The sequence below is a fragment of the Diabrotica virgifera genome, chromosome 6, assembly GCF_917563875.1.
Source record: "Diabrotica virgifera virgifera chromosome 6, PGI_DIABVI_V3a".
NCBI lineage: Eukaryota > Metazoa > Arthropoda > Insecta > Coleoptera > Chrysomelidae > Diabrotica > Diabrotica virgifera.
In genome coordinates this window covers 195,856,353-195,928,441 of record NC_065448.1, presented here as the reverse complement: position 1 = coordinate 195,928,441, position 72,089 = coordinate 195,856,353, and the positions used below count along the sequence as shown (strand labels likewise).

Below are 72,089 nucleotides of genomic sequence, written 5' to 3'. Positions count from 1 at the left end.
CGCAGAATTACAGCTACATTTGAAGTAGCTTAATAAATTATTTTATTATTATTGATTAATAAATAAATAAACAATTTATAAAAAAATCCAATAACATATTTTATTTTTGTTATTTTATTCACTTTGACGGAAATCTAAACACAGTCATTTCTTTACTGTGTGAATGACGTTAGCTTTGTATGTTTTAAATATTAATTGCCTTAATATAATTATTTACCTTAAAATTTCAAAGCCCAATATAAAATTAGTTTAGTCCTGTCGCCAGGGGGGGTACAACGACCTCCTTAATTCAGATGGACTTACCCAAGTTTTTTTTATATATTTTGACCCGTAGAATACGAATTTTTTGGGTAACAGTTGATCCGGATGTCGATAAGATTGTTATAGACAAAGAACTTGAGGAATTACATAACAGCGATTTCTCGCAAAACAAAACATATTTTTGTATTTTTTGGGTCATTTTAAGCAAAAAATATTCCTACAAGTTTTTTCGTAGAATGCATAGTTTTCGAGATAACCGCAGTTGAACTTTCAAAAAATCAAAAAATGGCAATTTTTGAACCCGAATAACTTTTGATTAAAAAATAAAGTAGCAATTCTGCTTACAGCATTTGAAAGTTTAAGTCAAATTATATCGGTTTTGATTATTTGCATTGCTAAAAATTAATTTTTTTACTGCTGAACAAAGCTATAAACACATAGTGTTTTCCGTGCCTAATACATGCGTTTTAACGCATGCTACGTAGAAATTGCCTCGCTTGCATTTGTAGCTACTCTACCTACTCGTTAGATTTTAAATGAGAAATCATTGAAAACATCACTCACGCACTAGGTGTTTATAGCTTTGTTTACCAATAAAATAATAAATTTTTTGCAATGCAAATAATCAAAACCGATATAATTTGACTTAAAGTTTCAAATGCGGTAAACAGAATTGCTACTTTGTTTTTTAATCAAAAGTTATTCGGGTTCAAAAATTGCAATTTTTCGATTTTTTGAAAGTTCAACCGCGGTTATCTCGAAAACTATGCATCCTACGAAAAAACTTGTCAGAGCATTTTTTGCCTACAATGACCCAAAAAATACAAAAAGATGTTTTGTTCTGCGAGAAATCACTCTTATGTAATTCCTCAAGTTCTTTGTCTATAACAATCTTATCGACATCCGGATCAACTGTTACCCAAAAAATTCGTATTCTACGGGTCAAAATAAATAAAAAAAACTTGGGTAACTCCATCTGAATTAAGGAGGCCGTTGTACCCCCCTGGCGACAGGACTAGTTGTGAAAACAACTGTTTGTGTAATATAAAGAAACTTCAAAACGCAAAAATTCGACAAAAACTGCAAAAAGTTCAACTGACTGACAGCCACAAAATTAAACAAATCAGAAACGTCAAACAAATTGTGCTTAAAATATGAAAACATACCGAATCGTCTTTTTTTGTAACTATCTCTTTTCAATGCACTGAGTCTAGATGGTTCATAAAACTAACATGTGTTGTTACTTAATAACAGACGGCAGCTGGTTTGTCATGAGTTTCATGCATGGAAGAGAATGATGCTAGATAAAAAGTATGTGTTTTATCTCGCCAGGTATTAATGACGCACGGGTAAAGACTTGCGGACTCAACTGTACATAAGTTTTTGTACAAGGCAAACTAAAATCCGTTGCGTACGATGCGGGTCTGTGGACGCTTGCCTTAAAAAGGTGAAGTACTTCGGAAGCGATGTCGGCCTTACAGCAACCATTCCGCTTTTGGAACGCTGGATGACAAAGTAGGGTCTGGTTTGGTAGGCATTCGGCGTAGTCTCGGCGACGAAAGGGCCTAATGGTAGTGGAGCTAAGTATGCTAAATTTGCAGTCACTCGGCCGTTATGGGGACCTATTGGGTTATATATGAATACAAAATAACAATTTTGTATTCATCATTGGCGCGCCTACGGCTAATAATCTGAATTTTTTTAAGAAAAAAATGGTACGTCACTGAGACGTTTCAAATTAAAAATTATTTTTGTATTCCACGTTTAATTTATTAAAAACAAATTTTCTTGTATTTTTTTCATATGGTGCACCGGTTTTATGCGAAAAAATAAAACATCTTCGCGCGTATTTTTCATTTCTTATACTTTTTCATTTTTTCTTCATTTCATTTTCATTTCTTAAACTTCATATAATAATACCAAAGTAGAATAATAACAGAAAATATAACCAAAAGATTTTAACTAGGTGCAAAGCTATAACAAACGTTCAAAATTACCTACTTAAAGGTGACAGAATAATTTTATATTCATCATTGGCGCCCGTACAGGTAATGGTCTGAAATTTTTAAAGAAAAAAAATAGTACGCCACTGAGATACGTCAAATTCAAAATTATTTTTGAAGTCCTCGCTCAATTTACGACAAAAATCACTCCTGCCTTTTTTTAGCACAAGAATCATTCCTGCCACAAAAACATCTTAACGCTTACAAATTATTCTTAGAAATTAACTTACGAGTATTTCAAATACTTTGTAAACGTTAAGATGTTTTATTTTTTGCATAAAAACGAAACCTCTTGTGAAAAAATAAGACAAGAATGATTTTTTGGCGTAAATTGAACGAGGAATTCAAAAATGATTTTTAATGTGACATGTCTCAGTGGCGTACTATTTTTTTCTTTAAAAATTTCAGGCCATTACCCGTACGCGCGCCAATGGTGAATATAAAATTACTCTGTCATCTTTAAAGGAGGTAATTTTGAACATCTGTTGTAGCCTTCCACAGTTAAAATCTTTTTAGAAATATTTTCTGTTATTGTTCTGAGTTTGGTATTATTATATTGGAAACTTCTTGATAATGTATTAAGAAATGAAAAATACGCGCGAAAATGTTTTAATTTTTTGCATAAAAACGGTGCACCATATGAAAAAAATACAAAAAAGTTCTTCATCATAAATCAAACGTGTAATACAAAAATAATTTTTAATTTGACATATCTCAGTGGCGTACTATTTTTTTCTTTAAAAACCTTTCAGACCCTTACCCGTAGGCGCGCCAATTATGAATACAAAATTGTTATTTGTATATCAAAAACTGCGCAATAGCCTACCACTTAAAACCCACTAAATTTAATTTCCATAGCTCAAACGGTCTTAGAGCAATAAAAAATTTGCAGTTTGAAATAAAAATTTCAACACCCTGTATCTCGGAAACGAAGTATTTGCGGGCATAAGTTTATAGAGCAAACTGCCATTATTTTTTTATGTAATCCCTTAAAGTTTTTCATAGGTATTTATTTACTAACACCCTGTATAATTACAATTTTTTTTCTTAAAGCTCCTTTGAGAATTCAAATGTATAAGGAAAAGTTACCAAATAATGTTCCTTTTTTCGACTCGAACCGATACTAACACGACGTGGTAGATGGCACAATCTTGCAATTTTTTATTCTAATCACTTTGTTTCACTGAAAGAATTAATAATGGATTTTGACGATAAATCTAACTAGGCGTACGAAGTGCCAAGAGGTTTTAAAAACGCTTTATTTAAATCCGAATTAGCATTTTTTAAATCTAACTAAGAATTCGTAAGCGGCATTTCAAGTTTGGAGGCGCAAGTAATTTGTCTTATGGAATCTGTAGAATTAGTCCTGTCGCCAAGGGGGGTACAACGCCCTCCTGTATTCAGATGGACTTACCCAAGTTTTTTTTTATGTATTTTGGCCTGTAGAACACGAATTATTTGGGTAACAGTTGATCCGGATGTCGATAAGATTGTTATAAACCAAGAAGTTGAGGAATCACATAACAGCGATTTCTCGCAAAACAAAACATTTTTTTGTATTTTTTGGGCCATTCTAACCAAAAAATGTTCCTACAAATTTTTTCTTAGGATGCATAGTTTTCGAGATAACGCGGTTGAACTTTCAAAAAATCGAAAAATAGTAATTTTTGAACCCGAATAACTTTTGATTAAAAAATAAAAGAGCAATTCTGCTTACCGCCTTTAAAGGTTTAAGTAAAATTTGATCTGTTTTGAATATTTGCATTGCTAAAAATTTATTTTTTGATTGTTAAAAAAAGCTATAAACACATAGTGTTTCCCGTGCCTAATACATGCGTTTTAATGCATGCTACGTAGAAATAGCGCCGCTTGCACTTTTACCTCCTCTACCTACTCATTCGATTTTAAATGAGAAATCATTGAAAATATCACTCAAGCACTAGGTGTTTATAGCTTTGTTTTAACAATAAAATAATAAATTTTTAGCAATACAAATAATTAAAACCGATATAATTTGACTTGAACTTTCAAATGCGGTAGGCAGAATTGCTATTTTATTTTTTAATCAAAAGTTATTCGGGTTCAAAAATTGCAATTTTTCGATTTTTTGAAAGTTCAACCGCGTTTATCTCGAAAACTATGCATCCTACGAAAAAATTTGTAGGAACATTTTTTGGTTAGAAAGGCACAAAAAATACAAAAAAATGTTTTCTTTTGCAAGAAATCGCTGTTATGTGATTCCTCAACTTCTTGGTTTATAACAATCTTATCGACATCCGGATCAACTGTTACCCAAAAAATTCGTGTTCTACAGGTCAAAATACATAAAAAAAACTTGGGTAAGTCCATCTGAATACAGGAGGCCGTTGTACCCCCCCTGGCGACAGGACTATATTGTTCGAGATTTAAAAATGAAATATGTGAACAGAGTAAAAGTAAATAATTAAATTGTGAAAAAATGTAAGGATATGTTTAAAAAATATGGATATTTACTGATATTAGGAGTGATAAACATTTTAGTCGAGGAAATGAAACTGGAAAAATGGCAAAACCTCGCAATTTTTTCGTCCAGCATCGATTTGTACAAAAATTTGGGATTAGGCTCATTTCACCCTCTAGTTCATTTTCTATATTGAGCCGTTGTACGCTTTTGGTTTTTTAAGGGTGAAAACTACCCGTAATTGTAAGAAATTATAAAATAACATTTTAAACTTTAATATTGTTAAAATTTGGTTCTTATTAGTTACATAATAATTGTTTTATGCTTTAAGATATACTATCATAATATTTCAACCCTTAGAACCACCCTTGTTAGAGCTATATATAAAAATTTACTTATCCTAAAAGAATAATTTCGGCTTCTCGTAGAATTACGAAAAGGTAAAGACCAATTTTTAATTGGGACGGTAGTTAGGGGGTTGTTTTCACTGATTTTTTCGTAGAAAAAAGCAGGCACCGACCTTTTTTTTATCATAAGTCGCTCAATTTTCGCGCTAGAAAACTTTTATTATTTTTTATTATATTTTTATTATATTATTTTTTGAAAGACCTAATTCTATACTTGAAAAAATATTATTTAAGTTTTCCTCGAAAAATGCAAAGTCTTCCCGTTATTTTGCTTTGAATATTTCAAGTTATGCATTTGACGAAAAAAGCTAACCTTTAACATGCAGTATCTCGGTTCGTATTGGTCTAAAATATATTATAGAAAAAGAATTTGATTTGTGTTACCAAGAGATACAATTTTGATAGCTACAGTTTTTTTTATTAAATGCATATTTTCGAGGTATTCTCAAAATAACGTCTAAAAAAGTCGATTTTTTCGTCGAAAAACTGTTACTTTCAAGCGCAAATAACTCGAAAAATATTGGTTTTACAAAGAAAATGTAAAAAACGTTTTTTTCTTATAATTATTTTTTACATCGATTTTTATGGTTAAAATATAATTAAAATTCCCACCTCCGAGATGGGGTGGCAACGACCCCCCCAAGGCTTTAGCGTACAGCGGCATGATATAGAAAATGATCCTTTGACTATTCCCTACCTTCTGTGAAAATTTCAATTAAATCCATGTTGGACGAAAAAATTGCGAGCCAACATGCTTCATTTCCTCTACTATTTTAGATAATTTAGATCTTCATTTAATTAGTATCTATCCTGAAGTAGGCACTAGTAACATTGGTAGATTAAAAAGGTCATTTTAAAAGTATCAATACATATTATTTGACAAAAAATATAATTTTTTGGTATTCGTTTCGTGTAGAACTGACGCGACACCTAGCGTCTTCATCTGACATTTTTGGATCTCACAATTTGGGGTTAATCATAATAATATGATAAATACATATTGTGAAGTAGAAATTATTAATAATTAGTAGTTTAATAATATTTTTCCAAGTAATGTACCAAATGGATGTAGTATTTTTGTCTTCAACCCCAAACGGAACAGATAGGGAAACATCTATACTCGTTTTTAAACTAGGAGGAGTAATTCAAATTTACCTTGTTGTAATGCTTGTTTGTAATTATTCCAACCGCAGTCAAGTTTACTCCAATAAATTATGAAATTTTGACACTATTAACATTTATGAAATTTTGACACTATTGATATTTAAAATTCCGAGATAATTAAGTTATATGTATTGGCGATTTTTTGCGTTTTCTAAGGTATTCCTTTAATTTTTAGATTTTTAGTCTGCATTTATATAAAAAACTGTTGTTTTTATAGTGTAGGAAACAGAGGTTGAACCTCGCAAAATGGACACAAGCCCCGTTTTATTTTTTTTTTCTTGTATATCAAGGGGTGCTTATTACGGTAATAACTTTTTCTTAGAAAATTTCGTCCCGGAACCCCCCTTTTCATCGCTTTGAAGGGGGTAATTTGTAGTTTTTGCAAAACGTAGCCCTTCCTGTACATTTTGCAAAAACTTTCTTTAACATAAATATGAGGCGGACTATATTTCCTACTATTTATTAACCGACAGGTCTATCGCCCACCGTTTAGGGGGGGTGGCGCCAAAATTTGACAAGTTTTTAAAAAAGATGTTTTTAAAAAAATATTTTTCCCTAACTGTAATATAATTCAAGAACAAACCCTGCGGTAATTAATAAAAAGTAAGTGGCTGATTTTTTGGTATAGGTTATATTTAAGGACAATTACCCATTTTTTAATTACAGGGTGTTACATTTTACAAAACCCCTTTTTTTACTATCTGAACCGCCTATGCTAGAGTAAAAAAACTGATCAGCGATTGCCCATGCACTGGTGTTATTTACAAATTTGTATAATGCACCATCATTTTTCCCCGCAACCACCCCAAAAAAAGGAAAAATAATAAAGGAAGTGATTTTCTTGGAATCCTTCACACACCATGCCCTTTATTAAAACGTATCATACATCATTTTGTGCACGTTCTTATTACCCATGTATGGACATCAAAAGCGATTTCTTGCTGCAACCCCTGTCGCAAAAAAAATAAAATAAAATAGAATGGGGGGTTGAAACATTTTTTTTTGCCTTTTCATATGCTCCATCAATATGATTTTTCATAAATATATATGGTTATTGCAACATCCCTGCGAAAACTACCACTATCCTTGAAAATAAACTGTAGAAACTACCCTTATGCTGTCTTGTAATAAGATGAAGCCCTGTTTTCGGCATTTTCAAATCACAACTCAAAATTATAAAGACACGTGTTCACGATATCAATTTTACAACAAAAATTATTTCTGAAATTGATTGCCAAAAATCAATATTTTTACCTAGAGCTATTAACTGGCAAATTTTGTGACCCGTATATTCAGGGACAAAACATAAAACTACAAGCCGCTTATCTTTTATTATAGTTATTTTACTACATTTATGTAGTTATAATACTACGATACCAAAAATTAGGATATTTAGGGAAAATAGAACCAAAATTAAATATTGAGATTTCCATGCTAATTGTTGATGTATTGCATGAATATCTATAGCTACAATCGAAATTTCGAGTTCTTATGCACTGTATACACACTTTTATAAAAATATACAAAATTTGACATTTTTGCATCTTTATGCATATCTAATATGCAAAATATGCAATATTTGCCTAAGTCTAGTGATAATAAAGCATATTTCATTTATATTCTAAACTCACATTAATAAAATATCAAATTGAAAATCTTGTTTTTTAAACAGTATAGATGATGGACATACTTATTACTAACTATTGTAAATAAACCACAATTTAACTAAATAAATGATTTTATTAACGTTTCGACGTCCACATTAGACGTCGTTGTCCAAATACAAAATTAAACAAACGTGTTGTTGCTTAGTAAAAAATTCTTCTAATAGTTTAATTTGATAGGACTCATTTATATCAGCAATATCGGAGACATCGAAGTGACTCCAAATTTATATGGCACCCACCCACTAGACCTGTACAAGCTGGTACAGGGTTCCAGAATTCTGGAATGGGTTTTATAAACGAATGGAAGATGTACAATAAGCCAAGTGGCTGCAGTACATCCGGTTCACAACAGACGGCTTCCAGGAAAAAAAATATAGGCAATTCAGACATATATAATACATTTTAAAGTAGAAGACTTTAAAAAAGAAATAGAGACTTAAAACAATAGGAAATAAATTCAACATTTCAACAACATTCAAAACAAAAAACACATTGAGATCTATTTTATCTAAAACTAAACCTAACAATGAACAAGAAACAACAAAGAATTATATTTATGAAATATCTTGTGAATGCGAACAATTTTATTTAGGTGAAACATCAAGACCATTAAACCTTAGAATAACAGTGGAGAGATTCAAGTATATTCCTGAAAGAAACAGATTGATAGTAAAAAGAGAAAAATCAAAGCAGCGACTCTAATTATGTTAAATGAAACCAATTGTGTCGCAAATTCCTCGCTAGAATGCAGTAGGATGTGGTTACCCATACTAAAAGAAGAAGTTAATAGAAAGAACATACCACGATTAGTAAGTCAATAACATATCGAGGATAGTACCTATTTTATATTTTAGTATTATTTATATATCTGTTTCATAGTGACCATGAAAATGTGAACCCAGAAGAAATAAATGACGAAAAGGAACCACATATTTTAAAATCGGAAATAGAAACCGCAATAAAAAAATTGAAAACTGGAAAATCTCAAGGAGAAGACGGAATCACGGCGGAAGCACTTAAATAATTGGGAGACATAGGAGTTGAAGTGATGTTCAAACTGTGTAATGAAAACTGGAACACAGGAAAATGGCCAGATGATTGGCGTAAGCTTACTTTCATACCCATTTATAAGAAAGGCTCACCAACTGATTGTAATAACTACCGCACTATAGCCCTGATCTCCCACGCAAGTAAAGTCCTTCTAACTATAATTAACGAGAGATTAAAATCAATACTTTTACCACAGATCCCACAAGAACAATGTGGATTTGTCCCTGGAAGAGGCACACGAGAACAAATTCTTAATCTCAGACAAATTATAGAAAAATCTAGAGAATTTAATCTAGAAACATATTTTTGCTTCGTCGACTACTCGAAAGCGTTCGATAATGTAAAGTGGCATAAAATGTGGGGAATACTGAGAGACATGGGTACCCCCGAACATCTAATATACCTGCTGAAACAACTGTATATCAACAACACAGCAAACGTAAGAGTCAACAATACATATTCCGATAATTTTAAACTAAAAGCTGGTGTTCGTCAAGGATGTATTATCTCTCCCACGTTATTCAATATATATAGCGAATACATCATGCGCATTGTATTCGACGGATGGCTAGGCGGAATATCAGTCGGAGGCCGAAAAATCAGCAATCTCCGCTATGCTGACGACACTTTAGTACTAGCATCATCAACAAATGAACTTGAATACATCACGTACAGACTAGATACTATTAGTCGTGAATATGGACTTAAAATTAATGCACAGAAGACCAAGGTAATGATAATCGATCGAATTAGAAATAACCAGCCGGAAATACGAAACGTAGCGGGGTTTGAAGTGGTAAGCCGTTTTAATTATTTAGGTTCTGTTATCACAAACAATGGTGGATGCCAAGAAGAAATACGCCGACGCCTTACAATGGCCAGATCAGCAACGGTCAAACTCACTAAAATATGGAAAGATACGGCCATAACCAGGAACACGAAACTGCGCCTGGTACGGACGCTTATCTTTCCTATCGCTACCTATGCTTCAGAAACTTGGACCATTAAAAAGTCCGACTCACGACGTATAATGGCCTTTGAAATGTGGATATATCGTAGAATGATGCGCATACCCTGGACAGCACATCGCACAAATATCTCAATATTATCAGAACTCGACATCAACACTAGGCTTACCACCATCATCAACCAAAATATATTGAGGTACTTTGGACACATTACCAGACGAAGAGAAGGCATGGAGAGGTTGGTGGTTGAAGGCAAGGTAGAGGGTAAAAGAACTCGAGGAAGATCGCCACTCCGATGGTCAGACCAAATAAAATGCGCCACCGGTTACTCTCTGTCTGAGGCAGCACACCGCGCCCAGGAGAGAGAAGAGTGGATAGCAACCATTCGTCAAATACCATAACGTCACCACATCCTTACGAAGGATAAAGGACAGAGGAGGAGGATATATATATTTATTATTAATATTATTTATAATTTAAAATACCATATATTATATAATATAAAATCAGAAATTGGATTGGTAAATGTAACACCAAATACTTACGATGTCGGGATAGTATCACGAGGTTTTTTTTCTTGGTTTTTCCTCGTGATTTACTATGGAATCTCTGACATGAGAATTTTACTGTCACTGTTGCATGCGGTTGTCTTTTTAAAGACAGATCACATGCTATGATTTTTGAGTTAAAGTTGATTTCATGTAATCGAATGAACTATCTTTCAATAAAGTCGTACCATAAATGCAACTCATAAATATTGGCAAATATCATTTTTTTAAAGTCTTCTACTTTAAAATGTATAATACATATATGTCTGAATTGCCGATATAAATGAGTCAGATTAAATTAAATTATTAGAAGAATTTTTTACTAAGCAACAACATTTTTGTTTGATTTATTAATATTTGGTATTTTGACAACGACTTTCGATGTGGACGTCGAAACGTTAATAAAATAATTTTTTAGTTAAATTGTGGCTTTTTTCCCATTTAGAATAGTTAATTACAAAAATTGAAACAGACTGTATGACTTGTACACACTTCTAAAAAGGTCAAACCGGCAAACAGGTGTATGTTCTCAAAGAAATTGAAAGTGTGTAAAAAAATTTTTAATAATCAGCTAAGTACTTTCAACACATAACGTGCCATCATCAGAGCTTCCTAAAAGGACATTTAAGATAAGACTTTTTTTATAAACAAAAGATTGAAAAAACTTACGTCCTCTTATAAATCCTTCATAGAAGAGTAATTGTTAAAATTCACATGATAAATCATGGATACTGGGCAAAAGCCACAGATATCGGGTATAAAACCCTTAAAATTAAAAGTTTAGATTAGATGTGATAAACTTTTAATTTTAAGGGTTTTATACCCGATATCTGTGGCTTTTGCCCAGTATCCATGATTTAACATGTGAATTTTAACAATTACTCTTCTATGAAGGATTTATAAGAGGACGTAAGTTTTTTCAATCTTTTGTTTATAAAAAATCTCTTATCTTAAATGTCCTTTTAGGAAGCTCTGATGATGGCACGTTATGTGTTGAAAGTACTTAGCTGATTATTAAAATTTTTTTACACACTTTCAATTTCTTTGAGAATTACAAAAATGCCACAAAGAAATAGCTTCAGAACAATACTTATTACTATTATATTATAATTTTCCTACCTGTGCTAAGAAGCATCCAATTAAGCGAAAGATGAATTCTTATTCAGGATTCGAAGAAGAAACATCGGTCGGAAAAGCACATGGAGTTTTGCAGCGCGTAATCAATTAGAAAGCAGTTTATGATTGCGTCTTTGCGCCTGAAAAGCGTCGCTGATACTGGAGAACGAAGAACGGAGCGTCCAAAATCCGGAGCGTCGATCGTCGGCGTTACCGATTTTCTCTTCTGGGCATCTGGAATGCGTCGCACCGTAAACACAACCTGATTGAGGAGGAGGGATAAAAAAGGGCACAAAATTGGGTGATGATCTTATATAGATGAGGTGTTCAAAAAGTCATATTTTAAACATTTTAAATAGAGAGTGTAACAAAAAGATAGGTCATAAATTAAATCACATATTCTCGGACTAAATGTGCACTTAAAAAAAGTTACAACCCTTTGAAGTTACAGAATGAAAATCGATTCTTTCCAATACATATATCGAAAACTGTACATATTTTATATTGAAAATGGATATCGCACTATGAGTGCAAGAGTATCGCAACTCAAAAAAACTAAATGTGGAGATAATGAATATTTTAGTTTGGCTCAAATTTTTATCTTTTTTTTACATCAACCGTACTAATGATAGAATGGTATTGTGAATTAAAACAACACATTTAGAGTGACTCATTTTAGTTAGTGTTTTTAAAATAATAACATAATACACTGATAATGATATATTTGAAGTTAAGATAGTCTTGCACCGGAGTAATAATACACATTTTGCCATATATGATACTAATTTAATAAGTTAAGATACTCTTGCACCGGAGTAATAATACAAATTTTGGCATATACGATCCTAATGGTAGGGTAGCCTAAGCGGGGATTTTTGCAGTTACTCGAGCGCGTCAGATTATATATGGGGAGAAACCTGGTACCCTGCAGATGTACCTCTACCATATATTGGCTCTTAACACAGGGGCGTTCGTTAAGGGGGCCCGAAAAAAAATTCTATCCTTAAAAATACTCGAAATTGTCAGATTAAGATTAGGTAAGTTAAGTACATGCAAAAGAGTGTATATTTCAAAAATCTGACAAATTGATCGGGGCGTAAGGAAATAAGAGGGCCAAATATTTCAAAAAATAAAAGCGAATATTTTGCGAAATGAACATCATATCGAAAAACTAAAAATACGTGTTCAATATTTTTCAAAAATCTATCGAATGATACAAAATATGACCCCCCACGGAGAGGGGGGGGGTAATTTTATATACAAATCTCGCGATATTTCGCAAAATAAACATCAGATCGAAAAACTGCAAAATATACTTATTCAATATTTTTGAAAAATCTATCGAATGGTATCAAACAGGACCCCCGCGGCGGTGGGGTGGGGGTTACTTTACAATCTTAAATAGGAGCCCCACATTGTTATTGCAGATTAGGATTATTTACCTAAAAATTAGCAACTTTTATTCGACACATTTTTCGAATTATGGATAGATGGCGCTATAATCGGAAAAAATGATAGTGTGAAATGGAAAATTAAATTAAAAAATGGAAAGTCCCCACCAAAATGGAAAATTTTACTTGTTTTTTTGGTTTTAGGACCTAATGTCGTTATTTGTAAGTGGGTGTAATACTATCACATTTTGATATAAGATACCCAAATTTATTACCGCGTTCGGCAATTAGATTTAAGACTATCATATTTCCAATGTGATAGTCTTGAACAAAAAGGATAAGCCTTATACGCGAATACTATAGTATCTTAACTTGGAAATTATACTATGAAAATTATTTTTTTTTGTTAAAATAGTTTTGCCTTCATATAAAGTGCTATTAATGAAAAATTTTCCCCGATTATCTCAAAAAAAATTTTTTTTGGCTTACGATAGTATTGCACTCATAGTGCCATATGTGACTTTCATCTTTAAAAAAAATAGCAGTGAAATTTGTGGACCCCCAAATGTTTGTTTACATTCCTATTCAATTTCCTATTAAATTTACTATTAAATTATTTTTTTGGTACCATTAGTTAAACACAATGTTTTGCCTTTAGTACAGTTTTGATCGAGATGCGGCTTCTTTTTTAATCTGTTTCAAAATTTCTGATTACTTAACAAAATGTAAATAGGGAACTTGCATATAAAAATATTTTTGCATAAAATTGTTAATTTATGTTTAAAAATATTTTATTCAAAATAATACGTCTTAATAATTAATAGTTTACGTACAATAACTAATAATAGTTTCGCGCCTAAATTAACCATTTCAAACAACTTCAAAAGCGTGCACTTGGGTCTGACGTCACCAACCATGATGTTTACCACTGTTCTCATTGGGCTAGTGGCAAACGTGCACTGTGAAGACAATATTTTGACATTTTAAAGATTTTCATTCATTTATAATATTGGGTTTAGTTTACGGAAATACATTTTTATTGTACAACCTATTTCAAATGCCAAATTATATTACAAAGTTATGGAAGTATGTACATAGATACTACTAAAAAATTACTTATAAAAAGAAAGGATATTTTATTTAAATATATAAATATATATTTAGTTTAAAATTTGAATTTCATTCTCACATAAAGAAATAAAAAATATTTTATGGATAAAACTTCATTTTATCAAAGTTTTATTCCATTAATTTTTAATAATTAGCAGAGCCAAATCCATGGGGGAAAATATTTACATTCCAACAGTCTTGTGCTACACTAATCAAACTGTCAATAAAACCTGCGTCATATTCTATCCAAATATAAGTAAATTTTTATTAATTATTAAAGTCTGTATCTGCTACGCAAAAAAAACAAATTTTTTAAATAGAAACATTTGCAACTATACTTGTGCATTGTAGATTGTAACATTGGTTATTATTGGTTGATAGATACTCCAGGTAAATAAGGTTTTTGTCGGGACACTTAAGCAGCCAGGTTGTAAATGGATTTTTTGGGTACTATATACCTACCCACATAACAATTTCATGTTCTTAGTAGATTCATAGAACATACTTTTCAGAAAAAGTATATACTGAGAATATGCGTAATTACCATTGCGAATGTGCAGAGCACATACTGAGTATATACTACATTACAGTACTTAAACGTTCTATGTATATACTTAGAATGTACTACCGCTCTTCTTTTCAGTATATACCAAGAATGTTCTTTTTAGAACATTCCAAGGACGTGCTATAAACCTTCTATGTGTATACTTAGAACATACTACCGCACATCTTTTTAGTTTATACCAAGAAGGTACTTTTTAGAATATTCCAAGGAAGTGCTATAAACCTTCTATTTATATACTTAGAACGTACCTACTACCGCACATCTTTGTATGGGAAGGGAAGAATATATATTTTTAAGAATATTCTAAGAAAGTGCTATATTGCTTAGAAGTATGTTTTCAGCATCACCTAATCTCATCTTAGGTTCTACTGGTTCTACCAAATATCTATTTACATATTTTAATTGCAAGTGAGAATGTAGTTAGTACCTACATTCTACAATATTACTTAAAAAGTAAGTACATGTTTATAAATTTTAGTCATTTATATAAATCATTATATATTTAGCTAAACTAAACTATGCATAAGTAACTAAAATTTATATAATACTTATATGTACTTACCTATTTAATGAGTTAGCAAAATAGATTATATTTTATGTATTTTGAAGCACCGCAAACAAAATAAAGATATTACAATAAAGATATTGTATGTATGTTCTTTAGTCCTAGTACTACATCATTCGTCTTCATCCTCAACATTGCATAGATCCATAGATGATACAAATAATGAAATAATGCCCGTTTTCTTTTTCATATTTTACGGTTTTTTCCTATCCCTGATCCATTCAGATTCAGGTAAGAAATGGTCAGATGGGGGATATGAATGTATGTATTGTGGAATAACATCGGTGGTCAGTGTTGCCAAACGGAGAGAAATTTCCCTTTTTGCGGGAATTTTCAACATAAAAGGTGATAAAAGGAAAAAGTTAACTCAAAAGGTAACTTATCCATTCCAAATTGTAAAATATTAAGAAAAATCAAAATATTTGAAAATAATTAAACATATCTTCTCAGATTTTGTAAACAGGAGGGAAGTTTTTTTTTATAAAAGTGTGAATTTTTAAGGTAAGTTGACGGAAAAAGGTTACTCGACGGTTGGCAACGCCAAAGCCTTTGGTTGTGCAGTTTGGCACGTTTTGGTTCTGCGAAATGTACCTAAATTCAAATTCCAAGGATATAAAAATACTCATGATTCATGATAAACTCGAAATGGTAAAGTCATTTCAATTATGAAAACGAATTTTTAATAGTATCTATGTAAACGTTAATACAATTAATGTTTAAACTTTTTTACCATACAACAATTTTGAAATGAAATTCGTCCAATACTACCTACATACATAAATTTTATTAATTATTCTAAAATATAACGAAGTTGATAAACTTCCTATACTATACATACATATTATTTTTAAGATATTTTAAAAGTATCTACTTATAAGTATGTGTTAAGAATGTACCTATAAGTATGTGCTAAGAATATTCGATAAAGGTATATTCTAAGAATAGTATCTACTTATAAGTATGTGTTAAGAATGTACTTATAAGTATGTGCTAAGAATATTCGATAAAGGTATATTCTAAGAATAAACTTTTACGAATATTCCTAGTTACTACGTACACGAATGTACTCAGTATATTCGGTACGAGAATATACTTTAAAGTATATGCAAAGAACATGAAATTTAGAATGTTTTTTAAGGTACATGCTATGCTTGTACTACGCATATATTAAACAGAATATACTCCGACGAATGTTGGTAGTATATGGTTAGAACATGATACGAACATCATTGTTATGTGGGTAATACATTATAAATACAAAAATGCCCGTCACAGTTCGGACGAGAAACTTAGTTATTAACAAATAAGGGTCAAAAATGGCAATTTTTTCGTTTAAATCGCTACAGGTAAAAATAGGGTAATTATACATATTGATGTGATCTTGATTATTGATATGAGATAATATTCTTATTTGTCATTTAATTTAATCAATGCATTAATAATAATTTAATTAATTTACGAGATCACATATCAATATGTTTTCAATCGCAGGGCGAATTATAAAATTAATTACTTACTCTCGTGGCTTCTAAGTATTTCTCAATGGTTCCTAATCGGGATAGGAAAGAAAAGAGTAAAATAATACACACATATGGGTTACAATTATAATCAAAATATTGTTTATTTTATTTAAATGGCAATCACTGCTTAATATTTGCTAGATCTTATTATTCTTAAACATAACATTTACAAATGGGAATCTTATTTCCTTTTGGTTTCCAATTGAAAGTTTTTATTAACATTTAACTATTAGGATTTATTAGCAACAATTCTATTTAAGTTTGATGAAGCTTTCATATCAAATAGAAATATAACAATATATATATATATATAATGGTTTTTATCAAAACCAAAATTATTCAACGCGGAGTCAAACCCGGAAAACAACAGAAAGCACATATAGCTCCCGCGGAAACTTCAAGTGTAACATATATATATATATATATATATATATATATATATATATATATATATATATATATATATATATATATATTTACTCCCAGCGTATGAAGTGAGCCACATATCAAAAGAAACTGCGGTTGAAGTGAGGTCCTGTACAAAGTGAGGTCCAGTATACGGACCTCACTTAGTCAATCAATGTAAGACTTTTTCGTAGACATGTACTGATAGCAAACACTGTTTTTTTACAAAAAAAAGTGGGACCTCACTTTGTATGGTCCACATCAATTTTTAGTTCAGAGATTTTCCGCATAGAGGCGCTGACTTTGGCGTATATTTTCTAACCATGTATATTCTATGCCCTGTTGAATAACTTACGATACACATAGTGAGGACCATACAACTGGCAACATCTGTTCAACCAATCTTTAAAACAGTGGATCGTCAATCGTCGCATAAATTCAAACAGTACAAAAATGTTTAATACTTTAATCCTTTTTGAGAGCGTAGGCGCAAAATTTCGGTCGAGTTCTTTTTAAACGGATTTATTTTTTTTCGAATCCTGAGATAACTAATAGGTATTTTTAAAAAATTTAAACGCAAAATAGAAGACTACATTATTCCCGAGGGCAGAAAGTCCCTTATAATGAACAAAAAGTTTGTTTTGTAATATATATTTAAAATTAAAAATCATACTATTTTTTTCACCCCTGTTACTTATTAAAATAAATATTATAGAAGTTCTCAAGGACTTTCGACCATGGATAATACAGTAATATTTCTTTCTGCGTTTAAATTTTTTAAAAATACTTAAGGTTTTCTCCGTATTCGAAAAAAATGAACGCATTTAAAAATAATTCGAGCGAAATTTTTGCGCATATGCTCGCAGAAAGCCTTAAAATACTATAAATTTTTGTAATCAGTATTTCAATAGTTATTTATGATATAAGTGTTAAAAGTACACGTTTAAGGCACGCATGTGAAAGTTTGCAGAATGAGCGACAGCGAGTTCTGCAATTCACATGAGTGCCTTAAAAATGCACTTTTTAACACGCATATCATGCAATATTTTTTCTACAAACGTAATTACAGGACAATATCTACAAAAACTTTTACTTGAACTTGACTGACATTCCATTTTTATATTTTTTTGACATTACATCAAAATTGCCTATACGATCAATACGAATTGCAGTGCCATAAAAATTTTAAAGCACTAGTGCCTTAAAGCAGAGCCGGATAAAGGGGCGGGCGAGCCGGGCGACCGCCCGGGGCGCCAGAATTTGGTGGCGCCAAATTTTGAGAGACGCTGATATATAAATATAATATTTACCCCCCTCCGGGGCTCAGTGGTAAGAGCGCCTGCCTTTGGATCGACAAAATCCGAAAGGTTGTAGGTTCGAATCTCACCAGGGTCGGAAATTTTTCATTTATTATAAATTAATAAATGAATATAGTTTCTGTCCTCGTGGGATCGGTTCTCACCGGAGGGACCGCAGACGTTCGGATACAATTAGCGTCTCTTTGCAAAGACAATGACGTCGACATTGCAAAGTAACAAGCCACTTACTCAACACACACACTACTTACACATGACACTAGGTACCTAACTGTTCAAAATTACCGTACCTACCATGCCAATGGCCATTAGTTGTCGAGGCATTAGCTAAACAAAAAAAAATATAATATTTTTTACATTCACTATTTTTTTGGACTTTATAGATTATCTTTGGGCTAAGATTACTCCTAAGACAATTAATATTAAATAATTGTAACAATAAGAAAACTATTTCTAGCTCACAAAAATTCTCTAATAAAAATAATGCAACCTAAAAATTGTTATGGCTTTTAAAGGTCATTTGTCAGGTAATACCTATCAATTTTATGGTATTACAATGTTATACATACATACTTAAAATACACGAAGATCAGATTTACGAAGTATCAACAAATTTATGAATAGTCAGTGATATTATTATACTGCTGCTTGTCATTATAGCCTCAATGGTTAAATAGTTTTGTCTTCCTGTTCTGTAAACTTTGCTTTATCAACATTGTCGTGTGTCCGTGGGTGTGTAATTTGAAATAAAAAAAAACAAACCAGGTATATCTATATGAATTAGAATTGACAAGTTCTTTTTCATAATATGAATATATAGAAATTTATTTCGAATACTTTGTACGCGTTAAGATGTTTCACTTTTTGCATAAAAACGGCACGAACGACGTATGAAAAAAAGGAATAATAGATTTTTGTATATATCATAAATTGAACGAGTAATTCCAAAATGATTTGTTATTTGAAATATCTCAGTGGCGTACTATGTTTTTCTTTAAAAAAATTCACACCATTTCAACAGTAGATATAAAATTATTAATTTTATGTCAAAAAATGCGCAATAATTACCTCTTAAAACACATCAAATTTCATTTGCATATCTGAACCGGTTTTAGAACAATAAAGAAATCGTCAGTTGGTAAGAAAAATGTCAACACCCCATATCATAGGTAAAAATAAAATAAAAATCTGTGGCTAACGGACTCGCATCCAAGCCATTTTTTCACACACACACAACACCCCATATCTCGGAAACGAAGTATTTGCTGACATACGCTTATAGAGCAAACTGTCATTATTTTTTCATATAGAATTACCCTTTAAAGTTTGTCGCATTTATTTAGAAACATCCTGTTTTTTCTTGACCACCCTGGATTTCCATAGTTTTTCCTGTATTATTTCACTTGACCGTTATTTTCAGTTCTTTCTGTTTTTCCAGTCCTGCAGGTTTCTTTTCTAATATTGCTTCGTCCATTTTATCTCTAAAAGATTTTCGGGGTCTGTCTCTCTTCCTTCTTCCTATCGGGCTCCAATCTGTTATTCTGTTTATCAACGATTTTGGTGTGCTCTTCTGCCATGTCCGTACCAGGTTAATCTCTTTTGTTCTATGTTGTCTATTATCCCTTGAATTCATTACCATTATTTTCTTAATCTCTATGTTATTTATTCTATCCCTTCTACAGCTTCTACTTAGGTATTCGATCTCTGTTGCTCTTATTTTGCATTTGGTTTTCGTATTTTTTATTCAATTTTCACACCCATTATTCAGAATAGTTTTTGTCATGGTGTTATATTATATTCTTCTTTTTGTTTTTATACTGATGTTCTTATCCCACAGTACCGGGTTTAATTTTAGTATGCAGCATATTGTTTGTCCTAGTAACTCGATACCTAAAACCATAGCTTGGTTTTATAGGTATCGAATCATAGAGATAATAAAAAGCTCATGAGATAATAAAAAAAATAATGAATGATTTTATTTGAATTTGCATAGATGATTGTAAGGCCAAGGATATCACAACGGCTCTAAAAGGAAGAGAAAAAATAAAGATGTACAAGCTCGCGTTTGCAAAGAATATCCGCATGCTATTTTATGCTAAGTGGATGCCACTCCCTCAATTTAGTTATTGGGGATGCAGCTATATCTTGCGCACAATCAACATGTTTTTTGGTCTTGTAGAAGATTTATACACATTAAATGATATAAATGAGTCAGATTAAATAAATTATTAGACGAATTTTTTGCTAAGCAACAACATTTTTGTTTAATTTAGTAGTATTTTGTATTTTGACAACGACACCCGATTTGGGCGTCGAAACGATAATAAAATTATTTTTTTCAATTTAATTGTGGCTTATTTTCCATCTAAATAGTTATTTAAACACATTTTTTACTGGTTGTTGATAATGTGCATTTATCTTTTACCTCGCTTCTTCGTCGCTTGAACTTAAAATGTGCTCGCTATGCTATGCCCTATGTTGGATAAGTTATAAGTAATAACTATCCTACTATTTTTTAAATAAATATATTTTTACATAGTTCTTTATGGTAAAATTTTGATTTTTTCCTATTTTTTTATATTTGCAGTAAATTTGTATATTCTTATATGAAGGGGCGCCAAATTTTATTTTGCCAGGGGCGCTCAGAACCCTAAAACCGGCCCTGCCTTAAAGTAGCATTTTTAACGCACGTATGGAGTTCTAAAAATTGCATTTTTAACACGGTTGTAGAAAAAAGCCTTTAAATGAGGTGTCACATGATGTACTTACTTTCCTATTTAAAAAAATCAAAGTTGTGCCTGTCACCTGAAGAAGAGGGATCGCGTAAAGTTCGAAACATTGACGCTATAATATACTATGATTATTTTAAAAATCGACCTATCCGAGCGTTTTTCTTATGTGCTAAAAATAAATAAGTTAATGAAGGGGGGTAAAACTTATTCCAGCGAACTGTATTTGTAACAACCAAGGTAGGGATGGCGGTTGTTGAACAAAAAACCGGTTTTCGGTTATACCGGTTTTTTACTTACGGTTTAACCTGGCGGTTATAACTGGTCAAAAAAAGCGGTTGTTCCAAAAACCATTTTTCGGTTTTTTTAATCAGAAGCAAATACTCGATAGGTTTTAAGGTTAACTCTTAGTTTAGTTCAAAACATCTTGTGTTTTTCTTTTAAATAAACAAATTTCAGAATTAAGCGTTTCACCCACTTTGCGTCCACAAAATCCAAATTGCTTCCACTAGTAGACCATTTGGCGTCCACCAGGTTAGAATAGGAATGTAAAGCTAATATTTTTAAGATCATGTAAAGAAAGACTGGATTTTAACAATTTGTTTATTTAAGAATATATAGTTATTTAAAAATCAAAATTATCATGTTTTTGGCTATATCATAGTCACAAAACAATACAATAATTTTGTCTAATCTTACCACCACAAGAAATGTTGAATCATATTAACTATGAGACAAGGTATGATTATTAAGGCCTTAGAATTTTAATCAATGACACAAGTCACATTAAAAAGACTTTGGCCTCTAAATAACTTAATCCTACAAATCGAGTGCATTTTAGATGATACCATCTAATACACTTCTTGTCACAGCCAATGTTTTTCTCATCGTCATCTTCTACATCTGAAATTAGTACATCGTCACATTCAGGACATTTTACTCATTCCACGACTGGTTAATTTTCTTTCTTAAATGCTATATCTACCATTTCCTGTGTGACTTCTTGAAGAGGATGTATCTTCTTTTTTCGTTTCGGAGCAGTTTTACGAACCATGTTAGAATCTTTTAAAGTTTTTTTTCTGTTCTTGTTTCTCTATTCCTTCTAACTTTCTTTTTTGTATTGCTTCCTGCTTTTCGTTCTTGATCTTCTCTTTATCTTCATAATACTTTCTCCAAGCAGCAGAATATATGACTGCTGGAGTTCTTTGATTTTCTTTTCTTGCTGTGTTAGAAATTTCAGGCAACATCAGGTGGTTTTTAAATGGATCAGGGATTTTCTTTTGTTAATTCTCCAACACAGCTGAAGCTGGTCGTACTCGAGGAGACTTTTCTAAAAAGGTTGGTAGCGATGCAATTGATGCTGATAAGTTGAAGAAGTCGAAAGCGGTTCTGGCTTTTGTTCCTTAGTAAGAGTATCTAACAATTCCTGTTTTTTTAGCCATGCAGCTACCTTTTTTCACCATCTACTCCTAGCGCTGGCTCCGGTCCAGTTTCTTTACTCCATCTGGTCTGCGCCCACTGATTTTGTCCAATATTGTGGTCTTGGGAATAGCATATCCTTTTCATATTTGTCTTATCGATTTCTTCTTCTCTCGAATTTCATTTAACGCTTTTTTTAAATCTTCTTCTATGTATGTTCTCTTTTCCTTATTTTTTCTTGTCTCTGAAGAACTGATCTTAAACAGAACATTTGGAATCAAAAAAATTACTTACTTCATTCAAATCATTCATTTCAATCAACTATATAATACATTTTAAATTTCCAAAGAATTTAGTCGTATGTTGAAAAAAGGACGCAATTTGTTCTCTTGTTATCCCTTGTAGGTATAGTTTGCGTCCATTGCGGACGCAAAGTGTAAGTTTTAGAAATTCGGTGTACTAATTCGCGTCCACCTTATTTTAACTGTTAACTATAAAAAATATAAGCAAATTCATAATAAATTAATATTACTCCTTTTTTAATTATTAAAGTCTAAAAACAGCTATTTATCGTAAAATTCACATAAAAAAATAAAATACTTACCGTTAACCGTGCTGCTGCACACTATTTTTTTCTCAATATTAGGCACGTCCGCACTTTCTTTTTGACAAGACAAAACTAAAAATTATTTTAAACAGGATTGGTTGGGCGTATGAAAATTTTGTCTATGTGTGCATGTGTCTTATATATTGAGGTATTAGCGGTAATAACTTTTCGTTTTATTGGCGCGTTAGTATACTTATTTTCGAGAATTTTCAAAAGAAGAGCCGTAAAATGGACGCGAATTGGGCGATGGACGCGAACAGGCGAAATGACCCTAATGTTAATATAATGTTATATGTTACATACATTTATATTGCAATTCAGTTTGCGCAGTTTTCCTCCCGAAAAATTCCCCAACCAATTCAACCTATAAAAATTTTCCCATGTGCTTTCAAATTACCCTAAAAATGGGCGAAAGTACCCCAATCTGGCATCTCTGATTCGTCGCTCGTTGTAGACGGCGTCGGTGTATATTGCGTTGTCAATTGGGATATTCCCAAAACTCCCAAAAGTGATGATCCTACCGACATGTCCCTAGGATCTATCGAGTTTAAAAAAATATCCAAATGACATATTTTACTTAAGAGGAAACAGTAGCGATCAACAGGTAGCGAAAACGCATTCCAAGATTGCGGCTGTAATTTTGAATATTTTTTCGAGATATGTGGCACACGTATTCGTAATATAATAAAGAATGGCGGTACAGAGCCCAATTTAAAAAATATATTAATATGTGGAAATTACTCTGTAATTAAATACAATATTAAAAAAACCAGCCTGTACCGCCACTAAGAAGAACAAAAAAATACACTTTCTTCAAATAAACTTTTTTATCCGATGCCTAGATTTTGTGTCATTTTGGAACTACTAAAATTTTTTATTTCATTAGTAGTTCCAAAATGACACAAAATCTAGGCATCTGATAAAAAAGTTTATTTGAAGAAAGTGTATTTTTTTGTTCTTCTTAATGGCGGTACAGACTCGTTTTTTTAATATTGTATTTATTTACAGAGTAATTTCCACATATTAATATATTTTTCAAATTGGTTTTTTACCGCCATTCTTTATTATATTACAAATACGTGTGCCAAATATCTCGAAAAAATATTCAAAATTACAGCCTCAATCTTAGAACGCGTTTTGGCTACCTGTTGATCGCTACTGTATCACCTTAAAAATAAATTCGATAAACCAATTCATCATTTATTGCCATCAAAAAATTTCAGTAGGTAGTATTTTTTAACACGTTTGTATAATACCTTTCATTTCCTAAGAATTATGTATTATTTAAAAATTACATAATGGAGATTCCTAATCGTATTTCGGTATTCACATTTCATACAAGAGTCTCAAAGTACTCAAGTATAAACAATTTTTAGATGATTTTGGGAATATCGATTTCAAGCAGATCACTTACCTTTTTATGTAAATATTCATGTGTTTCATAAAAGCTGATGTGACACTTTCGTCCAGTTCTTTATTAGTAAATAAAAGTTGAATTATGGTTGTTTGGGTTAATAATTACTTCGCATATTATTTATAATACATCTAGTAGGGGAGCAAAGTATGCTAAATGTGCAGTCACTCGAGCGCTTTGGGGACCTATTGGGTTGTGATTATTAGGTTCTAAAACCAAAAAAGTTGAGTAAAATTTTCCATTTTAGTGGGGACTTTCCATATTTTAATTTAATTTTCCATTTCCAACACCCGTTTTCTCCGATTATAGCGCCACCTATCCGTAATTAGAAAAAACGTTTCGAATAAAAGTTGCTTATTTTTACGCAAAGAATCCAAATCTGAAATAAAAAAAAAGAGTTCCTATTTAAGATTTTAAAGTAACCCTGCCCCTCGCCACCTCCGTGGGGGTCGTGTTTGGTACCATTCGATAGATTTCAGAAAAAATATTCAGAAATTGTAGTGTATTACCTATAAGAAGTTACCGTTAAGCCGGGTCCACACTATGTAACAAAACATGTTAAATAACAAAGTTTTGTAACTTGTTACAAAATTTTAAATAAACAAGTTTTAAAACACAGTGTTGTATAACATTTTTCTGGTTATATAGCATGTTTTATGTTATCCAACAGATGTCGGTAAACATCAAAGAAAGTTATAAAACCGAACCGCGACTGATCTACACCTAAAAACATGTTATTGAAACATTTCTCTGGCATAGTACCTACGCGAGCAGCAACCGTTGGAGTCATATCGCCTTGTTCATTCTGGAGTGATTGTGCTATATTTTTCTTTGCTCTGTTCACGTAGGGTTATTTACGCGATGAAATTGTCGAAAGAACTGACTACTCATTTAATTGAGCTATTTCGTAAGTAACGAGTATTATGGGATTGCTATGGGATGAGCTACATTTATTGATTTAAAAAACAAATAAAAAACACGATGAATAGACTGAAATAGAAGTGAAAATAGATACAGAAACTGTAGTTAAAACTAATGCACGTACGCCTATAACTCAAGCCAACAAAAGAAAAGCAGTACGCGGAACCTTAACAGCAAATCGGTGCAAATCAACTCTAAATTTGACATAAATACTATTCTCTACAGAGCAGAGTGTTCAGACATAAAACCTGTAACATTCACTTCATTCGCTACACAGATGCAGACTACTTCATCAGCTACTCAAACAGGCACTCAATCATACAATATATCTGAGCCTTTCTATTCCGTCCACTACACCTACATCCGCTACTTCTCCAGCTACACCAATTCAAACAGACAGTGACACTCAATCATGAACAGGTGAAGACGATAATACTGAGGAATTAAATTCTACAGAAATGTTATACTTCCTCTCTGAAACAATGAGTAAAAAGTTTAAAAAATATACTTTGCTAATAATATAACTGTTAATCTTTCTCTTACTGGAATTGCATCTCGAAATGTCTTTCCTGCCTATTTTATGGCCGATTTCATTTATAAGAAATTCAAAATCAGAACTTTCTATTCTTAAGAAGTTTTTAAAACTGCCATCACATTTAATGTCTCCTGTCGATGTGTCTATGTTATCTCTTTCCAGATCAGCTAAAAGAGCTGTACCACTACCTATATTTTGCTCGAGCTGCTAATGAAGGACACATCTAAAATATTAATTTAACACGCCGGTGTCGCCTCCACAATATTACACAAGCTGCTGTTGCTATGAAGAGATCCTCCATACTTATATGACGCAATTTTATATACTACCTAACCTACCAGCTATCCATCTAAAATGCTGCAAAATTTATGCGCATGTTGTTGTTTTGTTTTTTGTTATATAGTCTGGATACTCATGCTATATTATAACAAGTTACATAACAAAGTTGTACAACAAATTTGTTGTACAACTTTGTTATTAGCATGTTTTGTTACATAGTCTAGACCCGGCTTTAAAAGTTCCCCGTTTCAGGAAAAAATATTGTCTAAGAGCGATAGCCTAGTGACATAGTGGGTAGACCTCGGATCTCGGATTCGTAAAGCAGAGGTTTCGATTTCAAATCCGGGGTGTGGATCTCCGATTTTTTTATTTATTGTTACTGCATTCATGTCTGTAGACAATGTTGCAATCTATTATGAGCACAATAAAAAAATATAGTAATAAAATAATAAATAAATATTTCAAAAAAAAAACAAGAAAAAAAATACAATCACTGGAAGCGAAACTAAACAATACGGAAGAAATATAACCACTGGATTCGGAACTGGATATGGAACTGGATAATATTAGAAAACTGATATTATAATATGTAAGCACTACGAGCCTAGTAGGCCCATGGCTTGATGTACTATTCTTTTCCACTCCCTTTTGTCAGTCGCTTTTGTTTCCCAGTTCCTTAAGTTAATTCTTCTCATATCTTCTCTAACTCCATTACTCCATCGTGACCTCGGTCTTCCTCTTCGTCTTTTCCCTGCCAATGCACTAGATAGTACCATTCTGGGAATTCTAGATGGAATCATCCTCTGCACATGGCCCAACCATCTAAGTCTTTGCGCCTTAATTACTGCTAGTATGTTAGGATCTTGATAGAGCTCAGTTAGTTCCTTATTTGTTCTTCTTACCCATTGTCCATTTAAGTTTTTCCCACCGAAGATTTTGCGCAGTATTTTCCTCTCCCAAACTAATAACAACTCTTGATGTTTTTTTGTTGTGACCCATGTTTCAGAAGCATACGTTACTATCGGCCTTATTACGGTCTTGTAAGTTCTTAGTTTTGCTCTTAGTGATATATGTTTACTTCTTAACAACCCATTAAAAGCAAATATAGCGCGGTTGCCCGACATAATTCTCTTTTGTATTTTTTCTTCACAGTTAGGATCTCTTGTGAAGACAGTTCCTAAGTACTCAAATCTCTCAACTTCTTCGAATTTATACTGTGTTCCCTTCGCTGTTGTCATTGTTATGTATTGCCCCCGAACGAATTGCTTATTTGTCCATTCCATATACTTTTTTTTTACTTCATTTATATACAATCCTTTGGTTGCTGCCCTCTCCTCGAGTTTCATGAGTGTTTCTATAAGTTCTATTTTGCTCCTAGCCAAGATTACCAAATCGTCTGCGAATGCCAAGCACTGATGTTTTTTGTGGTAGATCAGACCTGTTCTATTAATGTTTGCTTCCTGTATAACCTTTTCTAGTAATATGCTAAACATTATAGACGATAATGGATCACCCTGTCGCAGTCCTTGTTTGACCTCAAAGCTTTCTGTTATAGTATTGTTTATCTTACTTTATCATACTGATATATCATACTGATATTGTTTAAAAACACTAATAATATTGATATAAAATGTTAATCAATTTTATTTATTGTTATAAGAATCAAAGGTAAATATGATTAGGCGAATGAAGCCTTAGGTTTCGCAGTCAATATCCCAACCACACACACATGTTGCAATCTATTTCAATACGGTTTATAGTACAAACTATACATTTAATATCAAAATAGTGGGATATATTTTTTTAGTTGAGGACACTTGGTCACATTGCATTGTTTCAGGATAAGGTGAAATATCTTCAATAAATGGAAAAAAGCATGTATGTCATATATTATAATACTTTCTATACTCTTAATATGTAGTCTCGTATAAATTTGTAGTGACATGATTTTAAGTATAAGAACAAGAAGTTTGCAACAATTTTCAGAGAAAATAGAAAACTAAAACTATTTTAAAATGATTATTCGAAATAAAACATATGCACATATTCACTGTATTTGCCATCTAGTGGAATAACTGTAAAATTAAGTCAGTAAAAAAGGTACATTAAGTTTAATTAAATTAAGTAAATCATCTTGTATACTAAAATTAAGGTTGGAAAATTGTCGTTTCAAAATGAAAATCGACAGGGGCAACAGTACCTATACTAAAATACACTCTGTATAGATAATTATGTCAATGTTAATAATACTGGATAGAGAATTGAATATCTTTTCAAATGAGCTAGCACACGCCCCTCTTCCCTATTTAAAAATAAGGGGTGGGGGAAATGGAAGGGAAGGGGTTGACAAATGACAGATATGTATGTACCGTAAAAACTGTGTTCCCCTTAGATCAAAAGTCGGGCTTTTATATTTATATGTTAAGTTCAATACAAATTTCACATAACTGAACTATCACTGTATCCTCCATTTTGATTATTATTGTTCTCAACTAACGCTATTTTCAAAATTCTTGCTTTCCTATCCATCTTTAACGTAAATTATTAAAAAATATAAAACTATTTCTTTATTAACGCTAGTCTCCGATAAGGCTACCGTGATTTAATGCTGAGGTACTAAAATGTTATAAAATTAACAAACAGTACGAGCAAGAACAAAGAGTCCACATCCTTCTTATAACTACAAGTGACTGAAACATCGAAACAATAATAATTCTTATTGTGTTATACAGAAAAAGGCAGTAGAAACGATTAATCTCATATTTATCGACAACACTGTATGGTCCTCACTTGATGAGCTGTAAGGAAATATACACGTGAAGTTGTCCTCACTTTGTGCGCATAACGAAAAAGTATATACAGTCTCACTTTAATAGCTGCGTATAATGGCCTCACTTGGGTGGCAATATACTTGAACAATACGGGGCACATATACGTAATTTTTTTTGTGTATACTCGTCATTTTTTAATTGCTATTTACTTGTCAAGGTCACTATGAAGAGTTGAAACGATTATGTCTACGTTTTCTACCGGTCCTCACTAAGTGCGCGTAATGTCAGGACCTCACTTTGATATCTGTGCATAAATATATATATATATATATATATATATATATATATATATATATATATATATATATATATGTCTTCATATCAAGGCGAGATCCGTTTGTATCATAAGCTATACAAGATGAGATCCGTTTTGCAAGGCGAGATCCGATTTTGGATCTCACCTTGTATTCACGTGTATATAGTGACATCTCGATGTAACAATGGTTAGGGTACAAGGAAATCGATTTTTGTCTGGACCTCATTTTGCACCCCTTTTGGTGAATTTTATATTGCAGTGGTTCCACTAAATCCGCTGTAGAGGGCAGCGCGCGCGATCCGTTGTGTATATGGTAAATATATATTTTGCAGACAACTCGAGATCCGGTAAATTTGGAAACATCGCAAATGAATTTCACGGTCAGCTCTCTCACTCGGCTTATGTCTAGCTTGAATAAGAATGTTTACATTATTTAAGGGCTCTGTCCAGAAAGGCGATTGTCAAATATCTCGAGAATTAGACGGCATATCGAAAAAACTTTGGAATGCTTTTTGAATGGTTTTTCAAAATCTATATACTTACGCAATAGCAGGGTTCTTATTCTGCCTGCGAAAGCGGTGGGTGTAGCAACTTTGAATTTTCAACTGAAACACTTTATTTTTAAATAGTTGAAATTTAGAATTAAAAATACACAACTTTTGTTTGAATCGATAATAGCTTCTTTAATCCAGTCGGAAGAGCTTCAAAATCGTCGTTTTGATGACATTTTTAGGGTTTAGGGGTACCTCAGGTAGTTAGCTTAAAACGTAAGAAATAAATTTGAATAGTTAATGTTTATTGATAAACAAAGCTCCAATTCTATTTTACTTCAACTCATTTTAAGGCTATTTCAATAAACTAATCGGTTCTTTTTTCAGTTTTTTGGTAAAACATTGTAACTTATAGACGAAAATTCTTAAAATCGGCTATTTTTCATTTAAATTGTCAATAAATAATTAAATTGAGAAAAAATTGGTCAGATTTACATAAATTTTGTTATTCCGTCCATATAGAAACTAAAACAATTGTTACGTAGTTACACTGAGTGTCATAAAAACCGTGTATTTTTACTCATTTCTTTGAGCTATTTCACGTAATATCGAGATATAAGTTGTATTTTTTACATAAGTTATATTAACGTTAAACTGACTTAATTTATAGTTTTATAAGCAACAATTAAGTATAGCGAAATTTATAAAACCTTGTTTAAATTGTTTTACATGCTCTATAATGCGGTTATCTTAAATTTTGTTTTGAATGTTTTTCTTCTTACTGGTAGACAAAAAATGCAAAATGTGCATTTTTGACATCAAATTGTTGATAACCAACATAGTTACTACTCAAAATATTAAAAAAACTAACCGTCGGTATAACAGGTTGCCTGGAAACCAGATGCAGAACAGTACCATAAATGTTTTAGACTTTTTAGCACTTTCTTTAAGTGAAATTTAAAATCATTTACCACCCATGTACACTCATTACGGAATCTGTTACAAGAATTTCAGCGATTTCAGCCATTTTTTCAAAATTTATTTGGATTTTCTCTAGTTATCCTTCCAAAAGACAATACATAAATGGTGAATACCTTTTACACCAACTTCAAGGAGGGTAATTTATACAGGTACATACCTGGAATTATTATATGGACCGTTCACTCTTGTTAGAGTATAGTTCCCTCAAATATGAGCTCTTTTAATCCATTTCACGCGGTAAATTAGTCCGCTTTTCCTTTAGGTCTTAGTTCATAGGTTGTGATGTTTTTTTGCCCTCTCTACTATCTTCTTCCACTCTCTCCGGTCCTGAATCTTTTCTCTCCAGTTTGCAATTTCCATCTTTGATATATCGTCTAGCAGTTGATCTTCCCATCTAATTTTTGGTCTTCCTCTTGGTCTATTTTTTACTGGTTTCCAGTTCATTATCTTCCTGATCAGTTCTTCTACCCCTCTTCTTTGTGTGTGCCCAAACCATCTGAGGCTTTGTGCTTTAATGAATTTTACTATATCTTCTCCTTTATTTATATTTATTATTTCATGGTTCATCAGCTTTCAATATTCCCCTGTTTCTGTCTTTACTGGGCCATGTATCCTTATAATTTTTCTCTCAATTATTTTTAACTTTTCTTCGTCTTTTTTCGTAAGGCACATTACTTCTGCTCCATAGGCTATCACTGATCTGATTGCTGCTGTGTATATTTTTGATTTTGTTTTTTTTTGCTCAGGTTTTTGTCCTTGAGTAGTTGGTGATATTTCCAATATACTCTATTACCTGCTTTAATTCTGTCGTTTATCTCTATAGTCCTTCCGTTTTTGCCGTCCACCATCACCCCCAGGTATTTGAAGCAATCTACTCTCTGGAATGTATTTTCACCTATCTTTATTTCTGCTATTCTGTTTACATTGTCTCGTGTGCTTATAAGATATTTTGTTTTATTCTGATTGATTATTAGTCCTCTCGTCTTTGCTTCTCTTACCAGGGTTAAAAGTGCCTCTTCTAGTCTTTTTTTATCTCGTGCTACCAGTCCCAGTTCATCTGCATATCCTATGATCTGTGTTGAGCTTTGAATAATTGTCTTTTTCAGCCCTGTGTCCCTAATTACTCCTTCTAGAGCGATATTAAATAGTGTCGTTTGTTGTTGACAGACTGTCTCCTTGTCTTACTTCAAGTTCTATTTTGATGTCATTTGTATCGCCCTCATTTGTTTTAACTTTTGCTGTTGAGTCTTTTATTGTCATTCTAGTTAGTCTTATTAATTTTGCCGATATCTCCATTTTTTTCATTTCTTTTAATAATTGTTGTCTGTATATGCTGTTGAAGGCCTGTTGGAAGTCGATGAATAGTATGTGTAGCTTTTTTCAATTGTTTGTGTCAGTACGTGTATTGCATCTATTGTTGATCTTCCTTTGATCTATTGTTCTAAAACCCTGTTGATATGGTGCTATAATTTTTTCTGTGTATTGATTTAGTCGGTTTCTTATAATTGTGGTCAATATCTTATACGTTGTATTTAGTAGCATAATTGGTCTGTAGTTGCAGTACTTAGTTGGATCCCCTTTCTTAAAGATTGGTGCGATGTGTCCGTTTTTCCATTCTATGGGCATGCTTTCGTCCTTCCAAATTGTAACCATTAACTTGTGCATTCGCTTCGTGAGCTCCTCTCCGCCGTTGATGATCAGTTCGTTGTTGATTTCATCTGGGCCTGGCGTTTTGTTTACTTTTAGTTGTTTTAATACCTCCATGAATTCCTAATAAGTAAGTGCTACTTCCTCTTCATCTCTGTTATCTCTTATATCCTCATCCTCTGAATATGCCTGATTGTCGTTTTTGTATAGGTCCGTGAAATGTTTTTCCCAATCTTTTTTGTTTATTTTTGTGACAGATTTTTTGGTACTGTGTTGTTGTTTTATCTATTCGAACAATTTCTTGTTGTCTTTATTATTCGTTTCTAATTCTTGCATTTGTTCAGAGATCCATGTGTTCTTCTTTCTTCTATAGAGTTTCAATGCTTCTTGTTTTTCTTTTCTATATTGGTCCAGTTGTTCCTGTTCGGCACTTTGTAGCCATTGGTTTCTTGCGAGGTGCTTCAGTTGACTTTTTTGGTGACATTCCTCATCAAACCATTCTTTCGATTCTTTGTTTTTTTGGAATCCTATTATTTGTTCTGCTGTCTCTATTATGCTGTTCTTTATGTTTTTCCATTATCCTTCTATTTCTATGTTCTCGTACTGACCCAATTTCTGTTCCAGTTGTTCTGTATATTGTTGCTTTGTTTCTTGCGTTTTCAGATTGGCTATATTCCATTTCCTCCTTTTTCCTTCCTTATGATTATTTGCTTTGATTATTTTCATCTTAAGTTTTGCTATCAACAATATGTGGTCAGTGCCTCCATTTGCCCCTCTATATGACCTTACGTCTTGTACTATTTGTGTACACTTTTTCGAAATTAGAGTATGATTTATTTGGTTTCCATCCATTCTTCCTGGTATCATCCATGGTATTTTGTTTTCTTTTTTATGTTTATGCCCAGTACTAACTATATATGTATTTGTTGCTGCTGCTAGGTTGCAGATTTCTCCTCCATTATCATTCGTAGTTTCATGAATGGTTTCTTTGCCAGCTACATCACGATTATAATCCTTCTTTCCGATCTTTGCATTGAAATCACCCAATATTATTAATATGTCATTCCTCGGAATATTTTCACAGGTTTCTTCCAGGATGTCTTAGAATTCTGTTTTATCTTCTTGGTCTGCTTCTTCGGTGGGTGCATAGCAATTGACTATCGAGATGTGGGCTTGTTTATTTTCTTATGTAAGATATCCTTTCATTAACTGCTTTGAATTGTATCAGTTTTTCCCTCATTTTTTTGTTCACCATAAATGCCGTACCATTCGTTCCCTGTTTGTTTTCTCCCGAATAATACATGCTAAAGTTTTTCTTCTCAATTTTTCCTTCTTTCTTCCATCGTATTTCCTATACGGCTAGGATTTCTAGTTGGTATTTTTTCATTTCAAGAGCTATTTCTTGCATCTTACCTGCTGCCAGCATGGTTCTAATATTCCAAGAGCCCATTCTAATGGGTTTTGTTCTTTTCTTCTTATTAAGATTATTTCTTTATTTTGTGTGCGTTATTTTGTTTTCGTTAACCGTTTGCATTTCCGAGTCTTTTTTTGCCATGTCATTATCATATTTCAGCCGCTGTTCTTCGTTTATTAGTTTTTTGAATTTTCTATCAGCTGTTCTCTCTCTTCGTCCCATATCTAGATTTTGCCATTCACTATTAATTTCTTGTAGCCGATTTTCGTTTGCTTACCTTTGCTTCTTTCGTCCTTTGCTATTTTAGTTATTTCCTTTTGTATTTCTTTTTCTTTCGATGTCCAATCGTTGTTTATATAGATACGATCTTTATGCTGTTTTAGTTTACGTTTCTTGTTTAGGATTTCCATTTTATCCGTGAGGGCTTCTGTTTCTATTGCGCATACTGTTTCTCCTATTTTTTTGCACTTCTTAGTTTTATTTGTATTTGCAACTCTTGGGCTCTGAAATTTTCCATTTCTTCTTTTAATTTCTTATAATCATTTGTTTCTACTTTCAACCCAGTTACGATCAAGCTTTTCTTTTTGCTAAATTTCTCCAGTTGCTCCATTCATTCATGTAGCCGTTTTACTTATTTTTTTAGTTTTTGTTTCTCTGCTTTTACACCCATTAACTCTTTATTGGTTTGTTGTTATTCTTTCCTTATTTGTTTTATTTCCTGAAGCATTTCATCGTTTTTATTCATTAGCTCTTTCATTATTGTAATCATAACATTTTCCATGTCTTCCTTGTTTTCGTTGCCTGCTTTGCTTGGTGACCGTTTTTTAATTTTACTTCTATTAAAACAATCATCCAAGTTTTCTCTTTTGCGTTTCGTTTCATCATCGGTTTAATTTTTTGTGACATTTTTTCCATTTTCTAGGTGTGCAGCGCTAAATACCTGGAATACCGATATTAGATTATCAACAATACTTAAAAAATGAAAGTTACCAATTCACCGGTAGTTAATGCGTTATTTAAAAATTACCTGCGCACCAGAGTTGCCAGTTGGTCTGTAATTAGGATGGGGATTAAAATAGATACGAATTCACCGGGACCCGGAAATATGCACACCCTGATATTCTAGTTACGTAAGCTCGTCCGATTGGCGCATGACGTTAACAACAGAGTAAAGCATAGTCCCGTCTATGCGTTCGTAATACGAACGCGAATGAAATTTGAGAATAGTACAAATGAATGAATTATGACTAAAAGAAACTAAGTGATTTTTATAGTTTAGAGGAAAATTATTAAATTATTTACTTTTATTTAAATTGATTTTCAGCTATTTGTAAAGTTCCCAGTTTCTTGATTATATTGGTATCCGGAAAATAAAAATATTCATATAATCGATATCTACTAAAATTATTATATTTCGTTAGTTGGTAAAAATTGATTAGTGGCCTACACATTAGTAAATATAATTTTTACCAAGGGGAAGAAAAGCCTCAAAATAAAACCATAAATTTAATGGATTGATAAAAAAACAAAATTTTTTACTTTTTAAATAATGTATTTCATCAGATTTAAGTAAGAGGCTTGGAAAAGACAAAAATAAGTTTTACAGTTTTCATGCCATGCACTTTATTTAAATTTTGTGCATGTGAAATAGACGTACATACAGCAACTATGTAGCAGTTTTCATAATTTTTCTTTTACGCAATGTCAGGTTGTTAAGAGACTTGTTTAATTCTTTAATTCGGAAGTACATCCGAGACCTAAAAAATAACTTGTTCGCTTTGTTAGAACAGTCTACAGTTGCACTTTTGGACATAAGGTTATCTAAATAATTTTTAGTTACCAAAATAAAATCACCATTCATGTGGAAGGAAAAATTGTCTCCAGTTACTTAATATATGACAAGAGAGTGACTGATGGTTTACATAAACCACACTTACTCAAATGATCAACCCACGTGTACGTTGAAACATCTTCGGATTGAATACTGGAGTCCTTCAATTTATGGCAGATATAACCAGACAAATTCTCCAAACCATCATACTCGAGGTCACTAATGTTTTTTCATTCTAACTCTCATTGAAAACTTGAAAATCCACAACTGTTTCGTTGTTAGAATCCAGCCTTTGGATCAATTGTCCAGAAATTGGTAAATCTGGGATGTCGTCTGTTTAAACGTTCGAAAATTCGTTCCGTTGTCTCTCCTACCCGTATATAACTTTTATAAAATAAAATAAAGCTTTTTGTTAACACTTTAAAAAATTTTAATGGGTTTTCCCCGAAAAGAGCTTCATTTTATGGTATTATATATCACGTTAAAATATTTGATTTGGAATTTGAAGGATAAGATCGTCTTTTTATGAGCTACAAATTTACTTTTACTGGTTCTATAGACTAAGAATATACCATTTTTTCGTTTTTTTTATATGCTACATTTTTTCCAAGAATATTTTTTCGATAAAATACTTACTTTTTGAGTATTTGCGAAAAACCGCCGAAAAACGTGTTTTTTTTTGTTGAAAAGTAAATATTTTTAGTCGCAAGTGACTCTAGTACCTACTACTAAATTAACCTAGTACCTAAGTTAAAAAAACTCTATAGAACAAAAGTTGCTTAAACTTAGTCAGATCTGTTTCCGGACTTATTTTAAACGTATATTTTTTCACCCTCCAAGTAAAAGCAATCAACGGCACAAATTCAACTTTGAAGTGGGGGATGGGTAGAATCTAAATCCAAATTTTCATGCAATTAGGAGTTGACCCTGAAAATTATGTGTGTTTCTTTTTATCTTTTAAATCATTTTACTTAAAATCATTTTTAACTATCAAATAATAATTACATATTGAGTTATTTTATTTTTTAAACTTTAATAATATTTATAAAAAATTTTGCTTTCTTGTAATGTATTTTTAAAACAAGCAATCATTTAAATAATTATTTTGTAACAATTTGTATTATTTAAGAATATAATAATTACATTTTGGTTTCGTAGTAAGTGTTTTTTAAGAATATTAATGTATAGTTTTAAAATATTGTATTGCAAATAATTATCATTATTAAATGGTTATTATTTGTCAAGTATTCTTTTTCTTTTTTCACACCCTTATGTATGTAATAAAACTAAGGGACTTTCTGAAAGGTCAATCGTAGACTTTAAAGACACAAAAGAAGCGATACTTAAAAGTTACGCCCATTATATATCTTTATATCGTGGGAAATATACAATACAACACGAGCTCCAACCGCCCGACTAATACTCTTTAGAGCTGGCATCAGTGTGTGATCTCGCGTTGAACGGTAAATATCTAAAATTTCGTATATAAGTCCTCCCCTTTACTTTTCAGCGACGGATCTCGTTTCGCTGTAAATTTATCAGAAAAATTTAAGTACAAAAATCTTTTCCCCTCTAAGTGTGCCATGATTAATATGTTAATTATAAAGATACTTATGAACAATATACTCCAATAATTAATTTCCTATTGGTGGATCTCGGGTTGTCCTCGATTTAGTCGGATCTCGCCTTGGTATGAAGACGTATATATATATATATATATATATATATATATATATATATATATATATATATATATATATATATATATATATATATTATTTAGAGTAATCGTATTTTAGTAGATCAGTCAAGGTTTAAAATGGCACTTTTTGAATTTTGGTCCGATCATTTTTTGCTTCGGAAATTACAATATAAGTCTAAAATTTGAAAAATGAAAAATGTGCTATAACTTTTGCGAAAATGGCCTTAAGACTTTCATATTGCAAGAAAAGTTGAGTCATATATTCCATATAATGCACAAAAATTTTTAAGACGATTCGTCAATTAGTTTAAATTTTATTCAATTTGTTTATCGCGAAGAACTTTTTTTCGCAATGTTATTGTTCAGAAAATAATAACGACATAGCAATTCTGTGGAAACCACATGCAATAAGAATAGTTATATTTTCAAATTGTTGAAAAAAATCATTATAATAATAATAATAATAGAGTTTATTTGTAGCAACCTAGTACATAATAAATAAACCCAATTCTCACTGAAGTTGTTAGTCACGTGGACTACAACTTGTGCGTGAGGGTTAAATTTAGATTATAAAAACAACATGAATTTATCTTAAAGTTTACAAAAAGGAATCGAATATAGTCTTGTTCATTCTTGTTCGCTCATCTGTCTTTAAATTTGAGCTCCTCTATTCACTAATTCAGTTAACGTTAAATTTTGTTTATCGGACCTACAAAAATCTCTAATACAATTCAACAAAGGATTGTGAAAACTTCCGATGGGATTCTTCTGGCGGGACTTCGTTTTCTATGAGAATTTTCATAATATTTTGTAGGTGTTTTATCCATTTTCACCATAATTTTTACAATTTAAATATTTAGAAGTGACATTTGAAATTAAAAAGTCGTTTTTATCACTCCGAAAAAAGTTTAGTAAAATAGAGTCATTTTTGGCTTAAAAACAATTTGAATAGCTTTGTTAATGTTGGCTATAGAGTAAATCTACTTTAGGATTTCAAAAGCTGGTATATTTACACGAATTTTCAGAAAAAAAATTTTTGTCTAGGTTAGGCTCAAAGTTAGCCACTTTCATTATTTAATTCGCAGTTACTTCTATATACATCAAATTCTCTTGTAACAGTGTTAGTTACCATACTACTCCGAAACGACTTGGCCGATTTTTATGAAATTTCACACGTTTATCCTATAGGACGGAGAAGAGGTTTTATTCTATTTTTTATACCCATAAGTTATAAGGGGGGTTACACCCCTGACATTTTTTTTATTTTTTTGGATAAAATTGTCTACCTTAATTCTATATGATGTAGAATTAAAAAATACATACAGCCCTTAATTTTCACTCTTTTATCACCAACCCCTATTTGTTCATATATACATATATATATATATATATATATATATATATATATATATATATATATATATATATATATATATATATATATATATATATATATATATATATGCTTTCTGTTGTTTTCCGGGTTTGACTCCGCGTTGAATAATTTTGGTTTTGATAAAAACCATTATTTTGACGACGTTTCGGCAAGATCTCACTTGCCATTGTCAAGTCAGGTAGTTCCGCTTCTCGCTGCTGCTTGAAGTAAACTAAATTTTTACTCACGATACCGTCGCTTATGTAGTTGATCCTGATGCTGCTTGCCCTGCGCGAACTCTGGCTCTTGTTATTGGTCCGGTGTAGGTTGCAGTCGTCGGCGGGATGTTACGCGTGGATGTTGCGGCCTGATTTATTTTGGTCTTTTTCTTCAATACCGTTTTCCAAGTTGTAGGAAGCCGTTGCGCATCATCTCTTTGGTTTAAGCCGTTGGGATTTCTTTCAATTTCTATCGATTCTCTGATTTCCCGTTTTCTTTTTATTTCGATGTTAGCTAACATCGTTGTTTGGTTCAGGTTTATTGTGTGTCCTGTATTTGCGACATGTTGAGCCAGGGATGACGTGGTTTCTCCCCTTTCGATGGCATTTCGGTGTTCTTCTCGTCTTACCTGGATTCTTCGGTTGGTCTGTCCAATGTACGACTTTCCACAATCCCCACATGGAATCTCGTATACACCTTGGCTTTCTAACGATATTTTGGTCTTTGGTGTTGGTAAAATAGTTGAGATCTTTCTGTCCGTATTAAATATCGTTTCTATGTTGTGTTTTCTCAGCACTCTCCCTATTTTCTCTGTCGTACCCTTCACATATGGCAGAATGGTTTTGCCGATCGGCTTATTGCCTTCTGTAGGGTCCTTATCTCTTCTTCGAGCATTTTGAGCTTTTTCGATGTTGTATGTTGAGAAGCCGTTTTTTCTTAACGCCGTTTTCACGTTATGCATTTCTTCATTTTGATGTTCTTGGTCTGTCAGTCTTTCGGATCTTGTAATCAAGGTTTTGATGACTGAATGCAATTGTGCAGGATGGTGGTGTGAAGCAGCATTTAGATATCTATCGGTATGTGTCGGTTTCCGATACACTGTATGGCCTATGTGTCCGTCTTGTTTCTTTATTATTAACACATCTAAGAATGGAATTTGATCGTTTTCTTCCAGTTCCATGGTAAACTGAATTTTATGGTGGATATTGTTGATGTGTTCTAAAAAAGCCTTTAGTTTTTCTTCTCCGTGGGTCGCTTCTATAAAAGCTGGCGGTTCCAATCCTCGGCATCTCAGTCCGCAGTCGTCCTCCGGCCTGCACGGGCTTGCCCGTCAGCCTGGGGCGCTGCACCTACCTTCCCCGACTCTGTGGTCTGGGGTCACTCTACAGAAAGCAGTTGTTTTTATTTCTTAGCAGTAGTGTTCTCTTTTAGGGTTCAATTTCAAAATGTAAGAAAGCAATAGCTTTGGCCTGGTTCTTTTCAGAACCAGCCAAAGTCTCTAGAAGCAGCGTAGCAGTGTTTTATTTTTAGGTATAATTATTTTAATGTAAGAAACGACACTGAGTTCTTGTCAGAATTCAGTGTCCCCCTTTGCACTCGCCTTTGTCAAGGCCTGGTGCATTTTCCCATTGCCTTAGCCCTGGAGGGCTGAGGCGTAGCTGATGACCAGCGAAGCCGTGCCATATTTTGAAAATGGACGAGGATACGGATAGGCCGGGGGTGAATTGAGTAGCTCCTTGTATGGAATAAGTTAGAGACCCAGACTTTTGCCTAACTTATTCCCCCTATCCGTAACATGGCGCCTAACTAGTGGATCAACCCTCCCACCCGACCCTTGAGATTGAGAGTCACACCAAGCCACCCGGCTGAGTTCACCTGGAGGTGGACTCAAAGATGACAGCGGGGAGGCCATGTTAGAGTGCCTGGTAGGCCAACATTCCGCCTCATCAATGGATCCTGCGGGAACCAGATGTCTTCGGTGTGCCAGGTCGCCGACGAGCCGGACTTCGCCCGAAGCCGGACGTCCCCCAGAAGCCAACGAGAGTCCTCGGAGTAGCCGTTGAGTCATATTTCCTGGCCAGGCGCCGGTCACACAGCACCAAATGCCGCAGGCAGGACTCACCTACAACAACCCGTTGGAACATGGTAGATGGGAGAACAGAGGACCTAGGAGGAGCCGAACTTCGAGGGAGCTGGTACATTGACGGAGGATGGTTTGCGTAGGAGCAAGAGATGACGTTCAGACCAACGACGACCCCAGAAAGCTGTCTCATGTGAGTTTGTGTGAATTTCAAAGACTTTTTTTAATTGTATTTTCTCTTTTACGTTTTTTACATGTATTTTAAAATTATTTTCGACTTAATAAATTTTATTCCAGCCACAGAGTCTCCAAAGGAGGGGGGATGTCATCGCAGCTCACGCTCGCGATGTGCATCGCCCCGCCTTCTCTCCTCTGACGCTAGTCAGAGGCTCCACCCGTCGAGACATTGGAATTCCCAGCTTGCCGCACGCGTCACAGCGACGCTTCTATAAAAGCTGGCGGTTCCAATCCTCGGCACATTCTCGATTCGGACGTCGAGTAGTAAGGTCACTGCTTGCACACCCTACTCATAACGACGAACAGCGAGAAGTTTGAGAGCATCAATTGCTGAAGATTGCAGAGCACGGTTAGCCCCAAGGAATTAGTTTGGACCCACCGAAAAACCAACGACGCTTGGCCGTGTAAACAAAAGGTAGACGGATAGTGGGGTTTCAGAGGAATACTCTGGCCCCGGGCTCGAGTGCAATACACTCGCCCCGAACTCTACCCAGCGTTCACGCACGGCTGCAAGAACAAGTGCCAGTACGGGGAACAAACTAATTTTGAAAAAGGGTTTCAACGAGGGACCAAATAGCAGCAGGGTAAACTGCACAATTTCACAGGTAGTATAGTCACTGTCAAATATCGGAAAGGCTAGGAGGGATAGGACAAGCCATCTTTATCCCTGGGGTTTACCCCCCAGAACACCCTGAGGCTGGGGTGCCCTCCTACTCGCTGAACCGACATCCAAACCAAGCACGACATGTCTATCCGAGATAGATCATCCGATTCCACCCGGTCGCTCCGTTCACGGACGACCAAGGAAAATGTCGAAACGTCCAACCAATACTCTAGCCTTAAGGAAGAAGGCAAAAAACCACCCCCTAACGAATACAATCGCTCTCAGGCGGAGATGGATCTGGCTAAAGAAAATGCAGACCTGGCTATGGCACAGGCGAGGTTTAGGCAGAGCTATCGTCGCATGAGAGCGGAAGACCCCGAGAACCCCATGCTGTTGAAGTACGATACTGAGTACCGTGAGCTTCAGGCAGCAAGGGAATACATCAAGCAAGGCGCAACTCCAAAGGTAAAATCTAAACAATCATCCGAAACGTCAAATCAACGATCCAAATCAGCATCATCTTCTCACCGCTCAAAATCACAACATCGCACTTCTTCACGTCCCAAAACTTCTTCTCACACACAATCATCTCAAACATCAAACCAAACTTCTAAACAAACATCTACTCAATCTTCTTCTCAAACATCACAACAAACAGCCACAAACCAAGCCCAACAATCAAATCAAACTCCAAACAATGCTCAAAACAATTCGTCTGACTTCGTCTTCCAAAGAAGACAACGCAAATCATATGCCAACGCTGCCGCAGCAAGCACCCGCCCACGCAATCCCAACGTAGTCAACTCCATGAACAACCCTAAGATCTACGAATATTTAATTAAGGACCTTCCAACGGACCTTTGCGTGCAACGAACATTCTATCGTCAACTGAACGCCACCCCCCTTCTAAATAATAAAATCCACTCTATGAAAGTCCTTTCCCACGGTATCGCTCACATGCGATTATTCAATTCACTAAATGCAGAGGAAATCGAAACCACTATCCGTAAAGCCACAGGCCAGACAATGATTACGGTCACAAGCCGTACCAGGAATCAATCCAATTCCAACAACTCTCCGACATACCTCCTCTGCATTACCGGCGTCGAAACCGACTACTCCGAGGATGAGATCACCGCTTTGCTCACCGAACAGGACTTCCCAGTCGTCAGACTGTGGCGAGTAAAATCCCACAGGCTTGGGCGAGACTCTTTGGTGGTCAAGGTGGTGACCAATTCCCAGGAAAAATATACACAAGCACTGAGCCGGGGCATTTCTTTCGACGGTACAATTTACAACGTCGAGCTCCCACACAGCTCCGATCCCGTACGTCCAACCCCGAAGTACTGCAGCAAATGCTGCATGAACGGGCACAACATCGACGAATGCCGTGAAAAAGCTTTCGTCTGTCCTCACTGCGGCGGCAACCACAAATCAAGTGCCTGCCAAACCCCTGAGCAACCCAAATGCCCGAATTGCAGCGGTGACCACCCTGCATATTCAAACAAGTGTCCCGACAGACACACAGTCCCATCCTCCGCCCAAGAAATTCAACCTCTCATGGTTGAAAGATCATTTCCACCACACGCTATGCCTTTGGAGACGCAAAACATCATACTGATTCAAACAACGCTTTTGTTGAACTTGATGCCTGAACTCAGGGAACAAATAGCTACAATCACAGCTAACCTGGTCAGCCAGATCTACGATCACTCAACCGTGATCCATGGACATGGCAACCAGATCAAACTGGCCTTCAGCCCGAACAACTAAACCCCCCCTTTTATGGATTTCACCCTAGGTGCAGTTAACTGTCAGGGTCTCTCCAAAAAGAGACCCCTCATCAAGAATATCCTGTCGAAGCATAACATTCAAATCCTTGCACTCACAGATACTCTGTCGAAAAGCGATCCACACTTCGCAGGATATTCGATCATCCATCGAAGCCGCTGTCAGGTTTCACGCGGGAATGGTATTCTCGTTAAACACGGAATACCATACAGCATATATACATTCCCACAAAATTTTCGTCCACCAGACGTGGACTTCCTGGCAGTTGACGTGCACATCCCCAACAACGAAACCCTCACGATAGTCTCTTACTACAAACACCCGGATCAACCACTCAACAGGCATTTGCTAGAGTATTTTTCAAGGCTCGGCAAGGCCGTGTTGATGGGCGATCTGAATTGTAGACACACTCAGTTTGGTGATCACCGTCAAAACCCAGAAGGCATCCGCCTCACGGATTTATTACTAGACCTTCCAATCTCTTGAATCACCAACACTGAATTCACGTTTTTGAACGCCAATGGGGCCTCTATTGTCGACCACATCCTAGTTACTAGTAACATTCTGGATCGGTTCGGGGATAGATGCCACATAGGCGATTCGATAACGTCAGACCACCTACCTCTTCTTGTCGACACCGACATACTCATTCCAAAACAACCAAACCCTCCAAGATCTATAAGAGACTATCGTCACGCTAACTGGACTGAATTCCAAAACTTCATCACACAAAATCTTCCTATGTTAGGCGAACTCGATACTAACGATAGTATCGACACCAGTGCAACCAATATCGAGAACCTCATCACTGAGGCGATCACGCACGCAATTCCACTCAAACAAATAACTTATACATCACCGGCACTTCCTCAATACATCATTGCCAAAATTCAACAAAAACGACGTCTTCTACGTCAATACAAGGCCAACAGAAACCCACTAATCAAAACAGAGTACAACCGGATCTGTGCCAGGATAAAGAGGGAGATATCTGTCCTAACGGCTCGCCGATGGGAAGATGCTACCTCAAAACTGGACTACAGAGACGGAGGTAAATTCTGGCAAAAATTCAAAGTCCTAACAAAACAAAAATTATCTCAACCATCTCATCTGTTGGTCAACAATCACATAGTCAATTCCCCAGAAGGGAAAGCCGAAGCATTCAGAAATTCGCTTCAAAACAATTTTCAAACGCCAGATAACCCGAACTTTGATCGCATATTTAAATTCAACACAGAATACATAGTAAATGTTACTCTCAACCACTACATTCCAGTCTATGATCCTATCATGGACCCCCTCACCGACAGGGAAACGGAGAGCTTTTGCCAAATCGGCAAAAACAGCGCTCCCGGACCTGATGGCATCAACCGAAGGTGCCTCAAAAAACTTCCAGAGAGTATCATTCCTCTTCTAACTAAAATATTCAATGCATGTCTCAAAAACAGCCACTTTCCTACTCCTTGGAAAGTGGCCAACACCATCATGCTTTTGCCTAACTTATTCCCCCTATCCGTAACATGGCGCCTAACTAGTGGATCAACCCTCCCACCCGACCCTTGAGATTGAGAGTCACACCAAGCCACCCGGCTGAGTTCACCTGGAGGTGGACTCAAAGATGACAGCGGGGAGGCCATGTTAGAGTGCCTGGTAGGCCAACATTCCGCCTCATCAATGGATCCTGCGGGAACCAGATGTCTTCGGTGTGCCAGGTCGCCGACGAGCCAGACTTCGCCCGAAGCCGGACGTCCCCCAGAAGCCAACGAGAGTCCTCGGAGTAGCCGTTGAGTCATATCTCCTGGCCAGGCGCCGGTCACACAGCACCAAATGCCGCAGGCAGGACTCACCTACAACAACCCGTTGGAACATGGTAGATGGGAGAACAGAGGACCTAGGAGGAGCCGAACTTCGAGGGAGCTGGTACATTGACGGAGGATGGTTTGCGTAGGAGCAAGAGATGACGTTCAGACCAACGACGACCCCAGAAAGCTGTCTCATGTGAGTTTGTGTGAATTTCAAAGACTTTTTTTAATTGTATTTTCTCTTTTACGTTTTTTACATGTATTTTAAAATTATTTTCGACTTAATAAATTTTATTCCAGCCACAGAGTCTCCAAAGGAGGGGGGATGTCATCGCAGCTCACGCTCGCGATGTGCATCGCCCCGCCTTCTCTCCTCTGACGCTAGTCAGAGGCTCCACCCGTCGAGACATTGGAATTCCCAGCTTGCCGCACGCGTCACAGCGACGCTTCTATAAAAGCTGGCGGTTCCAATCCTCGGCATCTCAGTCCGCAGTCGTCCTCCGGTCTGCACGGGCTTGCCCGTCAGCCTGGGGCGCATACCTTCCCCGACTCTGTGGTCTGGGGTCACTCTACAGAAAGCAGTTGTTTTTATTTCTGGCTGGAGGGCTGAGGCGTAGCTGATGACCAGCGAAGCCGTGCCATATTTTGAAAATGGACGAGGATACGGATAGGCCGGGGGTGAATTGAGTAGCTCCTTGTATGGAATAAGTTAGAGACCCAGACTTTTGCCTAACTTATTCCCCCTATCCGTAACATTGGATACTTTTTGCTTATGATGTCCAGTGATTCATCTATAGGAACATTCGTGAAAAGTGAGACAACATCGAAGCTGACTAGCAAATATCCCGGCTCAAGAGTCACACCTTTTATACGCTCGAAATGGCTCGCGTTCTTGACGTAAGAATCCGCTTCTTCCGCGTATGGTTGCAGCTGTTGGGCCAGAAATTTCGCCAGCGGTTGTAAGGGAGATCCGATGGAGCTCACAATTGGTCGCAGTGGTAATCCTGCCTTGTGTACCTTGGGTAGGCCGTAAAATTTTGGGCATCTATATGACTTCTCTCTAGTCTCTTGATCCACTAGTTAGGCGCCATGTTACGAATAGGGGGAATAAGTTAGGCAAAAGTCTGGGTCTCTAACTTATTCCATACAAGGAGCTACTCAATTCACCCCCGGCCTATCCGTATCCTCGTCCATTTTCAAAATATGGCACGGCTTCGCTGGTCATCAGCTACGCCTCAGCCCTCCAGGGCTAAGGCAATGGGAAAATGCACCAGGCCTTGACAAAGGCGAGTGCAAAGGGGGACACTGAATTCTGACAAGAACTCAGTGTCGTTTCTTACATTAAAATAATTATACATAGAATACAATTTGTTTCCGATACATAGATAGTGTAAGATCGTAGTGAAACACCCTGTATAAATTACAATTAAACAAAAGTGTCAACGCAAATACATACCTACATAATATATTTAATACATATTTAAATAAATTAATAATTATTATAGAATGAAATTTTTCAAATGAAGATGGAATATTAACTTGGCAATGTTGAATTTTTAACATTCACTGACCACTCTCTTGCTGTGTTGCTCTTGCACTAAACTGAGAAGGAAAAGGAAACACAAACATCCAACTAATGTAGCTAGTACTTCGTTAATGAGTATTGGCAACAATATAAGAAATTTTGTTTTGTTTGTGTTTGTATTCATTTTTATAATTATTATCAATTTTGCGAGCGAAGGAGTCTCTTGTTTATTGTGATCTAATCAGTTAACAATATTTTAAATTCGTTCTAGATTTGTGTTAAATTAAGTAACTTTTAAAAGGTAAGTACCTAATTATTTACTTATAATGAAAGTAAACAAATACATATCGACGGTTGAAAGGCAAAAGTTACTAAACGCCAATTTGGGCGATATTGAGTTAATATATCACTGAAATCAGAAAATTTTTCTGCGTCGATTGGTTGTATCCTCATGTGGCTACGAAGAATTTTTTGTCGCTAGGTAATTTAAAATAATTGACATTTTTAACAATTTTCGGCGACCACGCGGCTAGAATTTTGTACATTTAAGAACAACTTTCATTTGGTACCTATCTCATTTTAATACTTTACAGTTAGTAAGTTTTTGTTAGATTGTATTTTAAATATTTGAGCGCTTAGTGATTTTTTACAAGCAATATCTAGAGTTTTTAAAATGCTTAAGAAATTTTACCCTATCCAGAAATATTTGTTTTATCATTTATTACCTTTTTTCGCACAATAATAAATACCATTTTTTGTTTAGTTAATTATATCTAGATGTAACTTTCTTAAACAAGATAAATAGTTCTTTCTTTTTGCCTAAAAGAGGTGCAATTTGTCGCTTAATAATAATTTACCTGCCGTTTTTTTAATGTTTTTGTTGCTTAGATATATTTCTTTAAAAAATAAATTTTAAAGGGAAGCTTATCATTATTGCACGTAACCTGTTCCGCCGTTTAGAACGCCTAAAAATCATAGTTTGATTTGTAGTTGATACCAGAATATCGGTCAGTGTGCTCTGAATTGTGGAATAGTTGAAATCTTTAGTATTGGGTATTACTTATTATTATAACTCATTCTTGGATCAGCGTAATCGTATTGTTTTATTAATATAATGGATAGTAGAAAACGAATACATAATATCCTAAACCTAGCTTTGGCAAGCTCAGGGGCATCTACCAAAGGTTTGCTTTTGGTAAGTAGTGTATCAGTATGCCAAGAAATCAGTACATATTTCAAATAAGAAATTTATACATTTCACTCATCATGCATGTCGTATGGATAAAGACGAGACGATTCAAAGTAAGGCCTGTTATTAATATGATAATTACTGTAAATTATATTGTTTAGTTTTCTAGTTCAACCATTTTACCTGTTACAAAACATGAATGGTTTTCAGATAGGTTATATTTCTTAAAATACAGTGAAAAATTTATCAGGTTTAGTCAATTTTACCAGTTCCGATAATAAAAATCAGTCACCTTCAGTATTTTTTCCAGTTGAAGATAAAAAAATATAGTCGATTAGTAACTTTTTCCTGGTTGCGATTCACTCAAAAAAATTTAGTTCGTAATATTGATTAACAGTGATTACTGAATAGTATTTCGTTGTCACAACAATTCAATTTGTTGTTTCGACGAACTTTTAGACATTGACGAATGTATTTGGTTATTGTCACAATGATTGAATAATAATTGTGAGAATAACTAGAGTGCATTAATTAATAACACTCAATTTATTCCGCCAATAACTTAGTTTCGTATATTTAATAAATACTGTTAATTCTGGCAGCAACTCACGTTCTTGATTTCGTAGATGACAAGCAATTACCTTGGTTTATCGTGACAACGTACAGATTTCATTAAAACAATGTACAACTGTTGTGAATATAGAGTAATATATGATTATTGAATAGATGTAAATGGATTGTTGTGACAACGAATGCATTAATCAATCTACTACTGCATTTAATTCCCACAATCAATGAGGTCATTGTGACAATAATCGTAGTTGTTGAGACAATAAATGTTTTGCTTGACCATTTGAAAGTTAACGGTTTTTCCTTATCGTGATACCCCTAGCTTCTCTGTGTTACCGAAGTGCCGAATAATAATTGCATTTCGTTTTAAAGTGTAGTCCGTAGTAGAAAGAAGTTTTTGTGTGTCTATTATGGTAAAATTTCGGTCGAATTCTTTTTAAATGTATTCATTTTTTTCGAATCCTGAGAAAACTAATTATTATTTTTTTAAATTTAAATGCAAAATAAAATATTACAGTATTATCGAGGGTCTGAAGTCCCTGAGAACCTCTATAATGATTATTTTAATAAGTCACATGGGTGAAAAAGAGATAATTTAGTATGATTTTTAATTTCAAATAGGCATACCATTCAACAGAAATTTTTTGTTTATTCTAAGGGACTTTCTGCCCTCGGTAATAATGTAATATTTTATTCTGAGTTCAAATTTTTCAAAAATACTTATTGGTTTTCTCAGAATTCTAAAAAAATGAATGCGCTTAAAAAGAATTCGATCGAAATTTTGCACCTGCGCTCTCAAAAAGGATTAAAGTGTATACATTTTTGGAATCACTATTTCAAACGCTTTTAAATCAGCTGTCACATGACGTACTTTCCCATTAAAATAAATCAAAGTTACGCCGCGCCTGTCACCTGAAGAGGGATCGTGTAAAGTTCGAAACATTGATGTTATAGTATACTTTGATTATTTTAAAAATCGACCTGTCCGAGCGTTTTGCTTATGTGCTAAAAATAAATAAGATAATAAGTGTAACACTTATTCCAGTACACTGTATAAGTGAAATCATATGAAAAATCACACAGTGTAAAGTCCTTTAGGTTAAGGACAAAAAAGGGGGATTTAAAAAAATTATTATTAGTTAAGATTAATCAATTAATATCATACATTGGGCTATTGCATTCAGTAATTATTAATATAAAATACGTTCATAGTAGGAATGAACGGAGTTAATTGTAACAATAAACGGAAATAATTGTAGAAATAAACGAAATACGTTAGGAGAAATAACACTGTTATTGACACAACGAATAGTCTTCGTCGGTCAATTAACGACGTTGTTGTTTCAATAAATTGTGTTCGTTGACTCAGTGAACAGAGTTCGTAATATCAATTAAGTAGTGTTCGTTGACTCAGTGAACAGAGTTCGTAATACCAATAAAGTGATATTATGGTATACATAATGAATGTTAATCCATTCAATAAACGTAATACATTGGCTCAACGAACGAAAATAATGAATTGATGAACATCGTTTTGTTGTCCCAATAAAACCAAGAATTGGACAAATTTTAAGTATTGCGTTTGTTGTCTAAATTAACATTTTTATTGATATTACGTACCTTTTTCGTTGAGTGTTTTGCAGAAAATATTTTAGGTCTGGATCTCGCGTATGAAAAAAAAGTTGATTAATAGCAAGCTGAAAATTTGTTAATAGCTTAAGGGTGTCTAGTCGGTCAAACTTTATATGGGAACACTAGAACAGGGGAAGTTTTAATTGTGGAACAGGTTAAAAATTTGGAACGGTCAGACCACGAAAACGGCACATGTATTTTGTCCGACAGAACAGACTTAAACTCTCTGAACAGAGATTAAACTCTCATGCAAAAATCAGACTGCTATTTATCACCAAATGGGCGTTTTAATGAGTGGAACATGTAGAATATGTCAAATGACAGGAATTGTGACAGGTGATAAATAGCAGTCTGATTTTTGCATGAGAGTTTAATCTCTGTTCGGAGAGTTTAAGTCTATTCTGTCGGAGAAAATAAATGTGCCGTTTTCGTGGTCTGACCGTTCCAAATTTTTAACCTGTTCCACAATTAAAACTGCCCCTGTTCCAGTGTTTCCATATATCAAAGTTTATCCGACTAGACACCCTTAAGCTATTAACAAATTTTCAAAAAAATACATAGTCTACAAGGGATAGTTTATAAAGTATCTAAACTGCATTTAAAGTTCGTTGGAATTATGACAATAAAACCACTAAATCATGTTTTATGATTTTTTTTTCAAAATTTCAGACTTTAAACTGCTCTAGTGTAAAGTTAGCCACATGTCGCTTGGTCATTTTTGTCTTTCAGCCGTCTATATATTTAAGCTCCGGTGAGCTTACGTAAAATACTAAAGTAAAACTAGTTTTGTAAAAGTATACAGTTCTACCGATTTCAATCAACGGTTCTATGAAGGTCATACATAGAAAACCAGGTAGGTAGGAAGGTAGGAATAGGAATGAAGTAAAAAAACATGTAGAATACCCAAATAAAAATAACATCTGTGAAATACTAAATACTTTAATACTTATCAAAATAAAAACACAAAAACAAGGTTAGCTATGCACTCAATGCACTGTCACAGTCACACAGGGTTGCCAGGTGAAATTTCAGAATATCCCTAAATGAGAGCTTCAATTTCCCCTAGAAATGCCTAAATTAGTTTTCAAGTATTAATTTTGCCTTTAAAAAAGAAGAAATTGACAGATGACAGTTGTCAATTTAATTTATAACCTATTAAACACTATGTTTAATCCACTTTAATCATTGATTATCGTGGCATTGAAAGGGATGGTAAATGTGGTTTTTGCATGATATTACAAGTTTTAATTGTCAATAGCTCACTCAATTTTTGCCGTAAAAAAAATTTTTGCAAACCAAGTTCTGGAGAATTAAATAAGCTACAATTTCATATTTAAATATTTTTTCATATCTCTGATGCTAATCTTTCTATTCTGAAGAAAAGGGTATTTTTTACCAAACTACAAAAACTCGTTATTCGCTTTTAACTCCATTTTTTAAAAACTAATAATTCTAAGCCGATCAAACTTCTAGAACCTATTAACAATACATAAATCAAGAAAACCTAATCAGGTCAATAAGAAATTTTAATTAGGGTGGTGATTAGGGGTTGTTTACCATCATTTTTTGCTGAAAAAAATAGGGACTGACACCCTTTTCATTATAAGTCACTTAATTTTTTTAGCTAGAGACTTTTTTTTTTATTTCTGGAAATACATATTTTTAAATACTTTAATTTAGTTTCAACAGGTTATCCTCGAAAAATGCATAGTTTTCCCGCCTTTGACTTTGAAACTACAATATTTAGCATTTGTCGAAGAGGAGCCGACATATAATAAACTATAGCTCGATTACTATTGGTCTTAAATAAAACAAAAAAAAAACGGTTTTGTTTATTTTTTCAAAAGGTACATTTTTGTTAAGTAAAGTTGTTTTGATAAAACGAAAACGTTTGAGTTATTAGCAGAAAACTGATTAAAAACAGTGATTTTTTCGATTTAAAACTAACACTTTCGATAGCGAATAAATCGAAAACTATTAATTTTATCAAAAAAATATATAGAACGTTACTTGCTTATAATGAATGCTTTTACCAACTGTTGCGGTCAAAATATAATAAAAATTTCCACCCCCGAGATGGGGTGGCAACCACCCCCATGGTAAAAGCGCCTTTTGACATAATTTTGATCCTTGGACTATCCACTACTTATTCTCAAATTTACAAGCAAATCGATCCATTCTGTAAAAATTGCGAGGTTTTGTCCTATTTTAAACTTCATTACTTGGACTATTAATACACTTTTGAACGGGATATGCGAAGTCATCAGCTCACATAGATAGTGTTATACAACACTTCGTATTGTTGAAAATGTAATACTTATATTTCTAGTTTTGAAATGTTTTTTCAGATAATGTCTAACGAAGACTTACAAAGAGAACTAGAATGCCCAATTTGTTTGAACTATTTACAAATTCCGATACGGATGTGTACAACAGGTCACAGCCTATGTGATACCTGCAGGAACAAGTTAACCGTTTGTCCTATGTGCCTATCTGGATTTTCCAATGGATCTAATAGGTCACTCGAAAGCATAATTCCTTTACTTAAGATTCCTTGTAAATTTCGTGATAAAGGATGTCAAGATCTTTTGTTTCATGTTGATAGATTAGCACACGAAGTTGATTGTCCACACCAAGGAATAAGTAAGTGAAAATTTTTTTTTACTTACCTACTATCGAGGATATCTACTACTTTCTGGTTACAAATCACTATGACATTTTCATTATGATGACATTTACTGTTTTGTTGCAAGTTAACCACAATTTTAGTTTAAAATGTGTTTATTATAATATAACGCTTCGATTTTCACTTCGGAAATCGAAAAGTTTCGTTCCAAGCTCCTATATCAAATCGAAGTTAATCCTTAAGATGCGTCCAAATATATGCTTTGAATGCCGTATCAAACCTCGTAGTGAACTTGGACGGTACCCTGCAACAACGTGCCGAACCTCGTCGCAATCAGGGTGTACTTAACATTTAAAGGGCCTACATACGTCCCGACCAGATCACCTGCCACGACTCAACTCCTCCACCATTCATGTCGGGGTCAGCTCTACAAACGCTCGACCAAGCTACCTGACAAGACTAGAAATTGTCGGGTCTCTTCTATCTGCTAGCACAATGAATTGATCGTGACAAGTGTTGTTACTTTTTGGCGACTTTTGCTTGTCTGTTTTTAAGCTTTCGTAATTGCTGATACCTAGCATACAGTTGGTTTTTGACACAACAACCTGAGATTCCTTACTCCACAATACCAATAATATTTCTCCTTTTTTCGTCTGACAACCCCTTTTTCTTACGGAGCCTATTCGTTCCGGATGTTGACGATCAGCATGGCTATCCTAACTTTGCTTGCTGCTATTCTGAATATGTAGTCCGACTTGTCCGAATTGTCGACGTAGTAAACCACTTTCTCAGCTTTTGAAGCTAAGATATTCTTCTTCTCCCTGGTCTTTTCTTTCCAAATACCTTGCCCTGAAGAATGAGTTGTGACAAGCCATACCAGTGGCGTAATAGGGGAGATTTTGGAGGTTTTAACCCCCCCCATTGGGATATACTTTGAGCTCTATACCTTACCATTACTATTCCATACCCCCCAGCGACCCTCCAGTAGTTGTAACCGCCCCCTTAGAATCATCCTGGTGACGCTGTTGAGCCATACCTCTGTTTATTCTTCATAACATGGACAAGCTATTCTAGTTTTTTGATGGTGTTAATTATCTCAGATTCATTGCATATTCTACGTAGGACCTCAACATTAGTCACACGATCCACCCACGAAATTCTTAACATGCGTCTGTAACACCACATCTCGAGTTTTCTTAAAGAATCTTCTGAAAGTGTCCATTCCTCTACACCGTATAATAACGTAGAATAACCCCTCATAAGGCTTGTTTTCGTTTTTGAACGCATAATCTATTTATTTTCGTTAGTTTATTTTTATTTTCGTTCAATATACAATTAAAGCAAATAGTTTGACTGAGTCAACTAAGTGACTGGGAAAAGAATAGTATTTTTGAAGTATGTAAAATTTATTTACTCATAGCTATCCTAGTCCTAGACTAATATAAGTAATTTTTAAAAAATTTAACAAACTTTTAACTTGCGTCAAATGATAAGTACTACTAACGTACTACTAAAAAGAGATAGACCTGGATTCCGCGTACCAAAAAAAGTTGATTAATAGCAAGCTGAAAATATGTTAATAGCTTAACGGTGTCTAGTCGGACAAACTTTGATATACGGGAACACTGGAACAGGGGAAGTTTTAATTGAGGAGCAGTTTAAAAATTTGGAACGTCAGATTACGAAAACGTCCCATGTATTTTGTCGGACAGAACATCCAATTGATTTGTTACAATTTCATTAAACTCTCATGCAAAAATCAGACTGCTATTACTAACCAATATGATTCCTGTCATTTAACATATTCTTCGTGTTCCACTCATTAAAATGCCCAGTTGGTGATAAACACCAGTCTGATTTTTGCATGAGCGTTTAATGAAATGGTAACAAATCAATTGGAAGTTCTGTCCGACAAAAAACATGGAACGTTTTCGTAGTCTGACGTTCCAAATTTTTAACCTGTTCCACAATTAAAACTTCCCCTGTTTCAGTGTTCCCATGCATCAAAGTTTGTCCGACCAGACACCGTTAAGCTATTAACAAATTTTCAGCTTGCTATTAGTCAACTTTTTTTGGTATACGGGATCCAGATCTAAGAGGGATTCCATTTTTGGGTTGAAAAGAATTTTTGGAAAAAATCCTTGTATTTTTAGTAGAACTTGGTTGGTGGTTGAATTGGTCTCTCAATTATTGCAGAAACGTTAAGAAACATTTAGAACAGCACATTGGGACTTTCACAAAAACACATTAAAAACATAAAAGTGAAAGTCCCAATGTGCTGTTCTGAATATTTTTTAACTAACAATAATTGAGAAACCAATTCAGCCTCCAACCAAGTTTTACTTACATGTACAAAGTTTTTCTCCAAAAATTTTTTTCAACACAAAAATTGGGACCCATTTCTTTTTAGTGCTACTTATCATTTGACGTAAGTTAAACTTTGTTAAATTTTGTTAAAAATTACTTATATTAGACATTTTATTGTAGGTCTGAAGATGGCTTTGTAAGTCGAAAGAGTTAAGCTAGGAATTAATAAATTTTACACACTTCAAAAATCCTTTACTATTTCCAGTCACTTATTTGTCATAAGGGTGTTATTCTAGTCGAAACATAGGAGGTTCCGTTGATACTTTTAGGTCGCCGCGATTTGATGGTGGTATTATAGGTTTTTTGGGTCGCTGAATCCAATGGAAGTGGTTTGGAAGCCCAAAGGTGGTGCGTTTAATTGTTATTAACAAATTATCGTAAAATTAGGTGTTTATCAGGAATTATTAGAAGCCCTGTAAATAAATTGATAGTGTTAAGGTCTTCTCTGGTGTATTTCTGGTCACTGAATCGAATGCGACTAGTCGCGATTACTCAAAATATGTTCTTATTTTGTTAATAACAGAATAATTGTTTATTCGCCGAAAAGCTCGAAATGCGCTACCAACAGCAAGTCTGTAGTGTTTTTCATAGTATTTTTATACGGTAAATCGATTTCCACTAGTCGTGATAGCTTAAACTGCGCTCTGACTTCGTTATTAATAAATTATTGAAAAAATAACGGTTTACAGTATGTTCATTCACGGCTTTTGCTCTAAATTTAAAAAAACCACTTGGATTGACATGAAATTTGGCATACACGTAGCTAACATGTCAAACCAAACTAGTGATTTTGTGCCGATGTCTGCTTTTACCTTGGGGGTGACTTTCACCCCTTTTCGAGGGAGAAAAAAGAAACCTTTGAAATAAATACGGAAGTGGATAAACTGATTAATTCTAAGCAACTTTTGTTCTATACAATTTTTTCACTAAGTCAATAATTTTCGAGTTATTTTTTTTGTTGAAAAATGAACATATTCACTCGCAAATTACTCGAAAAGTATTGACTTAGTGGAAAAACTGTATATGCTATTTCTCATGAGCATTTTTCAGTGCGTCACAGTTTTTCGATTTCTTTCTAACGCATTAAATTGTATATGAAAGAAAAAAAGGCACGTCGGTGATTACGTTGGTAATTATTCTAGTTCGGTGATTATTCTAGTTGTCGATAGATGGCGCTATAATAGAAAAAAATTTATTTACTAATTATATAATATTTCTACGAATATAATCTTTACAATTTATAAGACTATAAAAATCAAAGAAAATACCATTTTATAAATGCAATAAAAACAATTGATTTGTTTTTATGTCCAATTGCAAATAGAATTTGACAACTGTCAGATTTAACTAAAATGTCATGTTAGAATAAATGTTATAAATGTATATTATCACGGACTTACCTTTTTTTCTATCATTTGTTACGCACTGAAAAATCCTCCTGAAAAGAAGCATAGACCAAAAGTTGCTTAGAATTAATCAGTTTATCCAATTCCGGACTTATTTTAGAGGTTTCTTTTTTCACCCCCGAAAAGGGGTGAAACTTATCTTCAGGGTAAAAGCACACATCGGCACAATATCACTTATTTTGTTTGACAGGTTAGCTATGTGCATGCCAAATTTCATGTCATTCCAAGTGGTTTTTTAAAATTTAGAGCAAAAACCGTACTATAAACGGTTATTTTTGTAATAATTTATTAATAACAAAGTCGGAACGTGGTTTAAGTTATCACGAGTAGTGACAATCAATTTAGCGTATAAAAAGACTATGAAAAAGCAATATTAATGAACAATTATTTTGTTATTAACAAAATAAGAACACATTTTGAGTAATCGCGACTAGCCGCATTCGATTCAGCGACCAAAAATACACCAGAGAAGACCTTAACACTAACAATTTATTTACAGGGCTTCTAATAATTCCTGAAAAATACCTAATTTTACCATAATTTGTTAATAACAATTAAACGCACCACATTTTGGCTTCCAGACCACTCCCATTGGATTCAGCGACCCAAAAAACCTATAATACCACCATCAAATCGCGGCGACCTAAGCCCGGCCGCACATCAAAGAAACATGAAACGTAAATTACGTTTCATGGAAATAAACCACTGCTAAGCAAATATATATCCGGCCATTTATGAGACTCTCCGAAAATAAAAATGTGTCATGAGCATGAATCACACTCGTTTCATAAGTAGGCGGACTTTGAGATTTTTTTAGCAGTGTTTTCTTTTCATGAAACATGTTTTTCGTTTCATGTTTCATGTTTTTCGTTTCATGTTTCTTTGGTGTGCGGCTTGGCTAAAAGTGTCCACAGGAACCCCTATGTTGCGACTAGAGTATGTACAAAAACATATCAGTGTTACAATTAAAGCAAATGATCTAAGCGTGCAGAGCTGTGCTATCTGATTGTTTTATAGATTTTTTTATTTTCAATTAAAAAATGAAAACAAATTCAAAAGATATAAATATTTTTTTTAATTAAATGGTGATTCCATATAATATGTTTGGTTGTGTAGGTATATCTCGCGAGTAGACTAAAATAAGCAAAATAATTTACAAAAGAATTTGTTTTAAAAAATCCCTAAAAAAGAAAAGACTTTATTTGCAAAGAGTTCAAGTAACTCAATGAACATAACTGAATCACATGGTGATGTTATAGACCAGGGCGCATCTGTTAAAATATTAGTACATTTGGACGTTGAGAGGTGACTCAAATTTTTTTGCAGAAGTTGCTTGGAAATAAATCAAATAATAATATTTGAGTTATCCTCCCTCTCAAAAATGTCCGGAACATTGTTTAAATAATCAAAATGTCAAAAAATTAAGGAAAAATTCGATTTTTTACTTCGTTTTTTGATTATAACTTTAAAAGTATTAATTTCCGAGAAAAGTTGTACTAATATAAAAGTTGCATAATTAAATTTGCTACAATATCGAATTAGTTAAAAATTTAAAAAATAGTCACCCTTGTTGCAAAATAGCAATAATTGCGAAAAAAACATACAAAAACAAGTATTCGCATTTTACGTTTTTCAACCATTTATGCTACACTTAGGACCTTTATATTTCACCCAGAAAAACTTTATGATACAGTCAAACAATACTATAAATTCCATTAAGATCGGTTCAATAGATTTTGCAAAATAAATTTTGCAATCCAGCTTTCGCAAAAAAAATTCATTTTTTCAAAATGTTACAGGACTGAAAATAAAGCAGATAGCAAGTTGAAATTTTTTATGCATATATAAGTGCACTGTACCTTTCATTTGCAATTTTGCAAAATTAAAATAAATTAACACCACGGCGTCAGGAATTTTTTTAAATAAACATTAATTATTGATGCTACGCGCAGGACAGCGGATAGTTTGCTCTGATTGGGCATTCCAATGAACTTTGATAATGATTGATACATTTTATTTTTTATTACATTTCGATATAAATAAATAAATTTGTTTATTGCAAAATAAAAACACATACTTTGTCATTTGAAACACCACTTTTATTAGCAAAAACTTTCTTTGTTCATATATTTTAACTTAGAGAATAAAAGTTTATTATTTTTAAACATATGCAATTGTTTAAACAATATTTCACAAACAATAATAAAATTAGTTTGATTTTTGTGGAATTAAAATATTAAAATACAATAAAATATAGAGTAAGAAAATAATATATTAGATAAAGATTGGAAGAAATTTTGGTGGAAATCACCTTGTGTGAATCGAACACAGCTGTCCTGCGCGTAGCACCAAAAATTAATGTTTATTTAAAAAATTTCCTGACGGCGTAATAACTAACCGATTTTAATTTTGCAAAATTGAAAGATACAGTGCACTTCTATATGCATAAAAAAATTCAACTTGCTATCTGCTTTATTTTCAGTCCTGTAACATTTTGAAAAAATGAATTTTTTTGCGAAAGCTGGATTGCAAAATTTATTTTGCAAAATCTATTAAACCGATCTTAATGAAATTTTCAATATTGTTTGACTGTATCACAAAGTTTTTCTGGGTGAAATATGAAGGTCCTAAGTGTAGCATAAATGGTTGAAAAACGTAAAATGCGAATACTTGTTTTTGTATGGATTTTTCGCAATTATTGCTATTTTGCAACTAGGATGACTATTTTTTAAAGTTTTGACCAATCCTATATTGTAGGAAATTTAATTACGAAACTTTTATGTCAGTACAACTTTTCTCGGAAATTAATACTTTTAAAGTTATAATCAAAAAAACGAAGAAAAACATCGAATTTTTCCTTCATTTTTTGACATTTTGATTATTTAAACAATGTTCCGGACCTTTTTGAGAGGAAGGATAACTGAAATATTATTATTTGATTTATTTTCAAGCAATTTCTGCAAAAAAATTTGAGTCACCTCCCAACGTCCATCTCAAAACAGATGCGCCCTGGACTATTAAGACTAAAATGAGGAAGGTAATTCGTTTCTAAATTTAAATAATCAATCTCTTCCATTTTTAGGTTGTCCTCGATGTTCATTTAACAGCTCAATTACTGATATGGAAAAGCACTGTCGTGATACACATTGTGCTCAAAATTTAGAACAATATAACAACTGTTCCATGTTCTTTTTCGAAACTCTGATGGGATCTTCAGTTAATGGTATTGTCCAAAAAGATGGCAAATACTTTTGGTTACGAGCTTTTAAGAATTCTGAAAATAATATACTTTTTTCTGTCGAGATGGTTGGCACCAAAGAAGAAGCTTCAAAATATAGTTATAAATTAATATTTAGTAAGGAAATACAAAAAATATGTTTTGAGGATACTTGTAAACCTTTAGGCCTTAGTAATAAGCTATCTGCACCGGGTAAAAGTTTCAATTTGAGTGTTCCTGATATTGAGAGTTTTCTAGAGGATTGGAATATTAGTATAACTGTAGAAAATATTAAATTAAAGCATAACATTCTGAAGCTGTTTTCAAATTATACTAAAAATAAGATTAAGTTAGTCTTAAATTTATTATTTTCAATTTTGCTTGCCATAGTACTATATTATATCATGTTTCGGCCAAAATGAGAAATCAACAAAATCAACTAAATAATATAAAGACAAACATAAACATAAGAATGAAAGTTATAAGTTTGCCAGTTATTTTAATGATTTTTCATCATCATTTTGGACGACGCTCGTGTCATTTGTCATACTGTACCTTACTGAATATTTGTTTAAAGTTTTAAAAAAATTGGTTTATTATACCTATATTATTTTATTTAATATTGTAATTTTATTTATTTTACTTTTCAGATTCATAATTATAATAACGAATCTAAGGTGATTTTTTCTCTTATACAGTGAGGACGTTTGAGTTGGAATAAATTCATTTTCTCAAGAATGGGCGAACCCGAAGATAAATCCCGAAACAGGTTGATTTTTATTTTTAAATTAAAATTTTTTGGCATATATATCATACTACTGATGCCATCCATCTGGGCGTGATGATGTATTCGATGATTTTTTAAGTGAGAATAGAAGTCGTGTGATAGCTCGTTCGAAAGGTTATTCAATGCTCTATTCACCAATATAAACATTAACATAATTATTTATATAGGGTGTCCAAAAATTTTTTTTTTAATTAAATTAATGGAGACAAAAAGAAGAATGTATATAATTTACCTAATTCGAGATACATTTTTATTTTATAAATAAATATTATTTTTCGCATAAATTCAGTATTAAAGCTGCCACCCACTTGCCTCTTAGTAGTTTGAACATTTAATTTAAGGGAAAAGCAATGCTTATTGTTCAAATTAACATTTTTTTTCTGTTTTCTGACAGCAGTAAAATGTATTTTGGATTAAATAAATTACATACATTCTTCATTTTGTCTTAATTAATTTAATTAACAAAAATTTTTGGGCGCCCTCTATAAATAATTATTTTAATGTTTATATTAGTGAAAAGAGAATTGAATAACCTTTCGAATAATCATCGATTACGTCATCACGCCCAGATGGATGACGCTACTAGTATGATATATATTATGCCAAAAAATTAGAATTTAAAAATAAATATCGACCAGTTTCGGGATTTATCTCCAGAGTCGACCACTCTTGAGAAAATGAATTTATTCCAACTCAAACGTCCTCACTGTATGTATGACAATATAGGCAAGAGATAGCTGTGCATTCTCCAAAATTTTCGCTGTTATTAACTGTTTTAAGAAACTGCTGTTAAGATCATTTATGAAAAAAATCACAACGTCGACAGATTTTTTAAAATAAACACTGTTTTTTTAATAAACAAAAAATTAAAAACTAAAAAATGTATTTCTTATTAAAACGTATTTAACAATTATTCTGTATTCCCACTACGGGCATCGATACAAGCCAGGATTCGAGCCCTAATACTGCTAAGTCGATCAATTATTTCCTGTGGCAGATTCTCCCATTCTTCTCTACAGGTAATCGTAAGTTCATGAAGGGTTCTAAGATGATGCTTTCTGGCATGAACATTTCTGGGGAGCAAATCCCATGCATGTTTAATGGGATTCATGTCTATAGACATCGCAGGCCACTCCAAAAAGCGAATATTTCTGTCTCAAGATAGTCATAAACCATCTTTCAAATCTACTGTGTGCTCGTCTAAACGTCTGCTCTGTTTCTAAAGCCTGACTCAAATGACTCGTGTTTTTAGCGAATAATCGTTACTTACGTAATATACTTGCCATATAGTGTGATTGGGTTACAAGTACAATTATTTGTCACTCGTTGCCACTAGTTGGTTTTCCATTTGTTGTCGGTAAAAATGATCCGAATCAAAGGGAGCACGATTATTGGTACACTTGCGACCATACCCCGCGCACTCTAGTAAAAAAAAATGTAATCGCATTTTTAGTTTACTTCCAGACCGAATTTACGTGCAAAACGCTACTTTCGTGCATCGTAGCATCGTGGAACATGACTTTTGACAAATCGTGCGCTGTCTGTGTTCAGTCATTATGGTTTATTTTGTGTTTGTTGGTGTCACCATAAAGAGGATACTATTATTAGTCGTGTTTTTTGATATTTTTGTTATTTTGTAATCGAGTACCTTTTTAAGAATGCTGCGCATACCTTGGAGGGCTCATAGGACAAACGTTTCAATTCTAAACTAACTCAATATTAAAAAAATGCTTTCCACAATATGTCTGCAACGAATTCTGCAATTCTTTGGTCACGTGGTTCGCAGGGGTGCCGACAGTTTGGAGAGATTAATTGTTTCTGGAAACGTTCCGGGTAGAAGATCAAGAGGACGATCACCAACTAGATGGTCCGACCAAATAAAGAATTCAGCTGGAAACTCAATCTGCGAAGCTCTTAGAGCAGCTGAAGATAGAGACCAATGGAGAAACATTGTTAGGAATATTGGAAGAAATCACGATCCTCAGTAATGGGGAAACGACAAGAGAGAGAGAGAGAGAGAGAGAGAGAGAGAGAGAGAGAGAGAGAGACCTTTGGAAAGTTAAAGGTAAGTTTTTCTGATTGTTTATATAGTTGTCTATACATATAGTTTATCCAGCGGGTTTAAAATACACATTTTATTTCGCTTGGTTGTTAGGTTGAATGGCTCCGATCAGCTGTTGTATGCAGACGGTGGAAAAGTTCAACAAGTAAACATTATATTTAATCCAAATTAAATACTCATATTTCTATGTACTCCATTGAAATGTTACATTTAGGGTTGCATTTTGCAGAGAAGTCACTTTTATTTTTTTTAATGTGTAGGGAGATTTAGTAAAAGCTTAAGTTCAAGCTTTTTGGGTCGCCACCCTTGTCCCCCGGCCTCCATATTGGAAAAAGGGGGTGCAAAGGGCTTTCGCGCTGTATCTCCTAAGCTAGCAATCCTACAGAAAATTTAATTGCACATAAAATGTAGCAAATTAAATTTTCTACAATTTATTTAAGTTATAAACAAAAATAAGAGAAAATGTTGTAAGAAGTTTCCTTTTGGAGGTTATAACTTTTTTTCCGTTCATTTCACAATAAAATAACATCATATCGATTTTGTAGAGGATTTTTAAATGAACAATTATCACTATAAAATTGTTTAATTTTTGTTTATTATCTAGCTTTTACAGCGCTCCAAACTTGACCAGATTCTCGAATTCTCATATAGGAATACAATAAAAAACAATATTTTCTATCTATACAGGGTGTAACAAAAATACAGGTCATAAATTAAATCGCCTATTTTGGGACCAAAAATAGTTCGAATGAAACTAACTTACCTTAGTACAAATATGCACATAAAAAAAGTTACAGCCCTTTGAAGTTACAAAATCAAAATCGATTTTTTCCAATATATCGAAAACTATTAGAGATTTTTATTGAAAATGGACATATGGCATTTTTATGGCAGGAATATCTTAAAGAAAAATTATAGTAAAATTTTTGCACCCCATAAAAATGTTATGGGGGTTTTGTTCCCTTAAACGCACCCAAACTTTTGTGTACGTTCCAATTAAATTATTATTGTGATACTATTAGTTAAATTCAATATTTTTAAAACTTTTTTGGTTCCTAGTATTTTTCGACAAGGCAGTTTTTATCGAGCTGCGGCTTCTTTTCTAATATGTTTACATATATATTGTATGGGGGTTTTGTTCCTTTAAAACTCCCAAATGGTTGTGTACGTTCCAATTAAACTATTACTGCGATACCATTAGTTAAATACAGTGTTTTAAAATTTTTTGCTTCTTTGCATTTTTTCGATAAGGCACATTTTATCGAAATGTGACTTCTTTTTTAATATGGTTCAAAATATACCTAAAAATGTAAATCATAAATAAAGTTTCCTATTATTATCAAGTCTCCATAATCGTACTTAGCCTTATATAAATATGTGGTGGATTTGACAAATAATATGCAAAATATCTCGACAAATACTGACTTTTCGAAAAAGTACTAAGAGGCAAAGAAGTTTTTAAAGCATTGTGTTTAACTAACGGAACTACAATAATAATCAAATTAGAACGTACACAAAAGTTTGGGGGGCTTTTGAAGGAACAAAACCCCCATAAAAATTTTATGGGGTGTCTATATTTCACTATAATTTTTTCTTAAGATACTACTGCCATAAAAATGCTACATGTTCATTTTCAATAAAAAATCACCAATAGTTTTCGATACATTGGAAAAAATCGATTTTCATTTTGTAACTTCAAAAGGCTGTAACTTTTTTTATGTGCACATTTTGTTTGTTCGATTGAACCTAACTTACTAAGGTAAGTTAGGTACTACTACTAAGGTAAGTTAGGTTCAATCGAACTATTTTTGGTCCCAGAATATGTGATTAAATTTATGACCTGTATTTTTGTTACACCCTGTATATTAGGCGAGCGGCATAACCGTTATGCCGACCACGAAAATCAAATTTAAGGTGAATGACCAATTTTGGTCTATTTTTATGTTTTCGAGGTCGCTGAATCCGAATATGAATTTAATTTTTATCTAGAGTTGGTGGAACATGTTCAAAAATCAAATTTTATACAAAAATGCCAAAAATCAATTTTGATGATTTTTAAAATTTACCTCGCTGTATCTTTGGTCGCTGTAAATATTTCCTTTTGAAAATTTTACTTTGTCATCTCTGAAGTATGTAGATAACAATGAAATTTGTCCAAAATGTTTGAACACATTAAAAAATGAGTTGTTAATTTTTAAACATTTTGTCATCATATTTCGTTAGTTTCATGTTTACTTAAAAAAGTTGAGTGACAAACTTTTTAGTTTATAATTTTAACTAACAGAACAATAAAATATAATTCATTAGCGCAGTAGAGGTTGTCCGGGGCTATCAGGTTCAGGTGTACCTATTTGATATAGACGGAGGAATCCCAAGGTAGAAATCCTGAGACAAGTTCAAAGGTATAACGGCCTCAGGGAGCCTGAATAAGACATCAAACTCGTCTGTATAAAGGATAATAGAGAACACAAACGTCACGGTTGGACTGACACGTATCGCAGCCAAGAAGGCACTGGAAAGAGAACATATACCTATTGGCTGGAACTCATGCAAGATACGAGATAGACTGCGTGTCCAGGGGTGCTTTAGATGCCTGAAGTTCACGCATAGTAAAACGGACTGCAAGAGAGAAACCAGGGAGGTCTCCTACTACAGATGTGGTAAGGAGGGGGCACCAGTCACGAGAGTGCAGTAGTGAGACAACTTTTCCCTCACTTTTAAAGAATCCGGTCACAGTGCCGAAAGTTTACAGTGCTCTGAGTGTAAAAAACTGATCCTGGAAAAGCGGGGCCTCAAGAGACACCCTGCCACAAGCGATGAGAAAAGGGTGGGTGAAAACACTTAGGACCAGAAATCAGACATCGTATGGGTAAGTAAGTTAGAAAGATATGAACCATCTAATACGCAGTTCCTTTAAATAAATGTGGGAAGGGCGAGGGCCGCTCACGATGTTGTAGAAGTACTCGCACGAATGGAAGGTGTGACATTTGGTCTTTCGACAGAGAATCGTTAAAGATAGGAAATCTGACGTGACCGTATACGTGGTGAACCGAGGTATTGGAATAACCAGACACTCTGTTAAGAATGTTAATAGGTATGTTAAGGCATAAGTTGTAGACCGGCTGGCGTACAATTGTTATGTTTCACCAAACGTCCCACTTTGAGAGGGGAATACCTATCAGAATGAATCCACGCCATGGGGCTTACCGTGCTAAATGACGGTAAGCCGCCACCTACGTTCATAAGAAGTAATAGTGAATCCTTTCTGGACCTCTCGCTGGTTTCAACATCACTTATAAACAGTGTCATAAGCTGGACTGGCTTGGGAGAACAATCGCTCAGCTTACATAAGTATGTGAGTTTTGAACTAACGAGCAAAAGGAAGAAACGGAAAGATGAATATAGCGATCTAAAAAGATTTTCAACTCGGGAAGCTTTTATGGATGCTCTTGGCTTGATTGGTACGATATGCAGGATGTGAAGGAGTTGATCGAGAGATCAGGTATCAGATAACCAAATAGCTTAGATGCGGCGCGTACTGTTTTCGCGTAAAAATATCCGTTATTTGATAAACAGCGGAAATTGATACCCCGAAAGGTGCCCCAATCGTAAAAATGGTCTTCGAGGGCGCCGCTCGTTGCATCTAAGCTATTTTTTACAATAGAAATAGCGGAAATTGATACCCACGAAACGCGCCCGAATCATAAAAATAGTCTTCGAGGGCGTCGCGCGTCGCATCTAAGCTACTTATTATAATAGAAACAGCGAATATTGACCCTATGAAAGACGCCTGAATCGTAAAATGGTCTTTGAGGGCGCTGCGCGTTGCATCTAAGCTATTTGATTATCTGATACCTGATAGAAGTTGTATTTTATTGTACCCACTGGCTTCATTATTTAGGAGTTTTGGGACACAACAATCCTGCATGTATAATGTAGTTTTGGAGCACTGAAAACAACACCTGTATATTTTAGTCCAATTGTGGGACGTAACACTCTTTGTATCAGGTATCAGATAATCAAATAGCTTAGAGGCGATGCACAGCGCCCTCGAAGATCATTTTTCGATTTGGGCGCCTGCTATAGGTATAAATATCCGTTATTTGATAAACAGTGGAAATTGATAGCCACGAAAGGTGCACCAATCGTAAAAATGGTCTTCGAGGGCGCCGCTCGTTGCATCTAAGCTATTTTTATAATAGAAACAGCGGAAATTGATACCCACGAAAGGCGCCCGAATCACAAACATAGTCTTCGAGGGCGCCGCGCGTCGCATCTAAGCTATTTATTACAATAGAGACAGCGGATATGAACCTACGAAAGGCGCCCGAATAGTAAAAATAGTCTTCGAGGGTGCCGTGTTTCGTATCTAAGCTATTTGATTATCTGATATCTGGTATTTTGTTGTAACCACTGGCTTTATTATTTAGGTTTCTGGTGCGCCTTCGGTGCCAAACGGCGAAATCAGAAGCAAGTAAAAACATTTTTTAGTGGAATGATAGCTGCATCATTTTTGTGTAAAGGTTCAAAAAAATTGTTTTCAGTATTTAATTTTTTTAATGGATAGATACTAACCAAGGCAAAAGGCGCACCGGTGGGCCGGCGGCCCAGTCCGGGTCTGGTCCAAAACCTCCTTGGAACCTCCGACCAAACCTTTTTGGGCATTATGTAAAATGTTTTCAGAAATTTTAAACATGGCGTTTAATTACTATTAAACAATGTTAAAAATGTCTAAAATTATTTTATATAAATTTACTCATAATTTTTAAAGATGAAATCTGCATTTAAAATGAAAAAACAGAAATTTTTTATTAAAATTTAACAAACAATAAGACGTCTTTTTATGTTCCTTCTCCTCCAAATTTTGATCATTCTTTTACCTACAATCGTAGATAAAAGAATATACCTAAGTTCCTACCTTATATAAAAACACTTATGCAATGATTAAAATCGGGTTTTTGCTGAAGTATTGTATCTAGCTGTACAAATCTTAGACAAGGAAAAAAGAGAGGACGGGTAACACTCATTTAACACACACGTTCCAAAAGTGAAGCCATTTTTTGGTTTGTTTGTCACCAAAAACATGGCGGTCACGTCAAAAATAACAATGGGTTGCCAGTGGTGGTTGTTCGTTGAAGGTTAAAATTTCATAAAAAATAAAGTAAATCATCATCTAAAATTCGTAATAAAAACATATGTATGTATGTATTGAAACATATGTACGTAATATGAGCAACTTAATAAAACATTTACCGTACACAAATTCTTCATTTTAAATACATTTCATGTTTTTATTTTAAATACTCAATGCATAACAATACCCCAAAGATACGTCGATGATCAAAATCTCTGGCCCCTGATTCTAAATCAAATTTCGACACTAAACAAGTCGCTTTCAATATGGCGACGGTTGAAATGCGATTGTGCGAGCCTTGTGGATTTTAGTTGAACTAACGAAGTGACGTCATGAAATAGCGACTATCGAAATTAATAGCGACTTTAAAAAGGGTGTTGATATTATAATTTCGACTGTCGAAATTATTTGACACGGAGATGAACGATTGGCCAAAAGCGAGGTTAGGTTTAGTTTAGATGTGTTTTGTTTATTTCTTGCAAGGAAAACTAAAGCAAAAGGTATTATAATATAGCTGGGTTAATTGAAATTTGCTTGTTTTGAGGAATTAGATAGAATAGTATTAAATTAGAAATATAATAATTGAGAATGTCCACAACATGAATCATCAACTCAATGAAAGATGTCAGGTAATAATCTGGGAAAATTAGTAAAAAACAAGAAAAATTAATTACCAGCTATTTTATTGCTGGACATGCTGAAATCAAATCTTAAGACTTCCTATATTAGTAATATAGCTGTGCAAGGTCCACAGAAAGTGTGCTATTTTGTTTATAAACAAATTAGCGCTCCGAAATCTTTTTTATTATTGCTCTATAACTCCGAAAATTTTAACTTTAAACCAAAACACTCACATAAAAATTGACAGTAATTCTGCACATTGATAATTTATTCCAATTTCCTTCGACGGAAATTTTCCTCGGAAAATTCGGGTTTTCCAAACAAAATCTTTAATTTTCAACTAAAATTTGAGGGAAGTAATTATTTATCAATAATTAAATAATTTGGTGACAGTGACATAAATCTTTTTTGTTATAAGTGTCTTGAAGATATGAAAATTTGTATGTACAAAGAGGACCGGAATTAAAAGGTATCTAATGGTTCAAAGATTAAAATCCTGTTGTTTATAACTCTGTCACAAATGCCGGTCAGATTTGACCGGTTATACCTGGAATCACTCCTCGCAATTCAATTTGTTTTTCTTCGAAAAGGACACAGAAGCCGTGCCCTTTTCAACAGCGGTAACTTAATTTAATTAAATCTAATATTTTCTGAGGGGTTCTATTTGTTTATAAGCCAAAAAATTGTTTCTTTATAACATTCCTGAGACCGCTCAAATGGTCCAATTTCAATCCTGTAAGGTACGTTGAATAGGTATAGTACTTTTTTATACGAAAATCATAGTTATTCTGGTGTATCATAATCTTTCTGGTTATTATTTCGACCGAAATTTTTTAATTAACATTTTAATTATTGCTAAACTATTGGTTAGATTGTCGCCGGTCTCCTGATATACAGAGAGGGGCTAAATTATGGAATAAATTCATTTTCTCTAAAATGGACGATTTTAGAGAAAAATCCCGAAACAGGACGATTTTTATTTTTAAATTAAATTTCTTGGCATATATTTCAAACTAGTGACGTCATCCATCCGAACGTGATGACGTAATCGATTTTTTTTTAAATAGGAATAGGGGTTCGTGTTGTAGCTCATTTACAAAGGCGTTCAATTCTCTATTCAGTATTATAAACATTAATATCATTATTTATACAGGGAGGCCAAAAAAATTTTTGAATTAAATTAATTGACGCAAGAAGAAGAATGCATGTAATTTATTTAACTCAAAATACATTCTATTGCTGTCAGAAAATAGAAAAAAATGTTTATTTTGCAAATAAACATTGCTTTTAGCTTAAATTAAATGTTCAAACTGCCAATAGGTAGGAGGGAGGCAGTTTGTGATTTAATTTAAGCGAAAAGAAATGCTTATTTGTGAAATAAACCTTTTCTTCTATTTTCTGACAGCAGTACAATGTATTTTGAGTTAAATAAATTACATACATTCTTCTTTTTGCGCCAATTAATTTAATTCAAAAATTTTTTTTGGCAACCCTGTATAAATACCTAATGATAATAATGTTTATATTACTGAATAGAGAATTGAACGCCCTTTCAAATGACCTACCACACGACCCCTATTCCCATTAACAAAATTATCGATTACGTCATCACGCTCAGATGGATGACGTCACTAGTAAGAAATATATGCCAAAAAAATTGTAATTTAAAAATAAAAATCGACCTCTTTCGGGATTTTGCTCCAAAATCGTCCGTTTTAAAGAAATGAATTTATTCCATAATTTAGCCCCTCTGTATAATCTACTATAATAAATCTTTCATGTCATCAATTATTTAATTATTGATAAATAATTAGGTACTTCCCTAAAATTTTAATTGAAAATTGCAGATTTTTTGGGAAAACTCGGATTTTCTGAGTAAAATTTTTGTTGAAGGAAATCGGAAAAAAAATAACTTTGTGCAGAACTAAATTACGGTGAATTTTTATTTGAGTGTTTTTGGCTCAAAGGAAAAATTTTAGGAGTTACAGACCACTAATTGAAAAATAAAGAAGATTTAGAAGTGCTAATTTGTTTATAAATAAAATAACACACTTTCTGCGGACTTGTCATACCCCATATTACTAATAAAGTAACGCATAAATTCGTTATTTCGTAAACTGGTTACTTTAAGGAAAATTCCCGAAACACGTCGATTTTTATTTTTAAATTACGGTTTTTTGGCATATATATCATACTAGTGAAGTCATCCATCTGGGCGTGATGACGTAATCGATGATTTTTTTAAATGAGAATAGGGGTCATATGATAGCTCATTTAAAAGGGTATTCAATTCTCTATCCAAGAATATAAACATTAACATAATTATTTATACAGTGTGTTCAAAAAACATTTTTTAATTAAAATAAGTGAGACAAAAAGAAGAATATAATGTAATTATTTGATTCAAAATACATTTTACTACTGTCAGTAAACAGAAAAAAATTTTATTTGACAAATAAACATTGATTTTCGCTTAAACGAAATGTTCAAACTGCCAAGCGACAGGTGGGTGGCAGCTTTAACATTGAATTTAAGCAAAAAACAATATTTATTTCTCAAATAAACATTTTTTTCCTGTTTTCTGACAACAGTAAAACGTATTTTGAATTAAATAAATTACGTACAGCTGGTTCCTAAAAAAACTGATACGACTCTTAAAGCGTATTTTGTAGGAAATTGAGCAGTGTATTTTGAAGGATAAATACTTATCATTTACATACTGTCACTGTCACTGCTAAATCTTAAAATTTGTCAGATAACTTATTCTGTTCAACCTCAAAAAATGGCTCCACATGCTAGCAAAGAACTAAAAGCAAGAATTGTAACGAAATTAGAAGATGGTTGTTCACTATCTGCCGTAGCGAACCATTTTAACGTAAGCAAAACAATAGTTTTTAATATTAATAAAATATGTAAAGAACAAGAAACTCTCTAAAGAAATCAAGGATCTGGAAGAACAAAAATATCTACCGCTCATAAAGATCGTACGCTTTTGGAGAGATTAGAAGAGAACCCTTTTGAAGATGCGAAAACTGCAAGAATCATGTCACAGTTTCCGGGAAGAAAGACAACAACTTGGGGCAGAATTAAAGCATCGCATCTTAGGTACCGAACTGCAGCAAAAATTACTTGTTTATGAATAATTATTACAATGTTTACTTTTTTTACTTAATAATTATTACAATTTATGAATTAACATATTATTATGTAATCAGCTGTTTGTTGTTTGTTTGTTTATTTTATTATTTGTCTGTCATAATAAATATAATATAATGACAGAAAAATCAAATACACTGCTCAAAATGATCAAATCTTACTAAGAGTCGTATCAGTTTTTTTAGGAACCAGCTGTACATTCTTCTTTTTGTTTCAATTATTTTAATTAAAAAAATGTTTTTTGAACACCTTGTATAAATAATTAGGTAAATGTTTATATTAGTGAATAGAGAATTGAATACCCTTTCAAATGAGCTATCACATGACCATTCTCATTTAAAAAAATCATCGATTA

At 33.6% G+C, this 72,089-nt stretch overlaps 1 protein-coding gene across 1 annotated transcript; it reads left to right on the top strand.

Annotated features, from left to right (window-relative positions):
• Positions 1 to 47,115: 47,115 nt before the first annotated feature.
• On the top strand, positions 47,116 to 61,601 carry LOC126886623 (E3 ubiquitin-protein ligase Siah1-like). The gene is made up of 3 exons (XM_050653616.1): positions 47,116 to 47,268; positions 52,707 to 53,001; positions 59,840 to 61,601. The coding sequence occupies exons 2-3, from the start codon at positions 52,710 to 52,712 to the stop codon at positions 60,394 to 60,396; spliced, it is 849 nt and encodes a 282-aa protein (XP_050509573.1). The 5' UTR covers positions 47,116 to 47,268; positions 52,707 to 52,709; the 3' UTR covers positions 60,397 to 61,601.
• The last annotated feature ends 10,488 nt before the right edge of the window (positions 61,602 to 72,089 follow it).

What these genes read in the sequence shown, in the direction of transcription:
- LOC126886623 (XM_050653616.1), top strand. Translation starts at nt 52,710, where the DNA reads ATGTCTAACGAAGACTTACAAAGAGAACTAGAATGCCCAATTTGTTTG. An exon ending in TTGTCCACACCAAGGAATAA is followed by an intron (nt 53,002 to 59,839) that starts GTAAGTGAAAAT and finishes TTCCATTTTTAG; the next exon opens with GTTGTCCTCGATGTTCATTT.